A 72089-nucleotide genomic window follows, 5' to 3' on the forward strand; every position below is an offset into this window, starting at 1 on the left:
TCCACAACTCCCCTTGTCGTCTGATGGTGATGGCTCTGACTTCGAGGATGAGCTTGCCGTCGAGGACCTTGCTGACCAGCCCGCCGATCGGAGGTCCATGCCAAAGCCCGGGACTCGCAGGGCGTCCTATATGCCACCACCTCCTCCTGCTCAGCCCGTAGGTGAAGCTCGTCGCATCAAACTTGAACCCCCTGCTACCTTAGGTCGTGAAGTCACGAACTTCACCACACTTGCCAAGTCTTCATACCTCACTTTCCGCCGCGACATTGATCAATTCTCTGTCGTACATGACTCTACGGACTCACGTTTCCGCACACACGTCCAGACGGACATTTTTACTACAGTCATAGTTTCTAAGGGTCTCTTTGTTCATCTATTCATAGATCTTGAGCATATTCGCATGCACCCGATGAAATACCCGGGTGCCATTGAGCTTATTGAGGCATCGGGGCTTGCCGCCCCGTTTGCTTTTCATCGCGATTTTAACGCTGCTGCCATTCACCAGTTCTATGCCACATGCTTCTTTGCTCCAAACCACACTGTTAGCTGGATCACCTCTGATGTTCGCTTCACAGCTTCTTATGATACGTTTGTTGCCGCACTTGGTTTCCCCAACTCCGGCTTCAAAATACATAGGAATGATCCTAACCATGCACCTAAGTCCATTGAGGCGTGTGGGTATCTCCTCAAACCACTCCATGAGCTTGATGCGGATGAACGCATGAAGAATCTTAACCAGGTATCCATCTGGCGTTCACCTTACTTCATCATCTTTCAGTGTCTTATTCGTACCATCTATCCCAAGATGGGTGATAAGGGCTCTTGCAGTGGCTACTGTATTGACATCATGTCACACTTGTACGAGCACCCCAAGAGCAAAATTAATGTGCCTCACTTTCTCTGGCATGAGATTCAGCTTGCTAGTTTTCAATACAAGCGAGCTTTTCCTCATGCCCCCTTCATCCAGGCTCTAATTAATCGTGTTGCTGATTTCTCTGTTGCTGTCACTCACACACATCGCAAGTGGGTCATTCCCGCTCACATGGCAGATAACTATGCTCCCAAGAAAACCCCATCCACCACATCCACTCGCCGCACTGCTGCTCGGTCAGCAACCCCCTCATCTAGCTCCGCTCCTCTCGGTCGCTTTGCCAAATTCATTGGCAAGGCACATTCTGCTATGATGAAGGCCGTCTCTTTCCAGTGTGGTCAAACCCATGATGTGGTTTCTCGCCTAGTCTCCTCCAAGAATGCCCTCAAGGCTCGCCTGAGAGACTCGGGCGCTCTTGATGTGAGTGATGATGAGGCCCTTCCTGCTGCTCCTCCTTCTGACTTTGGCTTCCCATCTGGTCCTGAGTGAGCTGATTTCCTTGACGAGGCTGGTGGCAGTGGCTTGCCTCACGATGAGGATGATGCTCATGATGATGCTGATGAGCTCTGAGCTTGCTTGATGCTGTTTGGTGCCTCCGTTTTTGGTACTTGGTGCCAAAGGGGGAGTAATGTATCGTAGTTTTTAGTCTTTGGAGATTTAATGCAATAGATAAACTCATGTATGGCTACTTATGAATGTTGTGATTGCTATGGATTGCTATGATATCATCATAGGCTATTATGTTTTGCTCCACTACTTCTATGATGATCTATTGTCTTTCTATGATGATCTATTATCTTTACATGATGATCCATTATATGTTCGATACACACATTAAAAGGGAGCTTCGACATTTTATCATGCACATACTAAGGGGGAACTCCGTACTAAATCTCTCCAAGGCTATAATGTATGTTAAATCTTATTGAGACCTATGTATATGTTGTCATCAACTACCGAAAAGGGGGAGATTGAAAGTGCATGATATACCCCTAATCGACTTTTGGTATTAATGACAACACATACATAGGAAACTAATCCTATTTGTTGAGTGTATCTCACGATGGCAAGTACTTTAGTAGATTGAGAATTATGTGCCAAAGGTGATCTGAGAAGATCGGGATTTATATGTCAAGAAGGCTTGGGATGGAGAAAAGATGATGTAGAATATCCTTTTGAGTTTACTATTCTTGAGTATAGGGATCCCGCACTATTAAGAGGGGATCACAGGTTTTGCGATGAACTTGCTCATACCACATCTTCACTATTCTGCTCAATACCACATATTCTCTACTCTGCTCCTATCTCAAAATAGGTCTATTGCCTCGGACTTCCAGCTCCCTCCGGACGTCCGAGGGTCGGACGACCGACAAGCTTCGGAAATCCGGAGCTCTGCACCAGAAGAAATTGAGCCCTATAACTCGGATTTCCCGCTCCCTCCGGACATCCGAGGGCCGGTCGACCGACCAGCTTCGGAAATCCGGAGCCCTGCACGAGAAGAACGTGAGCTCTATAACTCGGATTTCCGGCTCCCTCCGGACGTCCGAGGGCCGTACGTCCGTCCCCTTTCAGAAATCCGGAACCTTGCACCAGAAAAAGTTGAGTCAAATAACTCGAATTTCCGGCCTTCTCCGGACGTCCGGTCCCTGTTCAACTCACAGTGTTTCCAGACATATCTACAGCTCTCGGACGACCGACCCCTTGCGGACGACCGGACTTCCGTAAACTGCCGGACGTCCGAGCCCTGTGTGACTTAAAGTGTCCCCAACGACTGTTTTACACTCCCCACTATATATACCCCTCTCCCACTTCGTGAGAGGGGGTCCAACACAGCTAGAACACATCCAAGAACACCTTTCTTCTCACTCACTCTTGTCTACACCAAATATTAGATCCCAAGAGCATTTGTGAGTCCCTTTGAGTGTTGTTCCAATCAAAAGATAGATCGTCTCCTTCTCCTCCTTCCCACCAAAGTGATTTGTGATTTGAGCAAGTTTTGAGCAATCCCCGTGATCTTTTTACTCTTGGTGGTTGGAGACTCCTAGTCGGTAGGAGTCTTCGGAGAGGAATCAAACCATTGTGATTTCCCCCGGAAAGTTTGTGAAGGTTTGGAAGCCACCTCAAGGCTACCACTAGTGGTTGAGAAACGCCTTCGTAGAGTTATCTCAAAGGGAGAATAGGGTGAGCCTTCGTGGCGTTGGTGTGCCTTCGTGGTAACATCCGCCCCTCTAACGGTGATGTAGCTTCCCTCCAAGGAAGTGAACATCAGGATACATCCTTGTCTCTCTTGGAGTTTCGGTTATTCCTAACCCTAACTCTCTAGTTGTGTTAATCCTTATTACGTACTTGTATTTGATTATTGTTTACCGCTTGCCTTACCTCACTCTAAATAGCTTACTCCTTATCGTAGCAATTATTAGGCCTACACTCATATTCCGCTCTTTTGCCTAAAATTGCTAAGTAATTATTAAAATTTGGAACTGTACCTATTCAACCCCCTCTAGGTCCATCTCGATCCTTTTCAGCCTCCAACTGGTTTGACACGAGTACCCATATTATCGTAGAAGAACTCCAAGTCCATGCCTCTCTCTCATCTTTGATAATCATATTCTGAAGAATAACACAACATGTCATGATGTTTTTCAACGATCGCTTGTCCGAAAACCGAGCAGGACCACGAACAATGGCAAACCTAGATTGCAAAATCCCAAATGCTCTTTCAACATCTTTTCGGCTTGCCTCTTGTGCCCTTGCGAATTCATACTGTTTCCTAGTTTGGGGGTCTTTGATGCTCTTGACAAATGTGTACTAAGGAGTATATACCATCTGCAAGATAGTACCCCTTTGTGTATTCATGCCCATTGAAAATGTAGTTACAAGCAAGAGCATCACCACTAGCAAGTTTAGCAAACAAATGAAAGCGTTGCAACATATTGATATCATTGAGAGTATCCAGCATACCAAAAAAGAAATGCCAAATCCATAAATCCTCGGATGCTACGGCCTCTAGCACAATTGTTGCATCATGAGACTTGCCACAATACATTCCCTGCCATACTTTGTGCAATTTTTTCAAGTCCAATGCATACAATCTATGCTTCCTAGCATGCCAGGCCAACCTCTTCTATCATTAGATGCCATCAAATTTTTTGTGTCTTCCTCGTTTGGTGCCCGCAGATATTTAGGACCAAAGACACAAATGATCACTTTGGCAGACCTACACACTGACTCAATTGTAGTATCTTCACCAATGTGAAGGTACTCATCGACATAGTCAGCCGGAATGCCGTATGCAATTATCCGCATAGTCGTCGAGATATTCTGATATACACTAAATCCCTTCAAGCCCGCGATATTTCTTCTGTGAGTAAAATACCGACAATTGGCCTCACAAGCTTGAACAATTTTCACAAAGAGGGATCGGTGCATACGGTACCTTCTCCGAAAGAGGTGCGACATATATGTTGTATTATCCGCGAAATAGTATCGCATCAACATCTCGTTCCTGAGATGGCGATTTCGAGAAATGCAAAGATGGTCGACGGTGGATCCTTGCCGCCTCTTTCGGTTCTTGTCTTCGTGCTCCTTCACGACAAGGGCCATCACCAACGTCTGCTGGCGAAAGGTGAGAAAGATCTTCTCAACATCCGAGTCGTCCGAATCGGATGAATTGTCGAGCAAAAACTTCTCGCACGGGCTCAATTCCATCTCCGACGGTGGCTCTTCGGCCGCGGTGGATTGGTGGATCCGGGGGAGCTGGTGCAGCGGCTCGGTGGGAAAGGGCAGGGGCGCCACCGCAACGCGATTTCGTCCGCAATTTTCGCTGGAATCGCCGGCGACGGACGGGTGGAACCAATGGCGGGCAGCGACGGAAGGGGTGGGGAAAGGGCGCGGGCTGAAATGTCCCCCCCGCCAACCGCTTTCTTAGGATACGGGGCACTGTAGGGGCGAGGCGGAAACCTGTATTTTTGTTTGCGGGGGAGGGGATTTTGCTGTGCCCCTTAAAATTTTTTACGGGTCGAACGCGTTTGCAGGTCTGATCGGGCAGCATTTTCCGCGCCGGCTCGTATTTTGACGGTTATTTGACGGGCCGCGGCTTTATACGGGGTGTGGGTCCTCTTCAAAGCACAACCATTATCCCTCAACGTGCACTGTCTGAATGCTTTGGACTTCATCCACAGTGATTTTATTTAACAACAAGCTAATAAACACAACTTAAAAGGCTTAACAAAAGAACCAAGAGAGCGACGTTAACTCCTTGGTCTAGGCTTCACTAGTACTCCCTCCGTTCTTAAATATAAGTTTTTTCTTTTTGGAATCCAACTAGAAGACTACATATATAAGCAAAATGAATGAATTCACACTTTAAAGTGTGTCTATATACATCCGTATGTAGTCCTTTAATGAAACTTGTAAAAAGATTTATATTTAAAAACAGAGGGAGTATTATTTTGACGATCGATTGCGCCATTCTATTAAACAGACCAGATGACATCCCAAGAATCCCCCCTCCCATTTGGCTATGATCCTTGTTTAAAAAAAAAAAACTAGTGCAAGGTTCCCACGATTTTCCTTCTCTTTGAAAGGTGTTTTGCGAGGGTTCCCGATGCATGTTTTTTCTTTTCTTTCTGTACGTGTACGGCGTCACCTGGACGGATTTGGGGTTTGCCGCGGGCCCACCGTCATACACACCGGCCTGCACACGTCGCGCACGTGTCGCCACGTGTGACCAAGGACCGCCCCGTCCACCCACCACTCATCCGCCCGTGACCTCGCTCGCTAATCGTCACTCCCCCACCCCATCATCCGCTGCCCTCTCTTCCCCTCCACTCCTCCTCGCCGCCGCCTCCGGCTAAGGCAATGGCGATGGCCTCCGCGCACGCGCCGAGCGGCGCCGGGAGCCTGGCGATTCGGCCGCGCGGGCCGGCCGGGCTGGGCTACCTCGGCCTAGGCCCCTCCAGGCCGGCCCTCCGCCCCGTCGCCCTCGCGAGGCGCGCCGCGCCGTCCCCGCTGCTGCGGTGCGCCGCGGCGGCCTCCTCGCCCCCGGCCGCGGGCGGGGCGCGGCCCGCGTCGGCGCCGCGCTTCATCCAGCACAAGAAGGAGGCCTTCTGGTTCTACCGCTTCCTCTCCATCGTCTACGACCACGTCATCAACCCGGGCCACTGGACCGAGGACATGCGCGACGACGCGCTCGAGCCCGCCGACCTCTACAGCCCCAAGCTCAAGGTCGTCGACGTCGGCGGCGGCACGGGATTCACCACGCTCGGCATCGTCAGGCACGTCGACCCCGCCAACGTCACCCTGCTCGACCAGTCCCCCCACCAGCTCGACAAGGCCAGGCAGAAGGAGGCCCTCAAGGGGGTCCACATCATGGAGGGCGACGCCGAGGACCTCCCCTTCCCCACCGACACCTTCGACCGATACGTCTCCGCCGGCAGGTAATCTAATCTAATCTAATCAAATCAACCCCCCTTGCTCTGCCATTCCCTGCCCTGCTTTCGATTGTACTGTATGAATGAATGATGGCGCTGTTTCATTTGCTGGATTGTCCTATCCTGCCATGACTGACCATGTTTTTGGGTTGGCTTCCAGCATCGAGTACTGGCCTGACCCGCAGCGAGGAATCAAGGAGGCCTACAGGGTCCTGAGGCTCGGCGGGAAAGCTTGCTTGATCGGCCCTGTGCACCCAACATTTTGGCTGTCTCGCTTTTTCGCCGATATGTGGATGCTGTTCCCCACTGAAGAGGAGTATATCGATTGGTTCACAAAGGCAGGGTTCAAGGATGTTCAGCTCAAGAGGATTGGACCAAAGTGGTACCGTGGTGTCCGTAGGCATGGCCTCATCATGGGGTGCTCCGTGACTGGTGTCAAGAAAGAAAGTGGGGACTCCCCTTTACAGGCAAGTTTTGCTTGAAATGGCTTGCAAATTCACGTTTTCAAGTCTCCCTACATTCTTACCATGCTGTGCTGATGGATCTGGTTGTCGCAACTTCCACTTCCGGGTGTATTAATATATTGCGCATATCGTCGTATGGCTTTTGTTACATTATGTATATTGCTTAAAAGTAGAACTCAAGCCATGGTTGGCAAGTTGGCATATGAATATGCAAAGGTTCAAGAGCAAACATATGAAGTAGTTAAGACTATATTAAGCATATTTTTTTTTATCAAACAGATCATAGCTGCATATTTTCTTAGATAAATAATATGCAACGACCCGATAGCGTTTTTTGTACTTCATATTTTCTTGTAACTTCTTATGATTATCCACAAATATATGAAGTAGCAGTCGGGAAGGAAAAACAGTATGCACGTTTGAGAGTGAACACTGGACCTTCATATTTGTTTGCATTTGGATAAATTTTGCTTGTGTTTTTTATGTTATATATTTTAAGAGGGTTTCATATTTTTTCTCACAGCTTGGTCCGAAGGCTGAAGATGTTAGCAAGCCTGTGAATCCTATCACTTTTTTCTTCCGCTTCCTCATGGGAACGATATGTGCTGCGTACTATGTTCTGGTGCCTATTTACATGTGGATAAAGGACCAGATTGTGCCCAAAGGCATGCCGATCTAAGGGAGGAGAATTGAGCTGCAACGAAGAGAGGATAGCCAATATCTGAATTAGGCTTCTCTATATTAGGCACTTCACATCTGTTTTTGTTCACCTTTTATATTTCCTGTCGTCGTGTATTTATTTTACTTTGGGTCTTGTTATGTGGAGAAATAATATTGGAGACTTGGATTAAACGCGTCAGAGCTCTTTGGTGTGAAATGGCTCATTTGTAGCAGGTCATTGTTTCGGAAATAGAATGTATCTGTAATATTTCTGCACTCTATGCTGACTTGCTAAGTGGTAGGAAAAATGATACATGAGCTGCATTCCTGTTTGGTTGCAGCATCTAGCCACCTACTATGGCGTTGTATACCTGATTTCTCTGGTAACTCAGGTGTATAGGGACGCGGGTTTGTTGATCATGTGTACTCTAATTTTTACTACACCAATATATTACGTCATCCACTCAAACTGTGAATAGTCTCACTATGCACATGTTTGATCAGGTCGGTTGCTTTTCCACAGTTCGAGCAATTATTTCCATTTCCCTCAAATGTCATTCTTTTGCTTTATGCAAATGATATGATGCTATGACCTATAACACTTGTTGTCAGGAGGCTATTCCTAAGAAAATTTAGATGCTAACATTTGAGAGCATATTTGAATATTTGAATAGCTTGACATGTAGCTAATGCCGTTTTAGGATAATTCTGATATATTTGGCACATGCCAACTTATCTGAGGGGTATCTGTACTCACTCATGTGTTATAATTTGTATGTGCAGGGAATTGACACATGTTCAGTTAGCTCTTATGACTTAAACATCTACATTTGATCTATATATGTACGAGGTACGTGATCAAATAATCTATTTTACCCTGTGCAATTTTTTCATTTATTGAAATAGGTACATGGATTGCCCCATTCATAATTGACCCTAGTTAGTCTTAGAAACAGCTGTACCATATTCGAGTATGATTTTAGAATCTTTATTCTTTGCTTCTTTTGGCTTTGTTATATTTCGTTCAGTCCAGATGCCTGGGTAGGCTAGATGCATGTAGTTGTTTTCCTGTAGTCTAGATGGCGGTAGTCTATTAGGCGCCATATTAGGTATGCCAGGTTTCTGTCCCCTGAGCTATTATGATTCTATCATCGATGAAAAAGATGAGCTCCCCGTGAGGATTTGTATTCAGTAGTTATCTTCTTCAGCCCCAGTCCCTGACCCAAAACTGTATCTAATGTGATATGTGCCGCATCAACTAAGTCCACTCACCGGTGGTGAGAAGAACCTTGGGCTCAGTGATATCATGACTTCTTGACCACAATACATTTCGTGGATGGATTTCTGCAGATCCAACCTTCAGCTCGACATCAGCAATGAGCAAGGGGCCCTTCATCCTTGGACAGCTAGCAGGCTATTTACCTGAGTAGAACTCCAGGCTATGTACTGTTCCTGATGGTCTTTTTTTTTTCTTCGAGAACACGCAAGAGATTTTGCGTTTCATTGCATTGAAAAGATAGAGTTTGGTTACAACCCTCCTAGGAGAGTGAGTTCAGGAAGGGTGGTCTCAGTCGTAGAGCTCCAGCCTGGTCACCAGCAGCTGCCATTCTCTATCGCAGCTGGCTTAGGTGCAGATGAGTAGATGATTCCGAGTGGTGGTTAATAATTTCTTAATTCTAAAGAGTACTTTGGAGGGCATGTGTCTAATACGCAAGGACTGTTCTGGAGATCAACCCAATCACGCCCAAATGCCTTAAAACATATGCACTCAATTTATCTTAATTTAATGGGCAGGTAGTATTGGATGGAGATAAACCCTGTTAAATGGATGTGCAAAGAGAAGCGGGAGTGATGGATAAGTCTATGTACTATGGTCTTTGTGGGGCTGCAGCACATAGTCCTTTGTGGGGCTGCAACACATGGTCCTTGTGGCTGTTAGGATAGAATCCTTGACCATCAAGGACTGGCTGCAGCACATGGTCCTTGTGGCTGTTAGGATAGAATCCTTGACCATCAAGGACTGGCAGTTAGGATAGCATCTTAGACTAGCATCTTAGCAGCATCTTAGACTAGCATCTTAGCATATGCTTGGCTGGCTAGCAGGCTATAAATATGTATCCCCAACCCCTCAGGTTGGCATGGCATTGTGTGAGAAATAAACCAACGAAAATTGTTCCAACTCTCCTAGTGTCATCCACAACTATCAATCCTCAGGCTGAAAGGTCTAACAAGTGGTATCAGAGCCTCGTTATCTTGTACCCTGAGCATTTCCTGCTCACCTCTCTCACCGGCAGCTGAGCAGCCTAAGCCGGTAGCAGCAGCTGCTCCGACTGCCCCTAGTTACCTCCCTCCCTCCGGACTGTCGAGCAGCAACTCGTCAGCAACAGCCTCCTCTTCACGCAACAGCCCCCCTGCAGCGAGCCATGTCTGCAGGTCGCTCTTAGCACACGGCTACCTCGAGCATACGGCGCCGGCAGGAGGCCGAGCGCGCCGTGGCAGAGGAGCGTGAGCGAGCAGCTGTAGCAGCAGCTGCTGCGGCAGCAAGGGTGTCGAGGCTGGCTGCAGCGGAGCTGGCAGCAGCCAAGGTGGAGGTAGAAGCAGTAGCAGCAGCGGAGGCAGCACGTGAGGCTACGGCGGATGCCAAGGCACTCCGCGTCGGCTCCGGCAGCTCCAACGGCTCCGCGCCTGCGGACGACGGCGCCGACGCAGACCGAGCCAAAGTGGCGCAAGAGCAGACGGCGCAGTGGGCAGCCGAGCACGCCCGCGCTCCAGGTGGAGGTGCGCACGGCGACGGCGGCTGCAACGACCAGGACCGCGGCCTCTACGAGGTTCGGACTGTGGTCAGGGATGTTGGTCCCAGTGTTGGGTGGCCTACCCTCACTAAAACCAACTACGTCGAGTGGGCCGCGATCATGAAGATCAGGCTCCAGGTGCGGCGGCTGTGGGAGGCAGTCCAGGACAGCAACGTCGACCACCAAGAGGATCGACAGGCGCTGGACGCCCTCATCGCCGCAGTCCCGCTCGAGATGCAGTTCTCGCTTTCCAACAAGCGGACTGCCAAGGAGGCTTGGGACGCCATCGCCACGGCACGCATCGGCAGCGACCGTGCTCGCAAGTCCACACTGCAGGCACTTCGTAAGGAGTGGGAGAGCCTGGCCTTCAAGCCAGGTGAGGACGTTGATGACTTTGCTCTCCGTCTCAACACTCTGCTGCAGAAGATGGTGAAGTTCGGCGATGCCACCTACACCAAGGAGAGAGCTGTCGAGAAGCTTTTCCGGTGCATTCCCGAGAAGTACAAGCAGATGGCTCACTCGATCGAGTCTTTGCTGGACCTCTCCACGATGACGATCGAGGAGGCGATAGGTCGCCTCAAGGTCGTCGACACCGACGAGCCACAACCTCCCTCGGGAGCAGTGGGATGCCAGTCTTGGTGACAGGAAGAAGGGGGAGCCTTCTTCCACGACGGGCGGCCGCAAGCGTGGCAAGCAGCGCAAGGCGCGAAGAGGCCCCCCGGGCAAGGCACAAGGACGTGCCGAAGGTGACGCCCGCGGAGGCGCCAAGGACGGCGTCGCTGGCAAGCCCAAGCCGGCACAGGACAACAGTTGCCACAACTGTGGCCGGCTTGGCCATTGGGCCAATGAGTGTTGACAACCACGACAAGGCCGGGCTCACGTCGCACAGGCGGAGGAGACGGCTCTGTTCATGGCGCATGCAAGCATCGAGCTACCTTCAGCGACACCAGTCGCAAAGGCTCTCCTCCACCTCGATGAGCCAAAAGCACACGCTCTTCTCGGCGATGGCTCCGGGAAGGACTAGACTGCGGGATGGTGCCTCGATACCGGCGCCACCCACCACATGACCGGTCGAAGGGAATTCTTCGCCGAGCTCGACTCCGACGCGCGAGGCTCCGTCAAGTTTGGGGATGCCTCAGCTGTGGAAATTAAGGGCGTCGGCTCCGTCATCTTCACCACCAAGACGGGAGAGCATCGGCTGCTCACCGGTGTCTACTACATCCCCGCGCTAAGGAACTCCATCATCAGCTTGGGACAGCTGAATGAGAACGGCTCACGCGTGCTGATTGAGCATGGGGTCCTACGCATCTAGGATCGCCAGCGTCGCCTTCTCGCCAAGGTACCCAGAGGTGAAAATCGACTCTACGTCCTTGATGCGCAGGTGGCACAATCGGTCTGTCTCGCTGTCTGTCGGGACGACGAGGTGTGGCAATGGCATGAGCGCTTTGGGCACCTTCATTTTGAGGCCCTGAAGCGTCTAAGTGCCAAGGAGATGGTGCGAGGCCTGCCATGCCTCGACCATGTGGAGCAGTTTTGCGACATCTGTGTGCTGACGAAGCAGAGACGACTCCCCTTTCCCTAGCAGGTGAGTTTTCGGGCCAAGGAGAGGCTGGAGCTCGTGCACGGAGATCTGTGCGGCCCGATGACGCCAACCACACCAGGAGGTCGACGCTACTTCCTGCTGCTCGTCGACGACCTCTCTCGCTACATGTGGGTGATGGTCCTCGGCAGTAAGGGAGAGGCGGCAGACGCCATCAGGCGCGCGCAGGTTGCTGTGGAGGCGGAGAGCGGCCGCAAACTGCGCGTGTTGCGCACTGACAACGGCGGCTGAATTCGCGTCATACTGCGCTGATGAGGGCATCCAGCGCCACTACTCCGCGCCGTACAGCCCGCAGCAAAACGGCATCGTCGAGCGGCGCAACCAGACGGTTGTGGGGATGGCTCGGGCTCTCCTCAAGCAGAGAGGGATGTCGGCTGTTTTCTGGGGAGAGGCGGTGCTAACGGCCGTCTACATCCTCAACCGCTCGCCTACTAAGGCACTCGACGGCAGGACGCCTTATGAGGCCTGGCATGGGCGGAAGCCGACGGTCTCCCACTTGCGGGTCTTTGGCAGCCTTGCGTTCGCCAAAGAGCTCGGCCACATCGGCAAGCTCGACGACAGGAGTACTCCGGGAGTCTTCATCGGCTATGCGGAGGGCTCAAAGGACTACCGCATCCTCGACCCAGAGACACAACGTGTGCGCACGGCGCGAGACATCGTGTTCAACGAAGGGCGAGGGTGGAAATGGGACAAGGCGGTGGACGACGGCTCGACGCCGACGTATGACGACTTCATTGTCGAGTACGTCCACTTCAAGGAAGCTGGGGGAGCAAGCAGCTCCTCTTCGCCGAGCACGTCTACCTCAGCCCCCAAAACTACATCGACTCCGGTGCCTGCTACGCCGACGACACCACAACCGGCGATGCCGCATACTCCAGCCCCGGCAGTCACCACTCCGGGCTTGTCTTCATCAGCACCAGCTCACGCAGAGCACAACCCGATGAAGTTCGCTTCCCCGCTCACCCACGACGAGGAGCGCATCGACGCGTATCATAGCGGCGAACCGCTGCGGTATCGTACGATGGATAATCTACTCGGCGACCAGCCGGTGCCGGGACTGGTGCCACGCGACCTGGAGGCGCAGCTACAACTCGCGTGTGAGGACGGCGAACCTCGGTCCTTTGCAGAGGCCGAGAGAGACGCGGCATAGTGCGCCGCGATGCAGTTGGAGATGGATGCGGTCGAGCAGAACCGCACCTGGGAGCTCGCTGACCTCCCATGTGGTCACCGCGCAATCACCCTTAAGTGGGTGTTCAAGCTGAAGAGGGATGGAGCCGGCGCCATCATCAAGAACAAGGCTCGCTTGGTGGCCCGAGGCTTCTTGCAGCAGGAAGGAGTCGACTTTGACGACGCTTTCGCTCCCGTGGCACGGATGGAGTCCGTGCGACTTCTCCTTGCGCTAGCTGCCCAGGAGGGCTGGCGTGTCCATCACATGGATGTCAAGTCGGCATTCCTCAACGGCGACTTGAAGGAGGAAGTCTATGTGCATCAGCCATCGGGATTTGCGATCCCCGGCCAGGAGGGCAAGGTACTCCGCCTGCGTAAGGCTCTCTACGGCCTACGACAGGCACCTAGGGCGTGGAACGCCAAGCTGGACCCCACGCTAAAGAAGATGGGCTTCGAGCAAAGCCCGCATGAGGCGGCCGTCTACCGACGGGGCAGTGGAGGAAATGCCCTGCTGGTGGGCGTCTATGTTGACGACTTGGTGATCACCGGCATCAAAGATGCAGAGGTGGCGGCGTTCAAGGAAGACATGAAGGCCACCTTCCAGATGAGTGATGTGGGGCTCCTCTCCTTCTATCTAGGGATCGAGGTGCACCAGGATCACTCCGGGATCGCGCTTCGACAGTCCGCCTACGCCAAGCGCATCGTTGAGCTAGCTGGGCTCACCGACTGCCACCCAGCTCTCACTCCGATGGAGGAGAGGCTGAAACTGAGCCGCGACAGCACGACGGAGGAAGTGGACGCTACGCAGTACCGACGCCTTGTGGGGAGCCTTCGCTACCTCGCCCACACGCGGCCGGACTTGGCATTCTCCGTGGGCTATGTTAGTCGGTTCATGGAGCGACCGACGTCGGAGCACCAGCAGGCAGTGAAGAGGATCGTCCGCTACGTGGCAGGGACACTCGACCACGGCCTCCACTACCCTAGGTGTCCGGGGGCGGCACACTTCGTCGGGTACAGCAACCACGCCGGCGACATCGACACCAGCAAGAGCACGAGCGGGATCCTCTTCTTCCTCGGCAAGTGTCTCGTGAGCTGGCAATCGGTCATGCAGCAGGTGGTGGCCCTGTCCAGCTGTGAGGCCGAGTACATAGCGGCCTCCACCGCCTGCACTCAGGCGCTCTGGCTCGCTCGACTGCTTGGTGATCTCCTCGTCCGAGACACCAGAACGGTGCAGCTCCTGGTGGACAGCAAGTCCGCCCTGGCCCTGGCAAAGAACCCCGTTTTCCACGAACGGAGCAAGCACATTCGACTGAGGTATCACTTCATCCGCAGCTGTTTGGAAGAAGGGAGCATCGAGGCGAGCTACATCAACACCACGGACCAGCTCGCAGACCTGCTCACCAAGCCTCTTGGGAGGATCAAGTTCCTCGAACTCTGCTCCAGGATTGGGATGATTCGACTCTCCCACAAGACGACGTACAAGACTTAGGGGGAGAATGATGGATAAGTCTATGTACTATGGTCTTTGTGGGGCTGCAGCACATAGTCCTTTGTGGGGCTGCAGCACATGGTCCTTGTGGCTGTTAGGATAGAATCATTGACCATCAAGGACTGGCTGCAGCACATGGTCCTTGTGGCTGTTAGGATAGAATCCTTGACCATCAAGGACTGGCAGTTAGGATAGCATCTTAGACTAGCATCTTAGCAGCATCTTAGACTAGCATCTTAGCATATGCTTGGCTGGCTAGCAGCCTATAAATATGTATCCCCAACCCCTCAGGTTGGCATGGCATTGTGTGAGAAATAAACCAACGAAAATTGTCCCAACTCTCCTAGTGTCATCCACAACTATCAATGCTCAGGCTGAAAGGTCTAACAGGGAGAACATAAATGTGAACAAGTAGACTCAACATGTACTAAATATTTCATAGTGTGAACCAGTGAGTAAAATTGAAGCTGATAGATTTCTAAGAAATTGTACTAGAAGTAGACAAAATCCACGGCTGTTGACACTATGTGTACACACAGCAGCATAATTACATAGCTGTCTTAGAAATCATAAGCTAACCATTATACATAAAGAAACAGATACAGTGATGATGAAAGATGTGACTAGTGTTTCACAAGAAACTACATTCACTGTTACCCCAGCAGGCCAAGAAAGATACACGCAGTAATCATCTTGCAAGATCTACATCTAAGACCAATTTGGCTGTGTTCGTGCTCTGGTATTTCATTTCATCAGAAGCTATAGGAATTGATGATTCTCCATCAGGGTATTGTGTCCTCATAGGAATTGGTGTGGTAACTTGCTGCATCTGGATTCTCCTCAACATTTGCAAACGCTCTGCTACTTCCTTCATTGTCGGCCTCTCATCTCCTCTTGGGTTCAAACAATGCATGACGAGTTCAGCTAGTTTCTCGAGCACCACTGTAACTTCATCTTCTATTATATCATCATCCAATATATCGCGGAGCTTCTTCTGGTGAAATGTCACGATGAAGGCATGCGATAGCGCTTTCTGTTCATTAAGATTATCAATGAATATAGCCTTCTTTCTTGTTAGTAACTCTAGAAGAACAACCCCAAAACTGTAGACATCACTTCTGTCAGTAAGGTGATGACTGACAAAAGACTCAGGGTCAAGGTACCCAAGAGTTCCTTGGATAAACATAATGAAATCATCTTTATCTATGGGCTTCAGTGCCGATGCTCCAAAATCTGCAACTTTTGCATTGTATTCATCATCCAAAAGTATATTGAGTGATTTGACATCCCCATGCAGAATTGTGCGAGAAGTTGATGAATGGATGTAAGCAAGGGCCTCTGCTGATTGTGTAGCAATCTTCAGTCGAAGATCCAAGGGGATTATTGATTTACGATCATTGCTATGAAGGAACTCAAAGAGGGTACCATTTGATATGAACTCATACACCAACATCGGCACATCTACCTCCAAGCAGCAACCGAGTAACCTCACGATGTTCCTATGGTTAATCTGTGACAGTATTATTATCTCATTTACGAATTCTTCTCTGCAGTCGTCGTTGATTACTTTGGACTTCTTTATGGCAACTTCTTTGTCATCATGTAAAGTTCCTCTATAAACCATTCCATGACCCCCACAGCCAAGAACTCGATCGTTGCTGTAATTTTCTGTGGCTTTCTTGACCTCTTTCTCTGTAAGTATATGAAAGGTGTCCACTTGCCTTGACCTCATCTCATCATATAACTTCAGTCCTCCATTTTGTTTAAAATACTCATCCTTCTCCTTCCTGTGCTTTCTTCTTTGCCATTTCATAGCCAACATGCATGCTAATGCTATCATCATAACTGAGGAAGCACTGAGGCCTGCAGAATGATTGTTGAGATGCTTCAACTCATCAAAAGCATGTAAATGTACCTTAGATAAACAAAGAGAATACTCTCAGCTATGATGCTTACCTATAACCACCTGTTCAGCTTGAGTTAGCACAGGCCGACATCCAGAATTGTTGCCATCTGATTTTTTTCCTATCCCACATTTGCATACATAACCTCCTGGTATGTTGCGACATACCCCGTTTCTGCATGGATATAATTCTGTATACTTGGAGTTTTGCTTATGCAGCTTGCACTCGTCTATGTCTGAAGAGAATTATAAATTCAATATACAGTGGCCTAAAGCCATAAGTAAATCAAAACTTGAAATATAGTCCTATTAAGGAAGCTAAAGATTTTTTTTAAGAAGGAACAAAAATCTACTGAAATATGCTTGCAGCGACAGTTGCTTATCCTGATTTCTAAAATTAAGAGAAATTCCATAAGTAAATAATTCACCTTGACATCCTCTGGGTAGATAAGGATTGCCCTCGTATCCTTCAGAACAGTTGCACATGTACCCTGGGCCATTGGTTGCACCCACACAATAGCTGTTTGAACTGACACATGCATAACCCATTGGCGCCGTTGCTCCATCCATTGGACAGGAGCCATTTCTGATGGCCCAGTCAGCAATAACAGGGACACCTCTCTTGGCTCTCTCGTTGATGAACCCTAGACGCCCGACAAGGTCCTGCTGCCTGAAGCTGTACCATCCAACCTCTGCAAGCATAGCATAGAAGCATGGGTTGAATGTCCATACACTGCTCTGGTTGATGATCAAGAGTGCCGCGAAGTCGGTGAGGTTTGGGGTGATGGTGGTTTCGCAGCAGCCCTTCCCAGTGCACGGGGCACCGTTTGACGTGCTGTTGATGCCCTGGCAGTAGGAGTAGCAGCCTGCCACGTACAGGTCTGGGTTGCTGTGCAAGTAGCCACCAATGATACCCATGGTGTTGCAGCCGATGACCATGAAGCGGTTGCGGTTGGTCGAGGGGATGAACGGCGTACCCACCAAGTTGAAGCCGCTGGTGTAGTTGTCCACGATTGTGGTGTTCGACGCGAAGCAGTTGTAGCTGACGGGGCCGTAAACACGCATCTCACCACGCTCCAGGGAGATGTCAATGATCTCTGATAACCCTGAAGGGTTACCAATCATTGGTCGTGGGGGTTGGAAGGTGCTGTTACAGGTGACGGTGAAGTAGCTGTTCAAGTTAGCTGCGGCGCAGCCATTGCCGATGCCAAAGGGGTATGGGATTGACACGTTGCCACACTTGTCAGGGCACCCTGGCAACGCTATGGAGATCCCGGAAGTGGTTGCAGATAGTGCCACCACTTTGAAGGTGATGAGCATCAGGAGGATGAATGCTTCTTTCATGGTCGGAAACTTGGTGCTCACTTCCTGCCGTGCTATCTTTCTAACTTAGCAGCTTAGGCAATGCTATCTCATTTTCCTTCATTGCTATCTGATTGTGTATGATATACTATTTACAGTTGATTTGTATAATTGTGGATCAACTATTTCATGGGTGACAGCGATGCACACTTAGGTGTGTTTGAGAAAAATAAACAATTTCGTGGGTGAGATCAGCGTTGAATGGGATACTTCTACCTGAATTTTGTATTGTTGAAGTGTTCAAAGTTGGAAAACGCAGCGCTTATTAACAAATGAAATATAGTTTGTTTAGTCCTTTGTATTGAGAAGTGTCTGAAAGTGATACCACAGTTGCTTATATTTTGGATAAATCTTGTCACCCATTTGTATTGTTTAGTATCCAGAGTTGAAAATCACAATCATATATATTTTTTGATTAGTTTGCTCACACGTTTTGAAGGTTTCACCGAAATTGAGTAAAGGATGATGGTTTATATGTTATTCTGATTAGTTCACTTCTAATTTGGAAAAGTCTTCACTGATTTATAGGTTATTCATATGCCAGTCAAAGTATAGCTCTTAGTTTAATGTCCCACATGTAAATGCATGCCATATCTGTTTGGTCAGATATTGTAGTTTGGAACTTAACTCTACATAACAAACTAGATGGAAGCACTGATTGGTCAGCTTGAAAAGTCAAGATGAGCTTATCCTGCAATAGTTTGAAGTGCGTAACTAGGCTGAAATCTGAAAATATTTTGACTGTTCAACCATTTATCTCCTTTCACAGTTTTCACAGGTATTAGGCTCTATGCTGTTGTGGCAGGGCGAAACGATGACCGGTGTGCAGATGCACTGAAGTGATACCCTGGAGGTTGAATGGTGAAGCCCCCTGGCCTGAAAAAACAGTCAGTTTACACACATGCTGACGAGTGTGACTGTGAGCCTAGCTTCAGTTCGGTTTGAACTTGGAAGTCGAATATGCATGCAACCATCAGAAATTTGGAGGTACTAAACGGTCCTCATGACCTCATCATAAGCTAATGTTAGTAAAATTGAAGCATCTGGTTTCTTCACAGTTTCTGGGAATTGAACTGGTCAAGGTGTCTAATTTATAATTCTTGCATAAGAAAATTCACCTTGAAGGCTTTAGAGCTATACCGTGTAAAGCTGTACAACGCATGCTATTCTACTTCTGAAAGCGCACACATATATTCTAAAATGTATCTACCTTACGTGGAGTTTACTCTAGTTATACATGATGGGCATGATACGAGTTAACTAGATGATTCCTACCTCAGATAATAATTATAATTAAAGTTAGACCATTTTTTGGTACAAAGAGATACATAATACCAGTAATTCAGTATTATGGTATTCTGCTACAACTTCTGTCTAGACGTGCTTAATTGGGGCGGCTAAGACAGTTCTACCTCCTGTTGATTTAGCCCATTGTACATCGCTGTGTGCATGTAAGTAGTAAATTCTGACATCTAACAAGAGAATTTTTCGCATTAGGCTGAGCCTTTGACTCTCACTATCTAATGGGAAAATGGTAACACCTTGCACATAGACTTTACTTGGGGTGAGATCAATACTTGACTAGGACAAACCACCACCTACTACCTAGCTAGTCAAACCGTTTTAGCTTACATACACCAGCTCATCTCGAAAAAACAAAAGAAAAAGGTTGGACATATCAACCATCATACTGCAACGTGGATTTAGACTTTTACTTGATCTGAATTCACCTCTGCATACTTGAGTTGATGTGACTGTATCTGTTGTATAGGCCGAGTCTTGATAGCTAAGCATGCTAAGGTGCAATTTATCTCATAAAAGGAGAAGCATGGGGCTCAACACACTCAACACAATTGCCAAATTAAGCAAGAGATGCGTGAGCCATGCATCTAACCTTGCAGCAGCAAATACCAGTTCTGGTTGTAATGCTCTACCTGAAACTAATTGTAGTCGTCCTGGTGATGGCATTGGCAAAACCTGCGGGTGGTGCCATGTCCCTGGCGCTTCCAGGCTGCCCTGACAAGTGCGGTGATGTGCCCATCCCTTACCCCTTTGGCATCGGCGCACAATGTGCCGCGGTCAGCCTCAGCAGCTTCTTCAATCTCGACTGCAAAAACACCTCCAACCTGCCGCGGCCGACGGTTGGTGGGCCAGTCGATGTGGCCGTCAGTGTTGCTGATATTTCGCTGGAGCGCGGCGAGATGAGGGTGCTTATCCCTGTTAGCTACATCTGCTTCACATCAAGTGCAACCTTATCGGCAAGCAATAACAACACCGTGGGGTTCAATCTGGAGGACACGCCGTTCCTCCCATCCCCTGGGCGCAACCGCTTTATGGTCATTGGCTGCAATACCCTGGGTCTCGTTGGTGGTTTCCGAGGAGGCGCGAGCCAGTACCTCGCTGGCTGCTACTCCTACTGCGATGGTGCCGGTGGTGCGTCAGACGATGGAGCACCATGCACTGGGACGGGCTGCTGTGAGGCATCCATCCCGACCAACCTCACCGCCTTCAATGTGGTGTTTCCGATTAACAGTAGCAGCGTGTGGGGATTCAATCCATGCTTCTATGCCATGGTCGCCGAGGTCGGATGGTACAGGTTCCAGCGCCGTGACCTCACTGGCGAGCTTGGGTTCATCAACAACAGGGCAAAGGATGGTGCACCTGCCATCGTGAACTGGGCGGTTAGGAACGGATCATGCCTGGAGCAAAGAAACTACGCATGTGCCAGTGCAAACAGTTATTGCGAGGGTGCGAGCAATGGACCTGGATACTTGTGCCATTGCTCCCCTGGTTACGAGGGTAGCGCCTACCTCAACAACGGTTGTCAAGGTAACTACTGTTTGTAGGTCATACATAGCAAGCAGTTTGACTTATCTGATTGCGTGCAATGGTTTTGTTGATACCATGTTCAGATATAGATGAATGCATGCTGCGGGAGCAGGACCCCAAATACAAAGAGTTGTATCCTTGCAGGAACGGAGTCTGTCTTAACACTCCAGGAGGCTATGATTGTAAATGCAAGAAAAGAACCAAGTCTGATGGCACAAAATTCGGATGTCGACCTCTGTACTCTCGAGATGAACAGCTATTAATAGGCAAGTTCTACTCCCGTTTGTTTTGTTTTGTTTTGTCTAACTTAGAGATTCATATATTTCTGCTTGATTTGATGAGTTGAAACATCTCAATATCAATTTCACATGCCTAAATAAAATTATATGATTTTGCAGGCCTGAGCGTTTCTGCCGTTGTGATAATATCCTCGGCATGCTTTTTGGCTATGCAATTACTAAGGAAAAAGCACAGGAAGGAGAAAGACGAGTATTTCAAACAAAATGGAGGGCTCATGTTATATGATGAGATGAGGTCAAGGCAGGTCGATACTGTACGCATACTCACTGAAAAGGAGATCAAGATAGCCACTGACAACTACAACGAAGATCGAGTTCTTGGATGCGGCGGCCATGGAATGGTCTACAAGGGTACTTTGGATGACCTCAGAGAGGTTGCTATAAAGAAGTCCAAAGTGATCGATGATGATTGCAGGGATGAGTTTGTAAATGAGATCATAATCTTGTCACAGATCAACCACCGGAACATCGTGAGGTTACTTGGGTGTTGCCTGGATATGGATGTCCCGGTGCTGGTATATGAGTTCGTCTCCAACGGGACACTGTATGAGTTTCTTCACGGCAGTGCTGATCACAATCTGTTACCAATTCCACTGGACCTTCGCCTGAAGATTGCAACACAATCAGCCGAAGCTCTTGCTTACCTGCACTCGTCGACATCTCGCACAATTTTACACGGGGATGTCAAATCCGCGAACATTCTGCTCGATGATCAGCGCCACGCCAAGGTTGCAGACTTCGGAGCATCGGCCCTCAAGTCCATGGACGAAAGCGAGTTCATCATGCTCGTCCAGGGAACCCTTGGCTACCTCGACCCCGAGAGCTTCATGAGCCATGTCCTCACCGACAAGAGCGATGTCTACAGCTTCGGGGTTGTTCTCCTCGAGCTGATGACGAGGAAGAGGGCTCTGTATGCCGATAACTCCTCCAAAGAGAAGAGATCTTTGTCCCACACTTTTCTCCTGATGTTCCACCAGAACATGCACTTGACGATGCTGGACTCCGAGATTGCAGAGGATGCTACCGCTATGGTGGTTGCCGAGAAGGTTGCAGCCCTCGCTGTGCACTGCCTGAGCACGAGAGGAGACGACAGGCCAACAATGAAGGAAATTGCGGAGCGGCTGCAGGTGCTGTGCAGGATCCAGATGCATCAGGCCGGTGATGGTGACAACGATGGTGACTTCTATGGAGGATCCCCGTTGCCGGTGGTTCTTCCTTCGGGCGAGGTGACAGACGGGAGCTCGGAGACGTGAGAACTCGTGCTGGGCGTTTGTGTTCGTGTATAGTTCGTACGAGCAGTTGTTGTGTTTGTGGGATTATTTGTATGGTGCATTTATGTGGTTTTCTTGGAAATCAAATTTTATAAACTTTGATCAAGTTTATAGGGAAAATTATCTACATCTACAATACGGAATGCCCTGTGTCGGTTCAGTCTTTTGAAGGTGTTCATAGGGTATAGGAGTATGATGCGTGTGTATTCATTCATATGAATGAGTGTATGTGCATATGTATAAACGTTTGTGTTTGTATTGTGTTAAAAATATACTAAATGTACTGCATATGAAAACATATTTTAGCATGAATCTAGTGATATTGATTTTTTTATGGGTTAGTGATATTGATTTTGTATTCAAGATGTTGATACTTCTACAAATTTGGTCAGGTTTGACTTGTTTATTTTAATACGCACTATAATTTGAAATGGGAGTACTTAGTAAACTTACATTAGCTAATTTTACAAAAAAAAAATAGCGATCACGGGAGTGACGACTATTATACACACATGAGATCAGTAAAGGCGGTGGTGCGCTCCCACGCTCCGAGGTTAAAAGAAACACAAATGTCCAACACAAATCATCGTCAACAGCGCAAAATGGTGGTGCATTTTGGTCTGGATCCATAGAAGAAATGCTATCGCTCAGTCGACTGCGATTTTCATCCATCAAAAAGAGGTTGACTGCGATTTTCTTATCCAGCGGATTAAATTTGTGAGGCTGTGATCACCTTTACGATTATGTTCTTAATTACTTCTTTTGAAATTATTTGTTCTTCCCTTTTGATTGTGAGCGTGGATATAGATTCAGGGCCAGTTTGGTTGCTACCCTGGGTCATATGCCTGGGTGAAAGTGTTGCCTGGTCTTGGTCTGGGATTTTGATTTTTCCGGCCTGGCCAGGCAGCAGCCTGGCACATGTCACTGTTTGGAACAAGCCTGAGCCTGGAAAGTGATTGGGAAATTGAAAGATACTCCCTCTGTTTCATAATACAACTGTCCACGCTTTTTGAAATTTAATTTTGATCATTAATTTAACTAAGGAGACTGATTGCGGTAGGAACAAAAATTATACCATTGAATTCGTATCGACATATGAATTCAGTGATAATTTTTGTTCCCATCGCAATTGGTCTCGTTGTTTAAATTGATGGTCAAATTTGTTTTTTAAAAAGCGTGGCCGCATTATATTGTAAAACAGAGGGAGTATATAAAACTGATAAAGCACTCCACAAACTCCCAGGCTAGTGTTAGCCTGAGCCCAGGCAACCAAAAGATGATGCCTTGCAGGTAAATCTAAATGGACACCCCTATGTCTTGCCTTTTTTTAGGGCTTCCTAAGGACTTATTCTAAAACTCTTTCAATTCCATTGAATCCACAACTTCAGCTTCTTGAGCGAGCTTCTGGCTTTAGCCGAAATCACTAATTAGGAAATATTCCTTTCAAAGATCATTCCCAAAAAAAGCTCGATGCTGAAAACCCAGGCCCGAGCCCGGCCCGGCCCGATCATCGGGCCTGAATATTGGGCCGAAGCCCGTCCCGAGACCAAAAAAGCCCGACTGGGCCTGACTGCGGCTTAATTTTGTTTTTCGATAGGTCTGAGCCCGACCCAATCTAACCTGGCTCAAATTTTTGGCTCGGGCCCGACGCGGTGGCACAAATAGGCTTGGCCCGGCCCGGCCCGGGATTTTTGGGCCGAGCCAGTTCGGGCCGGCCAGGCCGGGTTGCCCATGCCCAGGTATACTCCCACCTTCCGAGGTTATAAAAAGTGGTGTACTGCATTCGTGCCACTTGTTGCAATCTCGAAGTTTTCCCTTTTTTCATAGATTTGTATTTTCAAAGTGTTTTATCTCCAAAATCGTACGTCCAAATCTCGAATTGTTTTCACTGTTGGATTTCTCGCGTCGAAATTTTCAAAACTAGATCCCATGTTGGTAGGTTTGATGAACTTTTTTTTCACGAAAAAACTGTCCCTCTCGCCATTCGTGTTTTTCTTTTCTTTTTGAGAGCTCACGAAGGCAAAATCGTGCCTCTTGTGGAAAAAATTCGTGCCTCTCGGCGAAAAAAACACGTTATTTTCCCTTTACGAGAGGCATGGTCGTGCCTCTCGCGAAAATAAAACCGTGCCTCTCGCGAAAATAAAAACAGAAAATGCGTTTTTTTTTCCTTTCCGAAAGGCATGACCGTGCCTCTCGCGAAGGCAAAATCATGCCTCTCATGGAAGCAAAACGGCGCCTCTCATGGAAGCAAAACCGTGCCTCTCGCATAATAAAATAAATATAAAAAACATTTTTTTCCGTTTCCCAGAGGCACAACCGCATCTCTCGCGGAAGCAAAACCGCGTCTCTCGTAAAAAAAAGAAAACGCATTTCTTTGCTCAATTTTTTTAAATTTTATCGTCAAAAAGCTACGAAAGACCGGTGAAACCGAAACACCAAAAAAAATAAAAAAAACATTCTAAAAAGCCGCAAATGCATGCGGAAAAATAAAAAAATGAAATTCGGAGGAACCGCTCAGAGTGCGACACGTGACGGCGGCTGAGAACGCGTCAAGTGATGGCACGTGGGAGTGCTCGCTGTGAGGCTTCCGAAGGAGCGCTCGCTAACTAGTGACTCCCGGCTTCTGCCAGTAATCAAAAACCGTTCGGGAGCGACGCTGGCTTCTCACAACGCTTCAGCTCAGCTAGGAGGTAAGAAGCCCATTGAGCGAACCTTTGGGCTGGTTGGAGGCAGCCCATGAGAGGGAAAATAGTTCGATCGAGAGGGATGGCTCCGTTGTCTCCGCGAGCCTGGATGAAGGACTTCTGTTTTATTTGACGGCGACAAAGTCTTGTAAATAAAACAAACTCCAGATTCTGGGGTTGCGTGGAGCTCGATTTCCGTTGCTTCTTAAAAATGCACTACGGCCCGAAACAACTTCATGAATTGAGCTTCGAGGAGCTAAACCGTTCTGCTATGTTTTGGGTTTGAGTTTGCGAAGTTCAGAGTTGGAGAGTTTCAGAACAGGTCCTAAGTCTCGCCTTACGCAAGCGAAGGGAATGCCTTGCCGGGGGGGGGGGGGGGGGGGGGGGCAAATGGGCCGGCCCAGTCATGTAGAAGGCCGTGGACTTTTCCTTTTCTCATTACAATAAAAAATGTTGAAAGTATTGCCAAAATGTCGGATGAATATTGAAATTGTTAAATGAGTAATAAAAAATGTTGAACAAGTATTTTTTTGAAGAAGTTTAAAAATGTCAAAAAGTTTTTGACAAAATGTTGAATAATGCTAAAAATTCTTGAACAAGTATTCGAAAAATGCTGAAATGGTATTTGGAAATGTTGAGTAAATATTAAAAATGTTGAACAAGTATTTAAAAATGTTGAGTAAGTACTAAAAAATGTTGAGTCTGTATTTGAAACTTTTTGAAAAAGTATTAGAAAAATATTGAATAAAAACTAAAATGCCGAACAAGTATTTCAATAATGTTAAGTAAATATTAAAAAATGTTGAATGCGTATTTAAAAAATCTTGAATAAGAATTAAAATATTGAACAAGTAATTGAATATATGTTTAATAAGGGTTCGAACAATGTTAAACGTGTATACAAGAAATGTTGATCACTTACTAAAAATATATTTTTGACACGTACAAAAATGTAGAGTGAAAACAAAAAGAACATAAGAAAAACAAAAGAAAAAATGGAGAAGGAAAAAGAAAACCAAACAAACACCATAGAAAAAAAAATGAAAAGAGAGAAAAAACGGAGAAAAACAAACAAAAATAAATAAATAAAACAAAGAATAAACAGTGGAAAAGCGACTTGCTTCGTGTTAAGAAGTGTCGCCCAATTTATAGATCACAAACACGACACCAGGGCAATGTCTAGGCGAACTTGTTGTTAACCGAGAGAGCACGATTCAAATCCCATGGACGCCCCCATTTCTCCTTTCCAATTAGTAGACCACTTAAGCAAAACTTCCCATGAGCTTGTTGAAGGCGATAAATAGTCGATGTGAATCCGAGAATGGTTTTTTGTTTAACTGGTATAATGGTGTTTTTTTGTATATGGGCTTTTTTTGGTATGGGTGCTAGTGGGCTGGCTCGATGAACAGTTTGGTTTAGTTCAGTTTCGCTAAAAAATGGGTTGGGTGTGGTTGCCTAACCGGTTATTGACATTGGTTTAGATCGCTCGTCTGCTCGCTCTCTTCCTCATGATCCCCTCTTCCCCGTTCCCGCAACCGCCACAGCCAGAGCTCCAACGATGAGGCGGGGGCCTTCTTCCGCGCTGCTCCGCCCCCCTCCCCCCCTACCGCGACACCGTCGTCGCCAGCCTCGTCGCCTTCGTCGTCCGCCACTCATCCATTTTTGTTCTGTTGTAACTTCTCAATCAGTATTTTGGAGTATCAAGGATCACTTCATAATCATTAACTCGGATCTCAAAACGTGTAACCTTCCTGTATCTTGCAGTGACAAGCGATTTGGAGAGCATGGGTAGTTTCAGATTCAACAAATAACATGTTTCAGTTTCATGTTGACCCATTTACTAGTTATTTTGCCGAGTTAGCTGTAGGTTGCATTTCTAGCATTTTAGGAACCTTCTTGCTCCATATTCTAGCATTTTCTAACAGTAATATCCACCTGTATTTTCCCATGTGGTGTGCTCTAAAATTTAAGGCATGTCTACCTCAGAGGGTTCTTAGAGTGCCGATTCTATGGATGAGGATATGAGTCAAGTACCACATGCTAGATGGTCCAAGGTATGGGAGCATTATGAACTAGATCTGATTGTCGTAGATGATGACCTCAAGGCCATGTGCAAATACCGTCGGGTGCCACTTCACACCAAGTTTGGGGCTAGCAGTTTGAGAACCCATATTGCAGAGGCTTTCCGATCAATTGAGGATGCTTGCAGGAAGATGTTTCTGTTGACCATGAAAAAAAAACAATCCGAAGGCCCGTTTGTGTTTGATGAAAAAGTTTGCCGTTAACTCATGGTTTGCATCCATGTCGAGATCCCCTTTAATTTCTTAAGTCCGAAGATCCGCACCTTCAACCATGGATTGACTCAATCTAGCAAACATTTCAAATCAAAGGACCATGGATTGACTCAATCTAGCAAACATTTCAAATCAAAGGCCGTCACACTATTCACGATGATGCAATGAAGATGTATAAGGGAATGAAGAAAGATATTGAAGTTGAGCTCTAAAATTTGGATTCTCGCATTTGCTCAACACCTGACATGTGGACATCATCACAAAACTTGGACTACATGTCTATCACCGCCCGTTATATCAATGCAAAATTAAACTACAAGAAGAAGATCATAAGTTTCGCAGAAGTAAAGTGTCCCCACACAGGCTATGCATAGAAGAAGAAATCGTTGGTTGCTTAACATAATGGGGCATAAGGGGCAAGCTATTCACTTTGACACTAGATAATGCCAGTAATAATACTAATGCATGTGACGAGTTAATAAAATATCACAAACATGAGCTCCTTCTTGAAGGTCAACATTTGCATGTGAGGTGTTGTGCACACATTCTTAATATCTTGGTTCAAGACGGAATGAAAATAATCCATGAAGCAATTGACAAGATACGTGAGCTGCTGAAATATATCGACTCTTCTATTTCAAGACTTCAAGCTTTCAATACAATTTCAATTGGAATGGGTCTGCCTTCAAAGAAAGGTATCTTTGTTGATTTGTTGTTGATACACCAACCAGATGGAACTCAACTTGGCAAATGCTTGTAGAATCATTGCGATAGAAATCTGTCCTCACTAGTAATGCCAACCGAAAGATGATAGATTCTCCAAGTGAGCAAGAATGGAAGAAGACATGAGCTATTTGTGAGTTTCTAAAAGCTTTTGAAGCGCTTACCTTAATTGTTTCAGCTCAAAGAAGCCAAGTGCACATTAATTTCTGCTGGCTTTGCTTGTATTCACCATCTGGTCTTATATCCAGCAAAAGAGATAAACGTAGACCACCAACTTCTTTGAACCATTCAATGGTGTTTTCTTTATCTCTGTGTCTATACTTGTGTTTCCTGTGATATACACTACTGAAAGCTCTAACTTTATTCCCGCCATAAGACCGCATGATCTTGTTAAATGCTTTATTTTTTACATTTTCTGTTCACATTGGACCCTGAACCATGTCATTTCTTTCCTTTAACCTGCTACATATACATAAGTGTGCTCAAAACTTGTCCACTAAATTTGATCGGTGACTTGTATATATTTGTTGTTTTCTTCATTCTACCAGGCTGCTATGAAGCATTCTGAAAGGAGGTTGATGGTGTGAAGCAGGTTTGGAAGAACAAGAAGGAGCGGAAGGTGGAGGATCAATCGGAATTAGTTGTCAACAAGCAAAAGGGCACGTGCGTTGCAACGGGAGAAAAAAATATATCATAATATTCAATGTTCAAGACCATATTTTGCTACATCATCGAGATACACTATGACCCTCATTTTTGTGGAATCGTGAACAATTTTTGCAAATCATGAAAACAACTCATGAACATATTTGAAATCGTGAAGTTTTTCAAATTCTTGAACATTTTTACAGATTTTTTAAACTTTTCTGAAATGATGAACATTTTGATTTGCAGACATTTGTTTTAAAATTGTGCACATTTCTTTAAAAAGAAAACTTGAATCAGAGACATTTCTAGAATCAGCGAACAATTTGTAAATCATGATTTTTTTCAAATCCATGTACCTTTTTCAAATCAGTGAAGATTTAATGAATTAATAAACTATTTTGTAAGTCATGACCAATTTTCGAATTTTTATGATTTTTGTGATTCATGAATATCTTTTGAATTGGCAAAATTTTGCTCAGTTTCATTATTGTTTTAATACGAACTTTTACAAGTCATGAACGTTATTTTACTTCTTGAATATCACTTTTCAAATTTGCAAACATTTTCTGAATATGCGAATATTATTTTGAAAGTAGCGAACATTTTATAAACCCACAAACATTTATGAGTTGTTGAATATTTTATTTTAGAATTATCATTTTATTTATTTTGAAGAGATTTTTTGAATTCTCAAATTATTTTATTCCACAACGAAGAGGACAAAAAGCAAAAAATAAAAAACGAAAAATAAAGCCCGCCCAGACATGGGCTGGCCGGAACAGGAGTGTTGTGTCTTCTCCCAGCATGCAGAGCCCAGTATAGGACATCTACTGCATGGGCCGGCCCAGGCGGGGATTCTTCTGTGCGAATTATTTGTTTCCACTTACTGATGGCATGGTGGATAATTATCAATAATTTTATGGATAATTTAATAACGGACGACCAAAAACAGTCAGTGCTTTATTTTTTATATCTTTACCTACTAATAAAGCAAATAGTGCTTCTTTCGTACGTCATTCAAATTGCCCTGAAAGTTCACTAAAATTACCCACCAATGCCACCTATAAATCATAAAAAGGTTTCAAACAGGAAAATATCTGGACTGGGCCGGCCCATGTAGGCACCTCCTATATTACGGTCTGGGCGTTGGAAAAAGATGCAGCACACCTGTTTGGGTCGGTCCATGCGTGGGCACCTGTTTTTTTATTTTAGTTTTTTTTATTTTTATTTCAGTTCCATTTTGTTTTTTTACTTTAAATAATTTAGAACTTCAAACAACTTTTCTCAATTTTAAGAAACTGAGAATTTCAAAATAAAATATTAAAAAAAACATATTTTTTTTAGAATTCAAAAACTACTCAGCAGTTTTAAAAAATGTTTGCATATAAAAAATGTTTAAACTTTGAGAAAATGTCCATAAAATAAAAAAGTCAACAATTTTAAACAAAAGTCCGTGTAAAAATCTTAAAAACAGTTCGTGCCTCTGTTTTTAGTCTCATTTTTTATTTTCATTTTTCTGTTCCGTTTTTTAGTTTCAATAATTTAGAACTTTGAAAAACTTTTGCAATTAGTAAAACTGGGAATTTTGAAATAAAAGTTTGAAGAAAATATAAAATGATTGTGAATTCAAAAAATGCTCAGGATTTTTGTAAAAATATTCGCTTATTCAGAAAAATGTTCATAATTTTGAGAACAATGTTGGTGAAAACAATAAAAGTCCAGGATTTTGAAAAAAGTTTGTGTGTTATTTTTTGAGTGCAATTGAAAAAAATGTTTGCTAATTCAAAAAATGTTCATGCATTTTAAGAAATGTCCTAAAATTTTAAAGACATAATATGATCAGTACCATTCGAGATTATAATTGTTTTTCTTCCGTTGCAACGCACGGGTCCTTTTGCTATACTATTAAATATGATCGAGCATTACAATGGGAGAAAAAATATTACGTTGTAGCCAAATAAATATGGCTCAATACCCCGACATATGAGGGTCCTCTATTTTTTTAATTTAACACGATGACCCATCATGCTGCCACTTATCTTTTCTCCCATCCATGTCAATGATGGTTACAGTGTTCATGTGATCAAATTTTATAGATTGATGTCCACTTATCTTTTTCGTGAAATGCATGGACAGTTTTTCTCAGCGAATTTTTTTTAAATCGGTGATTATTTTTTAAAACGGGGAACAAATTTTGAAATTCGTGATTTTTTTAGTTTTTCTCAACATTTTTTGAAATTTAATAGACATTTTTATAAATTCACGGATATGTTTTGAATAAATGATCATTTTCAAAATCATGAAAATTTTATATTTGATGAATAAGGTTTTTAAAATTGTGAATTCTTTTATAATATGCGAACAGTTTTTAAAAATCATCGTTTTTTTGAATCCATGAAAATTTTATCATTTTCTGATCCTATGTTTCAATTCCCAAACATTCTATGATTTTATAAACATTTTTTTTTCAAAATTAAAAATTTGGAATTTTGAAAAGTAAAAATTTATTTAAAGAAGAAAACAATAAATTGAATTAATAAAACATGGGCTGGCCCATGAGCTCGTGTTTGCTGCTATAAGAAGAGAAAAGCAGTGCTCATGTAATCAAGTTTTGTTATTGATGTCTATTTATCTTTTTTTCTTCTGAAATGTATGTTTAAAGAGAAAACTTTTTTTTTGCCATTCTAGTTTTTGTAAACTTTGCTTATGCCATTCTAGAATTTGACATCTCATTTTTGCTACTCTTTGCTTTTGATAATATATCACAAATGCCATTATGTTAGACATCCATGAATTGATTGTTCTTCTAAATAGTTGACCAGGAAAAGAGTTGTTAGTATTTCTAGAAATACCACAAGTTGCCCCTACTGACTTGTCCCCCCTGCGTGTCGCCGCCGCGTCCACACTTCATCGTCTGCTCCAGCTCTGCCGCCGCACCCCCTCCTCTGGCCTCGCCGACGGATCACGTGTCTCGGGTCACCCCTCCGTGGCGCCCTGCTCAGACCTCGCCAATGCGCCGTGCATCTTCGTCGTCCCGTCCCCGGCACCCTACTCTAGCCTCCCTCCCCGACGCGATCCGTGCCAGCGACCTCTGGTCCTGTGAACGCCCCTCCTCCGCCCCGGCCTTGCTCCCCGAAGCGAAATGCATCAGTAGCGAGCGCCCTTCCCCCAATTCAACAGCTCACACGGGATGGAGGGAACCGCGTCGTCGGCTACTGCGGTAGGAGCGACATAGAAGGAGTCGAACCTGCTGGTTCATCTACTTCATGGGCAAGTTCTCAACTCCCCAAATACCTTTATGCTAGAAATAATTTCTTTTGTATGCTCAAGCAGCTTTGTATGTGTTTGATTTGTTCATGGGTCATATTGGCTGGTGTGTCTAATAATTATACACATGCCCATGAGATGCATATGTAAGTCTGATCATCAAATCTGTATTTTTGTCAATGTAGGTCAAAGATGCCACCTTATAAGCTTATTATGACATATGGGGCTCGTTCTTACAAGAATTACAAGGGTGAGCAATGCACGGTGTCTTCTTGGAGGTGGGACATCCATGTAGAGAGACAGACTAGTTACAATCTACTTGTGGGACTTATGGAGAATAAATATCCATGGGTAAATGATGAGGGTGTTGTGTTCTCGAAGCGGGATAGTTGCGACCAATATTTTGTGCTAGTTCACAACGATGAAGATGTTGTCAAAATGTATGATGAGAATGATGAACAAAAGATTATCAAGATACTTGTCTAGTTTTGCAAGAATGGTGAGGAGGAGGAGTTTTCTCTCAGTTTGCTTCAACCAATTCACCTTCTCCAGCGAAGGAAATACCCAAACTCATATTGGAAGATTTAACTCAAAATTCTCAATATGAATATGAGATACCCTAGGAGAACTTTGCAAGGCAACAAAGATCTAATGAGGGCTATCAAGGATAGGACCATGCATGAATAGATGAGTAGGACCAATACCTTGATGGCGGTGAGTGGGAAAATGGAGACGACCAAGCCAAAGATGCTTACCATATAGAAACAAAAGATGTTTCCCAAGATGTCGAGGAGGATAGTGATGAGCAGGAAGGGGATAGTGATGAAGGGGATGTTAGTGATGACGATAGTGATAAAGGGGCTGTTAGTGATGAGGATAGTAATGGGGGCATAGTGCATGATATTCCGGCAATCAGTTATGACAAGGATAATCAGCTATTCGCACACGTGAAGGCTTAGTCATTTGTACAAATGCGTGCAAAGGGTTGGAAACAACAGTGCATACAATATTCCCCACTAGTGAACATAGGGAATGCTTTAGACACATGATAATGAACTTCAGAAAGAAATTCCATGGTAAGGTTTTTGAAGAAAATCTATGGCGAACAGCGTACACGTATTCTCCTGCCAAGCACAATCACCATATGAAAAAAAAATCATGGAAGCAATCGAGATGCTATCACTTAGCTTGATGAGTGGCACTCTAATTTGTGGAGCAGAAGTAAGTTCTCTACATCATGCAGATGTGACTATGTCATGAACAACATAGCTGAGTCATTTAATTCCATGATTAAGCAATTGAAGGGATTCCCTGTTCGTGAATTATTTGATGCATTGAGAGAATGGTTAAGGGTCAGATTTGAAATAAGATCTAAAATAGCGAAGAAATTTGTTCGGAGACTTCTACATTTTTTGCCAAGGATAACCAACATGACGAACAATAGATCAAGGGGGATAGTGCTAGATGGGATTTATAGAAGTGATGATTGCAAATAAGAGGTCACCATAAAGATCCATGACTATAATTGGAAGCATCGTGTAGATTTGGAGAAGTGGGAATGCTCTTGTAGGCGTTGGCAAGTAAGTGGACATCCTTGCCTACATGCCATTGCATTCATTACAAGTATTAGAGGAGGTCGAGAGATAGATGGCTATGTGCATGAGTACTACTCCGTGAAATCATTCAGCAATGCATCTCCGAAAAATGTGCCCACCATGACTGACAAGAAACAATGGCCAGTGTTCGATGTCGGGTTCAAATTGCACTCTGTGTTCAAAAAAGCTGCTGGTAGACCTAGGACACAAAGGATAAAATCAGCCTTTGAGAGCATATCCAAGAGAAAACACAAGTGTCGTGAATGCAAAGAATTTGGGTATTTGTTGAAGACATGTCCAAAACTTCATCCTGAATGCAAGCCAAGAAACAGATAATTGCTAGCAAAGGATTGTACATTCAAAATTTTAATGTAAAGAAATGCATAGTATAACTAAATTTCTCTATGTGAAATATGCTAGGAAAAGAAAAAATGTTGAGCTACAAGACATTGAAGACATAGAAGCCAATGCGAGAGATGCTGAAACTATGGGCACTACTAGGTAAATATTCTTGGTTTTCTTCAAACCATCCATGGTTGTCTAAATTTTCCTGTTTAGACTTTATTACTATAATGCCAAAAGCAATATTTCGCAAAAACGAAAGTGGCAATAGGAAAACCCATAACCGAGTGGCAATATTGTCTTTTCTATGCTCTGTTTGGTCAAAACATCCATTGACCTAACAAAATGGCATTTGTGATATATTATCAAAAGCAAAGAGTGGCAAAAAGGAGATGTCAAATTCTACAGTGGCATAAGCAAATTTCACAAAAGCTAGAGTGGCAAAAACAAAGTTTTTCCTTTTTTGAATGGATGAACTTTTTTGTAAATTGGAACAAATTTGGAAATTCATGATTCTTTTAGTTTTTCTCAACATTTTTAAAAATTCTATAGACATTTTGTGAATTTTTTATAATACACGAACAATTTTTTAAAACCATCAACATTTTTTGAATCCGTGAACATTATTTGATTTCCTGAATCTTTGTTTGAATTCCCAAACTATGATTTCATGACTTTTTTTTCAAAACTCAAAATTTGGAATTTTAAAAAATCATGAATTAAATTAACTCACACTATAAGAACCGAGCGGGACGACGACTTTGATAGAAATTTTATTGAATCGTTTTTCTTCACTTATGGGTCGCTTAGTGGGTAATTTGTGCCAACTTTGGAGGCAATTTTATGACGTACGACCAGAAGCATTGTTTGCTTTATTATTAGGTAGTGATTAGCTGATGCTGGTCAAAATTGCCTATCTTTTTCACAATTTTGTTTCTAATAACTTTTAGTGCTGAATGCTAGCAAGACGAGCACACAATTGCAATAGTGCTTCAATAATTGGGCTTTGTATTTAGCTTGTTGGTGTCAGTGTCCAACAACGATTGATCTCTACTTGGCTTGTTGGTTCCTTATGTCAACTCATTTGATCAAACAGTTCTTAACCCATTTTCGTAAACAGTTTTAACCCATGGTTGAAGGCTTGGTTTAGTTCAGTTTTGGGAAATTTCTAGTAGGTTTGGTTTAGGTTGGGTGTCAAGCTAGCTCACGTGGGTTTAGTTTAGGTTCAGGTGTCAAGCTAGCTCAAGCCGGTTTGGTGGAGGTATGGATCATGTGTAAATTATTCTCGCATTTACTAGCAGGCGAATCTTCTGCCTAGGTTGTCCAAGCCAGGCATACTCTAGTTTTTTCAGGTACCAACCAAACAAAGCTTAGGCAACATCGAGGGAGGTTTCACGCCAAGCATTTTTGAATGTGGACATGAACCAAACTGCCCCTCAACGCCTATATGGATTGACTTTTGAGAAACTGCCCACATCGCTCACATGAGGATGATTTGGGCGGCGACAAGAGTCCTAGCAACCCGAACACCCCATCTTCCTTTCCTCTCCTTGTTGTTGTCCGAGGGCGTTACGTGTGATTTTCCTCCTCTAAAAAAGAAGTCAACTATGACTTTTTAGCCACCCTACTCTGTGAGTCTAGGATCAACTTTAAGATCATGTTCTTAGTTTATTTATTTTTTCTATTCTAAAGTACTTTCTTTTTCCTTTCGATTCTACAGGTGGATATATATCGAATAGCTAAACAATGTCTTAGCTTTTAGGGACATTGCCCCGTGTCCCTCACGTGGGGCAGAATAAGAGACTTAGCCGACACAACACTCTATCTTCCCTTTCTCTCCTCGTCATCGCCAGATGACATGTGATCCGCGACAAGAGACGTAGCCACCACACCACCCCATCTCCTCCTCTCCTTGATGTTGCTAGAGTGGACGTTAGCAGGTGATTTTCTTTCCTAGAAAGGAAGTCGACTATGATTTTCTTAACGATGACACTTGATCCATGCTTAATTTTTTTTGTATGGTTCTAAGGATATTTGTTCTTTCTTTTGGTTCTGAATGAGGATATACATAATTCGTGGCTTGGCTTTACAGAAAACTGCCCCCATGACACTTGCGTGAGGGTGACTCGGGTTGTGAAAAGAGACCTAGCCACCGCAACACCCCACCCTCCTTTCTCCTCTCATTGTCACTAGAGGGCGCTATCACGCAAAACCTGTGCGGTCAATGACAACTGGGAGGTGTCACTCCTTGTGGAAAAGGGGTGTTAGTGAATGTGAGGCGTGGATGTGTTCGCGTGCGGTAACGGGGCCTAAGACGGAAGGTGATAATGGATGGAGTGCCTTTGAAGGCTTAGTGGGAGGCATGTTCCTTTGTTGGAGATGCCCGAATGGGTAAGGGTTCCTGAGCCCGTCCATCTATATCCGATCTGATCAACGCGGATGCGATTGCGGCATGAGTTTTTCTCCCAGTGCTATTCTGGTGCTATGTGGTGGCAAGCGGCAGCTTGGCAAGAAGAATGGCCTCATCCATTGCACTCCCTGTAGGTTCATCCTTGATGCGGCTACCACCTATGGGAGCATGACGACACATAGTAGCACATAGGCTTCTGCTTCTCGTGGGTGTAACTCGGTTGAATGTCATACGAACCAGAAAAAACGTCTCTCTCATAGGACCTAGACCTCTCTCCTAGGTAAATAATAAATACTTCTTTATATGATATAAACCATAATATTTTACACTTAGTAAATAATAAAACAAGGCAAAGTGTGAATGCCAAAGTTGAGATATAGCATGCCAAATTCCTTAAGAATGAGTTAGTTAGCCAGCACACCGGTTGACAATTGGAGTTGTTACATGTGGACATCTAGTGAGCTCACATTGTTGACATCACAAAATGCTTCTATCTATATCATGCATCTCTAAAAAGGGGTTGAGATAAATTTTGTAGGACAACAATTCAATAATGGAGTGTGCACGTGTGGACATTCCCTCAGCCCACACGGATGACACCAAGATATGATTACCTCTCATTAGCAATAAGATATGTTAAACTAAAAACTACCATAATTCAGTTATTCCAGTTTGCATGCTCATTTGGTTTTGTGGATTTCTATAGACATATGATGGAAATATCCACATTCTATGCCATGTAACCTATGCATTCTTTTGGAATTATTTTTTGTCCTTTTGCTATGTTTTTAGTGGGGGAGAGACAACAAATATTTGAATTTTGACGACCACAATGATTTCTTTGTGTGTAAGGACTCTAAGAATACCATAACTGTTATTACGGACGGTCATGTTAGTTACCTGTATGCAATAGCATAATAGGCTAATTAAACCCAACATGGAGGTTTCACTCGAAGGATCACATGTTATGCAAATGATATGCCCATGAATATTCAATACGATCGCAATGAGCTGCATCCAGAGAAGGCCATGTAAGTAGTCATTGATTACCAATATAAGAGGCCGACATTGTACTATAAAACATCAGTTGACTAGTAGGACGTTAAGGATGAACATGCAAGGGTTGACACTGATGACCTTAAAAAATACATCTCTCATTATCATCAATAGAAAAAGGTGAAAATAATAGCTAATGGTGTGGCGATGCATGGACATATTTTGAGACAACACTTATGAAAGCACGAAACTATTGTTTTCCATCATCGACGTTTCATGCCACACTATAAAACTAACATCTCTCACTATTTTGAGTCCCGCAAGCTAACTCATTTTTTGTGATGTCAACAGACATATTAGAAGAATATTATGAGGTAAATCTATGCCATCCAGTCCATTCACCCCTTTTTATATGAAATATATTAATATACAAAATCTAATTGATTTGTAATTCAGTAAATGGTTCTTGACCTCCATGATGCATTTACAAAAGCGCAAGATAGATCCGTTAATTTTTTCACACACATCAAAGTAACAAATGTACATTCATAGCGAACCACAAAATAAACAAGTGCACCTAGAAAATTCAGTTTCTTTAGCGGTACAAACGGAATACATTTAATAGCAGTACTTCTTGTCGTCACACGACCAACATCTCGGATGGGCTTCCTTTTATGTCTTGCATGTGAAAGCAAGGCCCAATCAAGAATATATTATTGGCGATAGATAGTACACACGTATGATTACAAAGCTACGATGAAAAGTATGAAAACCCCATTTTACACCCGAAAGCCTCCTATCCCCGGTCTATTTTTCCTCATAGAATGTTTCTTACAACGGACATATATTATCGCCCAAAAATCGAACCGATTGATTATTTCCAACAGTCACAACTACAACATGAATGAAAGAGTTTTCAATCTTAATGCAGATCTTACAAAAGAGGAAATCATCTTGTCTCGATGTAGCATATGTGAAAAAAAAGTTAAATTCAAATCTAACCACAATAGAAATGATTACAAAAAGCACGCACATTCTCTAGGGCTACACTCGTGACGGTATTGTTTGTACTACTTTACACAACACGCACAGTGAACATCCTTGATAGGTCATCTTAATGATCTTGTATCTGAAAGAGAAGTCACATCATGAGCATCTTATAGATGGTACACGGTATGTACGTGCAGTTGTAAATCTTTGACATACAATATTAAATATTCGATTATAAGTAGCTTGGAATGACATATCCCAGATTGAATCGAATTGCATTTTTTTAGAAATGTAATATATGATTCATCAGTCCCAACAATAAAGAATCATGACTGAATGCATGAGTCCTTAACTTCATGAAACACAACCATATGTTAGTTTGTCTTTAACACACGTGCGAGAAAACAAGTTACATGCATATGCAATGTCAAACCAAAAAAGTACGCATGAAAAGATTTTCATGATTCTTTAGTGGTACACTTAGGACGAGCTTATTCTTTAGTGTGTACCATGATGAAGCTAGTTCAACAGAAATGAAAGTTTAAGTGGTGGTTGTAGTACAATGCTATATATGGAGTATGAGGGACTTATGGACACCATGCAGAGAGGAGCACCCTATATATAGTCAAGCGCATGAACAATGCACGACCTAGCATGGTTAACAATTGCATGCTAGCTAGGTTTTAGTAAGTACTAAAACAAGGCTAAGTGTGAATGCCAAAGACGAGATATAGCATGCCAAATTCCTTAAGAATGAGTTAGTTAGCCTGCACACCAGTTGACAATTGAAGTTGTTACATGTGCACATCTAGTGAGCTCACATTGTTAACATCACAAGATGCATCTATCTATATCATGCATCTATAAAAAAGGGCTGAGATAAATTTTGTAGGACAACAATTCAATAATGAAGTGTGCACGCATGGACATTCCATGATCCCACATGGATGACATCAAGATATGATTACCTATCATTAGCAATAAGATATGTTGAACTAAAAACTGCCGTAATTCAATTATTCCAATTTGCATGCTCATTCGGTTTTGTGGATTTCCGTAAACATATGATGGAAATATCCCCATTCTATGGCAAGTATTATTTACATTATTTTTGGATTTTTTTTGTCCCTTTGCCCTTTTTTGTAGGGGGGCATCAAATATTTGGATTTTGATGACCGCAATGATTTGCATCCAGAGAAGGTCAAATGTAAGTAGTGATTGATTACTAGTATAAGATGCCGGCATTGTACTATAAAACATCAGTTGACTAGTAGGATGTTAAGGGTGAACATGCAAGGGTTGAGACTGATGACCTAAATAATACATCTCTCGTTATCATCAATAGGAAAAGTTGAAAATAATAGCAAATGGTGTGGGGATGTGTGGACATAATTTGAGCCCCCACTTATGACATCAAGAAACTATTATTTTTCATCATCGATGTGACATCCCACACTATAAAACTAACATCTCTCACTTGTTCGAGTCCCACAAGCTAACTCGTTTTTTGGATTTCAACAGTCGTGTTAGAAGAACATCGTGAGCTAAATCTATGCCATGCACTCACTTCATCCTTTTTTACATGAAATATATTAACTTATAAAATCTAATTGATTTGTAATTCAGTAAATGGTTCTTGACCTTCATGAGGCTCTTCCAAAAGCAAAAAAATTGATTCGTTTAGTTTTCTTTCACGGACATCAAAGTAACAAATTTACATTCAACACACGACCAACATCTCGAATGTGATTCCTTTTATGTCTGTCATGAGAAAGCAGTGCTAGATCAAGATATATTATTGACGAAAGATGGTATACATGTATGGTTACAAAGCTATGATGAAAAGTATCAAAACCCCATTTTACACCTAAAAGCGTCCTATCCCTAGTCTATTTTTGCTCATAGAATGTTTCGCATAAAGGACATGTATTAACACACAAAAATCTAACTGATTGATTATACCCAAGAGTCAACACTACTACTTGAATGAAAGAGTTCTCAATCTTAATACAGATCATACGTAAGTGAAAAACATTTTAAATCGGTGTAGCATATGTGAAAGAAAATAAATAAATTCAAATCTAACCACAATATAATCGATTACAAAAAAAAAACAATTCTCTAGGGCTACACCTTTGACGGTATCGTTTGTACTATTTTACACAACACACACACAATGAACATTCTGGATAGGTCGTCTTACTGATCTTACATTCAAAAGACATGTCAGATCAAGAGCATCTTGTAGATGGTAGATGGTATGTACGTGCAGTTGGAAATCTACGACATACAATGTTAAATATTCAATTATAAGTAGCTTAAAATGAACTATCCCTGATTGACTCAAATTGCATTTTTTTGGAAATGGAATACATGATTCATTATTCCATAAAGAATCATCCTTAACTTCATGAAACACAACTATCTATTAGTTTGTCTTTAACATACGTGTGAGAAAACAAATTACATGCATATGGAATTACAAAGTGAAACATTATGCATAAAAATATTTTCATGATTCTTTCTTTATAAAACTTTGGAAAAGAGTCCAACATATCCATTAAGTCCATCTTTCGGCTCTAGAATCTAACTAGCCGAGAAAAATTGAATTTCCCTCTTTGAAGAATCTAGTGCCCATTTATTATACTTTATCTATACTACTATTAAAAGAGCAAACATAAACTTCTCTAGAGTCACACCACAAATTGTACACAGGATAACCAGGACCCTCCGATCAAAAGAACTTAAACACATCCTACTCTTCATATTACACGAATGGTGAGACCACCGAAATCAACGACTGAGATCGAATGTTCTGCCGAGCAGATGAGGTGGTCTGCCAATCGTCTGCACTCCGCGTCCCTCGATTCCCGCGGCCCACCCTGATTTTCGGATTCATTTCCACCTGAATCGTGCCTCCCCGACCTTCTCGAGATCGAGGACAGATCTGCAGCCATCGCTGCCGCTCCACCCTTCCCCTCTTCCTAGCGCCTTCCTTCTCTCTACCACCGCTCCTCCTTGGCGCCCTCGGCAGCCTAGACTGAGAGGAGGCCCGTCGACAGCATCCTCCTGGAGGCAATGGCGCATTAGGGTTCTCCCGCCGATAGCTTCCTCCTAGACTTCCTTCCTTCAGTGCCCCGTGCCACGGCCTTCCCCCTTCCACCTAGAGTCCTTGACGCACCAGCGTCGAGGTCCCAGCCGAACGGCCGCCATAATTGTCGTCGTCATTAGTCGCGGCGCTTGAGAATTGTTCGTCGCCAAGTCTGTCCCATCACAAGCACAACCACACCGCGACCTACTCGCTCCTCCCTTGTCGTAGGCAGGCAGATGGTGAGGAAGCTTAATCCCTAGGTGAGTTAACTTTTGCCTTCAGCCGGCAGATTCTTTCAACTCCATCCGGTTTCTTCAGTTAGCACATGCTTCGAGTCTGACGTTCCATACTTTGAATTGTTGTGCAAAATGCCATCTTGTCCGGTGATGCATGAGCGAGCAGTCACTGCATCCATGGTGCCTCCATTAACCCCTGACGAGCTCCATATGGAAGATGTGCATGGCGATGCGTGGCTATTTCTTTTAAGCCTGTTAGGACATGGCCATGCTGTAAATTATTTAGGGGAGACTGTACCCTTCTGGTGCTTGAAGAACAGATAAGGGAAGCATTGCCTCCTAACAGAGTGCAGTCAAGATATTTACTGTTGCTTGCTCCTGACGTCTCTCCAGTAGGTTGAGGTAAGGCAACTCCACAGAGATTACGTGGATTGGTACTCAAATAAGATGGTACTTCAATTCACGATTTGCACGCTCCGCTTCTATCCATAGAACATGTGGATGCTCTTCCTCACAAGACATTTTCTTATTGATTCCCAGCAAGACTGATATTTTGTTATGCTGCTTGACATGATGATGGACATGGTTTTCAATTTCCGTTAAAAAAAATTCAGCACCAACCGAAATCACTGAAATTCAGTGAAATTCAGTAATTCCAGTTTGCATTTCGGCCGAAGGGCTGAAATATTCACTTGAATTTAATTAAATATTTGAAACTTTTGAAAAATATTTAAAAAAATATTTGATTTCCAGTGTAATACTGAAATTGCTAAAATATTTAGGCCGAAACATAATATTTCCGTGTCTACTGAAATTAATGAAATTCAGTGAATTTCATTGAAATCTCACTGAAAATAAAAACCATGCTTGATGCATTTCCTAGCATGACAGTGTTTGTGTGCGTTTACTATGAAATATACATTAAAATCAAATTTATTTTTTCTAACAGAAATTGTTACATGCTGCATAGTACACCAGGTCTCTTGTCAAGATTATTTGGTCAATAGTTCTCAATTCTGCTTGCTTCTGTGTTTCCACCATTTCGTACGAGGATACTTGTGTTAGGAAGTATTAGTATTAGTCTAGGAGTCCTTATTAGTCTATGTTTACCTTCCTTGCACCTCAAGTCATGTATAATATATATATGCCCCTTGAGCCTTCAATAAAGATAAGTTGCTTTCCTAACATGGTATCAGAGCTTAGGTTATTTTTTTCGGGCGTTGCAACTCGCCCTCCCGATCCAATCTCTGGCACAGCCTCCGCCACCGTCTCCTCTTTCCCGTCGAAGGCTTTCTGATCGTTCCCGCTGGAGGCCGCTGTGCCTTGATCTGGGATTCCCGCTCCACCGTGTTCCCGCTGGAGCCCTCGATCTCCAATCACACCGAGTCTCGTCCCAGGTCGGATCCATCTGCTGCGGACCCCGCTGCTGCCTCGGTGCTCCTCGTCCCAGGCCGGATCCAGCTTCTGCCCCACGGAAGAAGCTCTGGGGGTTGGAGCGAGGGAGCGGGGGAGAGAGGCCACGGGGCTCCGGGCGGAAGCTGAGCGGAGGAAGGCGGCTGCGACAGGATGGAAGAAGGAGCGGAGGCGCGATGCCATTGCCGACACTGCCCGCGCAACCTCTGCCCCAAGCCGCGACGTTAGCCTCGCCGCCGATATTGTGCTGTGCACCGGCTGCAGAGATCGTGCCAACGCCACCTACCGCTCCACGGAAGAAGCTCTGGGGGTTGGAGCGAGGGAGCGGGGGAGAGAGGCCATGGGGCATCCAGATCGAGCCTACTACAAGATTCACTAGCTCTGGATCGATGGCCTCTGGTTCCCTGGATCCCGTCCCTGATCAAGCCGCCGCAACACTTCTTTGTGCCAGATCCGCTCGTCCTGGTCCACTGCTCTGGATCGGTGGCCTCTGGTTCCCTGAATCCCGTCTAAGTTGCCTACTACCTGCTCACGAGTCCTTCCTGCTGCCGCCTCCAACCGCTATGTGATGCTGCTTCCTGCATGCTCTGTTCCCGCTGCACCCCATGTTGCCTGCTGGTCGCTAGCTGCTACTCGCTACCACCTGGTGTTGCGTGCTGCTACGTTGTGCTACCTGCTGCTAGCTACTTTCTGCTGCTACTTCGCAGTTAGCTTAAAAAAGTACAATGTCTTCTGCATACACGATGGATTTTGCATCTTTGTGTCGTGTATGCTTCCTAGCTTTTAGCTTTCTTGTTTTCCGCTGCATCCACCAAATCCGTTGATATTTTGTGTTTTCTCATGCCATGCGAGTCCACCATACCTTTGTCCGTCGGCCTTTTCTTTGGTCCTGATCCTTTCTATGCAACTTTTGTGGCCTATTTGCCCTTGTTGTTTTCTATAGGATTTTCTGGACTTATTTTGCATTGTCGATCTACGTCCATCGTGCCTTATACGCCAAGCTTCTTTTGCCGACGGTTGTCGTGAACTATGATTTTCTGCACAATGTTTTATTGTCTTGATGTGCCATCTTCTTTTGACAACCCATCTTCTCTTGATACTTATGTTGTATCTTCAAGTGATGTGGTGTCTTCCTCTGATGTGCCATCTCTTCGGTGTCTTTCTCTTGATGTGCCATCTTATTTTGACAACCCATCTTCTCTTGATACTTATCTTGTATCTTCAAGTGATGCGATGTTTACCTCTGATGTGCCATCTCTTCGTTCTCTCCTTCAGCGACTCTACAAGTTTTGAAGACTCTTCATGCTACGACTTCACTCTCAAGACGCGGATTTGGATTATCATTGCTTTTTAGTATTACACTTCTTCAAATGCAATGCTATTGCATACTCTTTGCATTTGAGGGGGGGTGTTAGGAAGTATTAGTATTAGTCTAGGGGTCCTTATTAGTCTATTAGTATTAGTCTAGGAGTCCTTATTAGTCTATGTTTACTTTCCTTGCACCTCAAGTCATGTGTAATATATATATGCCCCTTGAGCCTTTAATAAAGATAAGTTGCTTTCCTAACAACTTGCATCTCTTATCCGGCATAATAAGGAGGAGCTGTATGATGTTATTGTTGAAGCCGAGGCTAAATCTACGGCTTACAGGTGTCACACATACCCGCTCAAAGCTCTCTGTAGACAGGTCGAGCCAATACCACATGACTCTCAATGGTACATTACCCATCAACCATATGCAGACATAGGTATTATCTGCTCTATTTTTCCTTTGCTCTGGCGGTCGCGCCGCCCATGACGCTGATGGACATGCCGCCCACGTCCCTGGTGATTTCCAGTTCAATTTTACTTGCAATTATAATTAGTTGGAATATGTACCAATTTGCATGATTATTGAAGAGCCATTTATTCCCTTTGTACTGAAATATGTAACCTGACGTACTATTCTTGCTTTGTAGTTAGTTTTATTGATATATTGTGTAGTTTAGATAGTGGATGTTGAAGCTAGCTAAGTTTATCTTTGAAATTACGATAATGGTTTATATTGTTTCCACAAGTCACTTGCATCCAATTTGACGGTACAAAGGATTTCTTCGGGCGGATATCTAGGAATGTCAATCATGTTCCTCGATTGTCATGTCTGAATTCTCTAGACATGAATCAACAAACCGTTCTATTGATGTTTAGTGTGTTGTCTCGCTATCAATTTCTTGAAACATTGTTTTCCATTAGCATATAGCTCATTATTTTTACTTTCCAGCTCACCTTTTTTGAAACATTGTTTTCCATTAGTAATATTTTTTGATAATGTTGTTTTGTATATTGTTTTCTTTCACTCATGTTATCTTATCACCAAGCTTTGTTGCTCCTCTTAATTATGTCTAAGAATTTTGTTGGTCTAGGTAGTGCAACCCTTTGTATTTGGGTTTCGTCTGGTTTTCCTAGATTAATCAGACAATTCTCTTCTAGATGAATGAGCAGAGCTCCTATTGGTTACTAAAAATAAGATTGAGGATGAAGGCAGGGCTAAGGATTACACGGGCTTGATCTGATAGCTCTTACCATGCGTCAGTGTAATGTCTTGTGTGATAGCGAGTACTATGGTTCCTTGTAATGTATTAGGTTGACGTGTTATCAGGTGCGTCGGCATGGCTGCCACTCTTGGCAATGTAGAATCACACGGTCATCCTCATGTATATCATGATACATCTCCAACACCTATACATGAAAAAATGTCTAAGTATTTTTAGCATGTGTAATGCACTCTTTCTGTTCATCTATATGTTTCATGGGCTTATAACTTTTAGGACTTCCGAAAGCATGGGCATTGCAAAATATCACATTTTGAATGACATGATGTTTTTTTGCATTGTCCATTGCCAACTTGGGTTCCAAAAAGCACAAACAAGTGATTACTTCTGAAAACCAATACCCACATCTCCTAATGCTCAAAATAATGTATTCCCTCCGGTCCATATTAATATGGAACAGAGAGTAATACATTTTTCTAGACTATAGGAACTTATCTTTTCTTGTTATTTTGTTTTTAGTTTCATGCACTATGAAGTAGAGTTTTTAGTTTCATACGGAGTAGAGAAGACTAAGTCAACCAGTTTGTAGGGTGTGTATTCATGGTTGCACATAGTTGCATTCTACAAATGAAAACTCTTCATACAATGACACATAATTCTCATGAAGGATGATTGTGATCTAAGGAATCGATTTTGACCTGCTCAACTACATCATGAATAAGACGTGTGTTGCACGTGCACGCTTACTAGTATCACATAAAGAAGTATTTGTTGTAAAATGTGAAAACCAGATGGATATTTTTCATGAGATAAAAAAAAAGATTCCCTAGAGAACAACTCTAGGGGATGTGGTTAACAACTGCATGCTAGCTAGGTTTTAGTAACTAATAAAACAAGGCAAAGTGTGAATGCCAAAGACGAGATATAACATGCCAAATTCCTTAGGAATGAGTTAGTTAGCCAGCACAACGGTTGACAATTGGAGTTGTTACATGTGGACATATAGTGAGCTCACATGTTGGGGAACGTAGCATGGGAAACAAAAATTTTCCTACGCGCACGAAGACCTATCATGGTGATGTCCATCTACGAGAGGGGATGAGTGATCTACGTACCCTTGTTGATCATACAGCAGAAGCATTAGTGAACGCGGTTGATGTAGTGGAACGTCCTCACGTCCCTCGATCCGCCCCGCGAACAATCCTGCGATCAGTCCCACGATCTAGTACCGAACGGACGGCACCTCCGCGTTCAGCACACGTACAGCTCGACGATGATCTCGGCCTTCTTGATCCAGCAAGAGAGACAGAGAGGTAGAAGAGTTCTCCGGCAGCGTGACGGCGCTCCGGAGGTTGGTGATGACCTTGTCTCAGCAGGGCTCCGCCCGAGCTCCGCAGAAACGCGATCTAGAGGAAAAACCGTGGAGGTATGTGGTCGGGCTGCTGTGGAAAAGTCGTCTCAAATCAGCCCTAAAACCTCCGTATATATAGGTGGGAGGGAGGGGAGGAGGCAGCCTCAAAACCTAAAGGTTTGGCCGAAATTGGAGGTGAAGGAGTCCTACTCCAATCCTACTTGGAGTAGGATTCCACCTTCCCACTTGGAAACTCTTTCCACCTTGTGTTTTTTCCTTCTCAAACCTTATGGGCCTTAGTGGGAACTTATTCCAGCCCACTAGGGGCTGGTTTATCTCTTCCCATAGCCCATGAGACCCCTTGGGGCGTGACACCCCTCCCGATGGTCCCCGGCACCCCTCCCGGCACTCCCGGTACACTACCGATGAGCCCGAAACTTTTCCGGTAATGCACGAAAACCTTCCGGTAACCAAATGAGGTCATCCTATATATCAATCTTCGTTTCCGGACCATTCCGGAAACCCTCGTGACGTCCGTGATCTCATCCGGGACTCCGAACAACATTCGGTAACCAACCATATAACTCAAATACGCATAAAACAACGTCGAACCTTAAGTGTGCAGACCCTGCGGGTTCGAGAACTATGTAGACATGACCCGAGAGACTCCTCGGTCAATATCCAATAGCGGGACCTGGATGCCCATATTGGATCCTACATATTCTACGAAGATCTTATCGTTTGAACCTCAGTGCCAAGGATTCATATAATCCCGTATGTCATTCCCTTTGTCCTTCGGTATGTTACTTGCCCGAGATTCGATCGTCAGTATCCGTATACCTATTTCAATCTCGTTTACTGGCAAGTCTCTTTACTCGTTCCGTAATACAAGATCCCGCAACTTACACTAAGTTACATTGCTTGCAAGGCTTGTGTGTGATGTTGTATTACCGAGTGGGCCCCAAGATACCTCTCCGTTCACACGGAGTGACAAATCCCAGTCTTGATCCATACTAACTCAACTAACACCTTCGGAGATACCTGTAGAGCATCTTTATAGTCACCCAGTTACGTTGCGACGTTTGATACACACAAAGCATTCCTCCGGTGTCAGTGAGTTATATGATCTCATGGTCATAGGAATAAATACTTGACACGCAGAAAACAGTAGCAACAAAATGACACGATCAACATGCTACGTCTATTAGTTTGGGTCTAGTCCATCACATGATTCTCCTAATGATGTGATCCGTTATCAAGTGACAACACTTGCCTATGGCCAGGAAACCTTGACCATCTTTGATTAACGAGCTAGTCAACTAGAGGCTTACTAGGGACAGTGTTTTGTCTATGTATCCACACAAGTATTGTGTTTCCAATCAATACAATTATAGCATGGATAATAAACGATTATCATGAACTAAGAAATATAATAATAACTAATTTATTATTGCCTCTAGGGCATATTTCCAACAGTCTCCCACTTGCACTAGAGTCAATAATCTAGTTCACATCACCATGTGATTCCAACGAATCCAACACCCATATAGTTATGGGGTCTGATCATGTCTTGCTTGTGAGAGAGGTTTTAGTCAAGGTTCTAAAACTTTCAGATCCGTGCGTTCTTTACAAATCTTTATGTCATCTTATAGATGCTGCTACTACGTGCTATTCGGAAATGCTCCAAATATCCACTCTACTATATGAATCCGTTTCACTACTCATAGTTATTCAGATTAGTGTCAAAGCTTGCATCGACGTTACCCTTTACGACGAACTCTTTAACCACCTCCATAATCGAGAAAAATTCCTTAGTCCATTTGTTACTAAGGATAAATTTTGACCGCTGCTAGTGATTCAAACATGGATCACTCTCTGTACCTCTCAACATACTTTGAGTCAAGGCACACTTCAGGTGCGGTACACAGCATGGCATACTTTAGATTCTACGGCTAAGGCATAGAAGACGACCTTCATCTATTCTCTTTATTCTGCCGTGGTCGGGTTTTGAGTCTTACTCAAATTCACACCTCACAACGCAACCAAGAACTCCTTCTTTGCTGGTCTATTTTGAACTCTTTCAAAAACTTGTCAAGGCATGCATCTTGTTGAAACTTCTATTAAGCGCTTTCGATCTATCTCCATAGATCTTTGATGCTCAACCTTCAAGTAGCATAATCCAGGTACTCCTTTGAAAACTTATTTCAAACAACCTTGTATGCTTTACAGAAATTCTACATTACTTCTGATCCACAATATGTCAACCACATATACCTATCAGAAATTCTATAGTGCTCCCACTCACTTCTTTGGAAATACAAGTTTCTCATAAACCTTGTACACACCCAAAATCTTTGATCATCTCATCAAAGTGCTTATTCCAACTCCGAGATGCTTGCACCAGTCCATTGAAGGATCACTGGAGCTTGCATACTTGCTAGTATCTTTAGGATCGACAAAACCTTCTGGTTGTATCACATACAATGTTTGCTCAAGGAAACCGTCGAGGAAACAATGTTTTGACATCCTACGTGCAATATTTCATAAATAATGCAGCAACTACTAACATAATTCTAACAGACCTTTAGCATCGCTACGAGTGAGAAAGACTCATCATAGTCAACTGTTTGATCTTGTCGAAAACATCTTTGCGACAAGTCGAGCTTTTCTTAATAGTGACTTATCACCATCATCGTCTGTCTTCTTTTAAAGATCCATTTTACCCAATAGTCCCATGACCATCAAGTAGTTCTACCAGAGTCTACACTTTGTTTTCACACATGGATCCTCTCTCGGATTTTATGGCTTCCAGCCATTTGTCGGAATCTGGGCCCACCATCGCTTTCTCCATAACTCGTAGGTTCACTGTTGCTCAACAACATGACCTCCAAGACAGGGTTACCGTACTACTCTGCAGCAGTACGCGACCTTGTCGACCTACGAGGTTTGTAGTAACTTGATTCGAAGCTTAATGATCACCATCATCAGCTTCCACTTCAATTGGTGTAGGCGCCACAGGAACAACTTCCTACGCCCTGCTACACACTGGTTGAAGTGATGGTTCAATAACCTCATCAAGTTCTACTTCCCTCCCACTCAATTCTTTCGAGAGAAACCTTTTCTCGAGAAAGGATCCGTTTCTAGAAACAAACACTTTGCTTTCGGATCTGAGATAGGAGATGTACCCAACTGTTTTGGATATCCTGTGAAGATGCATTTATCTGCTTTGGGTTCGAGCTTATCAGACTGAAACTTTTTCACATAAGTTTCGAAGCCCCAAACTTTCAAGAAACGACAGTTTAGATTTCTCTAAACCTCAGTCTATACTGTGTCATCTCAACGGAAATACGCGGTGCCCCATTTAAAGTGAATGTGGTTGTCTCTAATGCATAACCCATAAACGATAGTGGTAATTCGATAAGAGACATCCCAGCATGCACCATACTAAATAGTGCGTGGCTATGACGTTCAGACACATCATCACACCATGATGTTCCAGGTGGCATGAACTGTGAAACAATTTCCACATTGTCTTAACTGTGTACCAAAAACTAGTTACTCAGATATTCATTTCTATGATCATATCGTAGACAGTTCATCCTCTTGTTACGACGAACTTCACTCTGAAACAGAATTGAACTTTTCAATATTTCAGACTTGTGATTCATTAAGTAAATACTCCTGTATCTACTCAAGTCGTCAGTGAAGTAAGAACATAATGATATCCACTGCGTGCCTCAACACTCACTGGACTGCATACATCAAAATGTATCACTTCCAACAAGTTACTATCTTGTTTCATCTCAATGAAAACAAGGCCTTGCTCATGTGGTATGATTTGCATGTCTCTAGTGATTCGAAATCAGGTGAGTAAAGAACCATCAACATGGAGCCTCTTCATGCAATTTATACTAACATGACTCAAGCGGCAGTGCCACAAGTAAGTGGTACTATCATCATTTAACTCGTATCTTTTGGCACCAATGTGTAACACTACAATCGAGATTCAATAAACCATTGAAGGTGATTATTGAAGCAAATAGAGTAACCATTATTCCTTTTGAATGAATAATCGTATTGCAATAAACACGATCCAATCATGTTCATGCTTAACGCAAGCACCAAATAACAATTATTTAGGTTCAAAACCAATCCCGATGGTAAAGGGGGCGTGTGACGTTTGATCATATCAACCTTGGAAACACTTCCAACACCTATCGTCACCTCGCCTTTAGCTAGTCTCCGTTTATGCCGTAGCTTTCATTTCGCGTTACTAATCACTTAGCAACCGAACCAGTATCCAATACCCTCGTGCTACTAGGAGTACTAGTAAAGTACACATCAACATTATGTATATCAAATATACTTCTCTCGACTTTTGCCAGCCTTCTTATCTACCAAGTATCTAGAGTTGCTCCGCCTCAGTGACTGTTCCCCTTATTACAGAAGCACTTAGTCTCGGGTTTGGGTTTAATCTTGGGTCTCTTCATTAGTGCAGCAACTGTTTTGCCGTTTCACGAAGTATCCCTTCTAGCCCTCGCCTTTCTTGAAACTTAGTGGTTTTTCAAACCATCAACTATTGATGCTCCTTCTTGATTTCTACTTTCGCAGTGTCAAACGTCGCGAATCTCTCAAAGATCATTGTATCTATCCTTGATATGTTATAGTTCATCACGAAGCTCTCAAAGCTTGGTGGCAGTGACTTTTGGAGAACCATCACTATCTCATCTGGAAGATTAGCTCCCACTTGATTCAAGTGATTGTCGTACTCAGACAATCTGAGCACACGCTCAACGATTGAGCTTTTCTCCTTTACTTTGTGGTCAAAGAATTTTGTTGGAGGTCTCGTACCTCTTAACAAGGGCACAAGCATGAAATCACAATTTCATTTCTTTAGAACACCACTTATGTTCCGTGACGTTTAAAACGTTTTCGGTGCCTTGCTTCTAAGCCATTAAGTACTTTGCACTGAACTATCGTGTAGTCATCAGAAACGTGTATGTCGGATGTTCACAGCATCCACAGACGACGCTCGAGGTGCAGCACACCGAGTGGTGCATTAAGGACATAAGCCTTCTGCGCAGCAACGAGGACAATCCTCGGTTTTACAGACTCAGTCTGCAAAGTTTGCTACTATCAATTTTCAACTAAATTTTCTCTAGGAGCATAAAAAAACAGTAGAGCTATAGCGCAAGCTACATCGTAATTCGCAAAGACCATTAGACTATGTTCATGACAATTAGTTCAATTAATCATATTACTTAAGAACTCCCACTCAAAAAGTACATCTCTCTAGTCATTTGAGTGGTACATGATCCAAATCCACTATCTCAAGTCCGATCATCACGTGAGTCGAGAATAGTTTCAGTGGTAAGCATCCCTATGCTAATCATATCAACTATACGATTCATGCTCGACCTTTCGGTCTCATGTGTTCCGAGGCCATGTCTGCACATGCTAGGCTCGTCAAGCTTAACCCGAGTGTTCTGCGTGTGCAACTGTTTTGCACCCGTTGTATGTGAACGTTGAGTCTATCACACCCGATCATCACGTGGTGTCTCGAAACGAAGAACTGTGGCAACGGTGCACAGTCGGGGAGAACACAATTTCGTCTTGAAATTTTAGTGAGAGATCACCTCATAATGCTACCGTCGTTCTAAGCAAAATAAGGTGCATAAAAGGATTAACATCACATGCAATTCATAAGTGACATGATATGGCCATCGTCACGTGCTTCTTGATCTCCATCACCAAAGCACCGGCACGATCTTCTTGTCACCGGCGCCACACCATGATCATCCATCAACGTGTTGCCATCGGGGTTGTCGTGCTACTTATGCTATTACTACTAAAGCTACATCCTAGCAAAATAGTAAACGCATCTGCAAGCACCAACGTTAGTATAAAGACAACCCTATGGCTCCTGCCGGTTGCCGTACCATCGACGTGCAAGTCGATATTTCTATTACAACATGATCATCTCATACATCCAATATATCACATCACATCGTTGGCCATATCACATCACAATCATACCCTGCAAAAACAAGTTAGACGTCCTCTAATTTTGTTGTTGCATGTTTTACGTGGTGACCGAGGGTATCTAGTAGGATCGCATCTTACTTACGCAAACACCACAACGGAGATATATGAGTTGCTATTTAACCTCATCCAAGGACCGCCTCGGTCAAATCCGATTCAACTAAAGTTGGAGAAACAGTCACTTGCCAGTCATCTTTGAGCAAAGGGGGTTACTCGTAACGATGAAACCAGTCTCTCGTAAGCGTACGAGTAATGTAGGTCCAAGCCGCTTCAATCCAACAATACCGCGGAATCAAGAAAAGACTAAGGAGGGCAGCAAAACGCACATCACCGCCCACAAAAACTTTTGTGTTCTACTCGAGAAGACATCTACGCATGAACCTAGCTCATGATGCCACTGTTGGGGAACGTAGCATGGGAAACAAAAATTTTCCTACGCGCACGAAGACCTATCATGGTGATGTCCATCTACGAGAGGGGATGAGTGATCTACGTACCCTTGTAGATCGTACAACAGAAGCGTTAGTGAACGCGGTTGATGTAGTGGAACGTCCTCACGTCCCTCGATCCGCCCCGCGAACAATCCTGCGATCAGTCCCACGATCTAGTACCGAACGGACGGCACCTCCGCGTTCAGCACACGTACAGCTCGACGATGATCTCGGCCTTCTTGATCCAGCAAGAGAGACAGAGAGGTAGAAGAGTTCTCCGGCAGCGTGACGGCGCTCCGGAGGTTGGTGATGACCTTGTCTCAGCAGGGCTCCGCCCGAGCTCCGCAGAAACGCGATCTAGAGGAAAAACCGTGGAGGTATGTGGTCGGGCTGCTGTGGAAAAGTCGTCTCAAATCAGCCCTAAAACCTCCGTATATATAGGTGGGAGGGAGGGGGGGAGGCAGCCTCAAAACCTAAAGGTTTGGCCGAAATTGGAGGTGGAGGAGTCCTACTCCAATCCTACTTGGAGTAGGATTCCACCTTCCCACTTGGAAACTCTTTCCACCTTGTGTTTTTTCCTTCTCAAACCTTATGGGCCTTAGTGGGAACTTATTCCAGCCCACTAGGGGCTGGTTTATCTCTTCCCATAGCCCATGAGACCCCTTGGGGCGTGACACCCCTCCCGATGGTCCCCGGCACCCCTCCCGGCACTCCCGGTACACTACCGATGAGCCCGAAACTTTTCCGGTAATGCACGAAAACCTTCCGGTAACCAAATGAGGTCATCCTATATATCAATCTTCGTTTACGGACCATTCCGGAAACCCTCGTGACGTCCGTGATCTCATCCGGGACTCTGAACAACATTCGGTAACCAACCATATAACTCAAATACGCATAAAACAACGTCGAACCTTAAGTGTGCAGACCCTGCGGGTTCGAGAACTATGTAGACATGACCCGAGAGACTCCTCGGTCAATATCCAATAGCGGGACCTGGATGCCCATATTGGATCCTACATATTCTACGAAGATCTTATCGTTTGAACCTCAGTGCCAAGGATTCATATAATCCCGTATGTCATTCCCTTTGTCCTTCGGTATGTTACTTGCCCGAGATTCGATCGTCAGTATCCGTATACCTATTTCATTCTCGTTTACTGGCAAGTCTCTTTACTCGTTCCGTAATACAAGATCCCGCAACTTACACTAAGTTACATTGCTTGCAAGGCTTGTGTGTGATGTTGTATTACCGAGTGGGCCCCAAGATACCTCTCCGTTCACACGGAGTGACAAATCCCAGTCTTGATCCATACTAACTCAACTAACACCTTCGGAGATACATGTAGAGCATCTTTATAGTCACCCAGTTACGTTGCGACGGTTGATACACACAAAGCATTCCTCCGGTGTCAGTGAGTTATATGATCTCATGGTCATAGGAATAAATACTTGACACGCAGAAAACAGTAGCAACAAAATGACACGATCAACATGCTACGTCTATTAGTTTGGGTCTAGTCCATCACATGATTCTCCTAATGATGTGATCCCGTTATCAAGTGACAACACTTGCCTATGGCCAGGAAACCTTGACCATCTTTGATTAACGAGCTAGTCAACTAGAGGCTTACTAGGGACAGTGTTTTGTCTATGTATCCACACAAGTATTGTGTTTCCAATCAATACAATTATAGCATGGATAATAAACGATTATCATGAACTAAGAAATATAATAATAACTAATTTATTATTGCCTCTAGGGCATATTTCCAACATCACATTCTTGACATCAGAAAATGCTTCTATCTATATCATGCATCTATAAAAAAGGGATTATATCGTTACAAAGCCACGATGAAAAGTATTAAAACCCCATTTTACCCCCGAAAGCCTCCTATCCCTAGTCTATATTTCCTCATGGAACTCAACTTGGTAAATGCTTGTAGAAGCATTGCGATAGAAATTTGTCCTCACAAGTAATGCCAACCGAAAGATGATAGATTCTCCAAGTGAGCAAGAATGGAAGAAGACATGAGTTATTTGTGAGTTTCTAAAAGCTTTTGAAGAGCTTACCTTAATTGTTTCAACTCAAAGGAAGCCAACTGCACATTAATTTCTGCCGGTTTTGCTTGTATTCACCATCTGGTATTATATCCAGCAAAAGAGATAAACATACACCACCAACTTCTTTGAACCATTCAATGGTGTTTTCTTTATCTGTGTGTCAATACTTGTGTTTGTGTGATATAAACTACTGAAAGCTCTAACTTTATTCCCGCCATAAGATCGCATGATCTTGTTAAATGCTTTAATTTTTACGATTTCTGTTCACATTGGATCGTGAACCATGTCATTTCGTCCCTTTAAACTGCTACATATACATTAGTGTGCTCAAAACTTGTCCGCTAAATCTGATTAGTGGCTTGTATATATTTGTTGTTTTGTTCATTCTACCAGGCTGGTATGAAGCATTCTGAAAGGAGGTTGATGGTGTGAAGCAGGTTTGGAAGAACGAGAAGGAGCGGAAGGTGGAGGATCAATCAGAATTAGTTGTCAACAAGCAAAAGGACACCTGCGTTGCAACGGGAGAAAAAATCATAATATTCAATGTTCAAGACCATATTTTGCTGCATCATCGAGATACACTATGACCCTCATTTTTGTGGGATCGTGACAATTTTTGCAAATCATGAAAAAAACTCATGAACATATTTGAAATCGTGAAGTTTTTCAAATTCTTGAACATTTTTACAGATTTTTTAAACTTTTCTGAAATGATGAAAATTTTATACTATTTGCAGACTTTTGTTTTAAAATTGTGATCATTTCTTTAAAAAGAAAACATGAATCAGAGACATTTCTAGAATCAGCGAACCATTTGTAAATCATGATTTTTTGCAAATCCATGTACATTTTTCAAATCAGTGAAGATTTAATGAATTAATAAACTATTTTGTAAGTCATGACCAATTTTCAAAATTTTATGATTTTTGTGATTCATGAACATCTTTTGAATTGGCAAAATTTTGCTCAATTTCATTATTTTTTTAATACCCTAACTTTTACAAGTCATGAACGTTATTTTACTTCTGGAATATCACTTTTCAAATTTGCAAACATTTTCTGAATATGCGAATATTATTTTGAAAATAGCGAACATTTTATAACCCACAAACATTTATGAGTTGTTGAATATTTTATTTTCAAATTATCATTTTTTTATTATGAAGAGATTTTTTGAATTCTCAAATATTTAAAGTAGCTAACAACGAAGGATGAAAAAGAAAAACAAAAAATGAAAAACGAAAAATAAAGGCCGCCCAGACATGGGCTGGCCGGAACAGGAGTGTTGTGTCTTGTCTTAGCATGCGGAGCGCAGTATAGGACATCTACTGTATGGGCCGGCCCAGCCGGGGATTCTTCGTTGTGAATTATTTGTTTCCACTTACCGATGGCATGAGTGGATAATTATCAATAATTCTAAGGATAATTTAATAACGGAAGACCAGAAACAGTCAGTGCTTTATTTTTTACATACTACTAGCAAAAGGTCCCGTGCGTTGCAACGGGAGAAAAAACTACCATCTTTAATGGAGAAAAAACTCATCGCATGATTTCGAAAATTTATTCACAAATGCAAGAAAATATTTCTTCTTTTAATTTTATTCACAACTCACAAGTTGAAACAATGTTCATATTTTTTTTAAATATCATGGTTGTCCAAAAACTTGGTAACTCAAAGAATTGTTCTGAATTTCAAGAAACATTTTTAAAAATAAACTATAATATTCGGATCCATCCTCACAATTAATTCTTCAAAATTCACTCCGGTATATAATCAGAAAGAGTCAAAAGCATTACTGTTTAAGTGCATACATTCAATCATTCGTGAACATCTTTACAAATTTGAGAACATTTTTAAAATCGAGAATTTTTCTTACTATATATATATATATTTTAAAATTCCAAGCAATATGTTATATCACGAACTGTTTTCAAGTATTTTCTTTTGAATTGGGGAATAATTCAATTTTTGAATTATCAAACATTTTTTAATTGCATTAAAGGAATTTCTCAAAACGATGGACTTTTTTTATTCACGAATGTTTTATCCAAAATTACGATTAATGTAATATGCAAACATTTTTACAAAGAACCTAAACAATTTTTGAATACGCAAACATTTTATGTTTTATGAAACATTTATGTAAATATATTTTTTGGAATTGCGGAAGGTTTTTTTGGTTTATTTAAATTAGAAAAAATAAAAAGGAACAGATAAATAATAATAAAAAAATAAAAAAACAGACCCCGTCCATGGGCTGGCCCAAATGGCGTGCTGTTTATTTTCGAGCGAGCAGAGCATAGTATAGGTGGTCCTTATGTTTTGGCCGGCCCATGTGAGGATTCCCTACAAAACGTTTTCTATAATTTATAGGTGGCATTGGTGGGTAATCTGGCTGGTCTTTCTTCAACAGACCTGCACACTTTTGTAACTAAAGGTAGGAGTGAGACTCTCTGCTTTGGGTGGATGGTGCTCACAAGTCACAACTTAGTCATGCACAGAGTACTCATTGTCCAAACAGTTAGCAGCTTGCTTTGCTACTGATAGTAGGCGAAGCACAGCAAACCATCTAGAAACAAAATTATGTGAATTTTATCTACCGGGAGTTCACATGATGTTCTAACGGTTTTTTTAGCTTTAAAAGCAGCATGTAGTTTCCTGTGTGTTTTTCAAATAGCTCATCAAACTGAACTCATTTGACATCTCCCACAGGAACCCCCTATGAAGAATCAACCATTGTAAGTTGCTTTCATATTTGGAATAAGTAAAATATGTAAAATTCATATGTTTTCTGCAAACAAATATGATGAATTATTCATGTTTGGAATAAACCACTGGTTGCTGGCTAATGATGATTACATGCCAAGAACAGGTTTGTGTAACTGATGCGAGCAACAGTAACAGATGCGTTCTTCTTCTGTTCATCCCTGGAGTGAAGAACCGCACATTCAAATTGTCAGTAACTTGTTGCGAGGATAGACGTCTTCGCTCAACACTTGTTAGCAGGAGGTACATGGCATTGGATCGACCACGTGCTGTCAGTACAGAACATCGAATGTGCAGGCAAGATTATTCGCTCATTTCTTCCACTAGGGCAGCCGTTGGACGACGACCTGCAAGAAGAACCACAATTTTTTTCAAGAAGACAATGGTGGTCATGACAAGAAAGCCGGAGACGATGCGTGAGGCTTAGTGAGATTATGCCTTGCCGGAGTTCTCCTTGTTTCCGACGATCGTCTGGCAGGTCAGTCTCCACGACTCCGGTTTCTCGCAAAGGCAACGAGATGCAGAGTGCACAGTTAACTCGCAGCTCCTCTCCTTGTGAGCCACAGTGGAGACAGCAGCAGAGAATTTCAGAACGAACTGCCGCATACCTTCTTCAGGTAACGATTCTCGGCGTCCGTCCTCGGGCTCAGGAACTCCTTCCCGTCGATTATCTGCGCCACAAAGGTTCACACTCTGGTGGCATCAGTTACAGTTCAGAGCAGCCATTGTGCACGACGAGATAGCGTGCTATTTTCAGTTGTAGTGCTGCAAATGATGCTGCAAATGGTGCACCTCGACGATGCAGGTGTCGCCGCCGCCGCAGTTCATTAGCTTCCCTTGCAGCGCGCGCCCCAGGAACCATTATTTAACAGATAGTGGAAGAGGAAAATCCGCAGAGGAATTGAGCTAGAGAAGGTGCGGAGGGTAGTGAGGGAGGGTGGCTCACATAGAGCTCGATCTTGTTCTCGACCATGACGTCCCGGAGGAGCTTGTCGCCGCTGACCGCCGCTGACCTGTCCACCGGGTACGACCCGTCGGCGCCCGGCTTGGGCTGCACGCACGACACAGAAAATCAAATAAACACTCGCCGCCCGGAGGCCGGAGGTAGCGTAGGCCGTTGAGGGCTTACCCCGAGGAACTCGAGCTCGATTTGGGGCCTGGGCGGCGCTGGCGTTCGTCCGTGAGGATCTCCTCCACCACCAGATGCTCCGCCCAATCCCTCCTCCCTAGCGTCGCCCCGCCGTTCAAGCTCTCACGCCGCCGCCGCCCCGCCGGCCGTTCCCCCGGCCAGAAACGCCAAGCCGAAGCCCCCATGCCCAGCCGTCGTGCCACCCGTCGCCAGCTGCGTCGCGCGCCGCCGCCGATTGGATCTGACGAGCGCGCCGTCTGCTGCCGCCATGCCTCCTCGCTTTGAAAAACATAGGGTCTTATTCATAAAAGTGAAACGTTTTCCTGACTAAAGAAAGGACTGCAGGTTTATTAACTGAAAACGGAGGGGCCTTTTTGTAAAAATGCCACGACAAACGACAAGAAACAGTATTTGCTTTATTATTATTAGGGAGAGATGAAATATGATCGAGCATTACAATGGGAGAAAAAATATTATGTTGTAGCCAAATAAATATAGCTTAATACCCCGACATATGAGCTTCCTCTATTTTTCTATTTAACACGATGACCCATCATATTACCACTTATCTTTTCTCCCATTCTTGTTAATGATGGTTACGTTATTCATGTGATCAAATTTTATGGATTGATGTCCACTTATATTTTTTGTGAAATGCATGGACAGTTTTTTCTCAGGGAACAATTCTTGAGTTGATGATTATTTTTGAAAATGAGGAACAAATTTTGAAATTCGTGATTTGTTTAGTTTTTCTCAACATTTTTTGAAATTTCATAAACATTTTATTTAAATTCACGGATATGTTTTGAATAAATGATCATTTTCAAAATCATGAACATTTTATATTTGCTGAATAAGTTTTTTAAAATTGTGAATTCTTTTATAATATGCGAACAATTTTTTAAATTCATCATTTTTTTTGAATCCATGAAAATTTTATTATTTTCTGATCCTATGTTTCAATTCCCAAACATTCTATAATTTTATAAACATTTTTTTTGCAAAATTTAAAAATTTGGAATTTTGAAACATATAGAATTAATTTAAAGAAGAAAACAATAAATTGAATTAATAAAACATGGGCTGCCCATGAGCTCGTGTTTGCTGCTATAAGAAGAGAAAAGCACTGCTTGTGTAATCAAGTTTTGTTATTGATGTTGATTTATCTTTTTTTCTTTTGAAATGTATGTTTGAAGAGAAAACTTTTTGTTTTTGCCATTCTTGTTTTTGTCAACTTTGCTTATGGCACTTTAGAATTTGACATCTCATTTTTACGACTCTTTGCTTGTGATAATATATCACAAATGCCATTCTGTTAGACATCCATGAGTTGACCGTTGTTCTAAATAGTTGATCAAGAAAAGAGTTGTTAGTATTTCTAGAAATACCACAATTTGCCCCTACTAACTTGTCCCCCCGCCTGTCGCCGCCGCGTCCACCCTTCATCGTCTGCTCTAGCTCTACCGCCGCGCCCCCTCCTCTGGCCTCGCCGACGGATCACGCGTCTCGGGTCACCCCTCCGTGGCGTCCTGCTCTGACCTCGCTGATGCGCCGTGCATCTTCGTCGTCCCGTCCCCGGCGCCCTACTCCAGCCTCCCTCCCCGACGCGATCCGTGCCAGTGACCTCTGCTCCTCCGCTCCGGCCTCCCTCCCCGTCGCGGTCCGCGCCAGTAAAGTGGAAGTCAGATGGATCTTTTTCACAAGACAAAAAACAATATTCTCTTGAGAACAACTATAGGGGATGTGGTTACTTATTCATAAGTCGTGCTTATTAGCACGAGATATTACAAGCGACATAGATTTTCACACAAATGACATACTCGTACATTCCTTACTTGAGAGGGATTCAAGACATGGCATATCATGGCATGGCAGGCATATATAATAATTCTGCCAGCTAACAAAGGTGTCCCTGATTTATTTCAACAACACACAATAATAGTAGTAGCACGTAGGCCTCACGGCCTACTCCTTATAGCAGAAGTAACTCGATGGATGATGATGAATCATGGAAGAACATAGATTCCAATGGCATCAATTAGATCCCCAACACGTCCAAAGAAACCGGTGATCTGGCCGCCATGAGTCACTGGGACATGAAAGGAACCCCCGGAACCAGCAATACCACATTTTATAGTCTGTCCATTGTTTGTAACAAATTTGAGAGACGTCACTATTGACGACACACTACCCCATCTACCATAGGTTCCTGAAATTTCAGTCACATATTCCATGTCTTCAAGGTCCAACTGTGTAAAACAACAATCAAGCATTTTTATAATTTATAGTTAGGACTTCATATGGCGATAAGGTTTACTTACATATATAAATTGTATATATTAGGTATTTTATAAGGTTAAGCTGATTCACACACCGTGTGCTTGTTCCCACTAGGAGCTCCCCATGCACCCTCTACATGCTGATCCCCGGCATGATCCTCATATGTAAACTTGATGGAGTGGATTGCGTCCACACCAGAAATTTCCACCCGGGCTAGTCGGTGGGGAGCGTGTCTGACGTCACGAGGCTGGCCTCCGACTCCACCCCATAGACCAATCTTCACAGGCTTGCTCTGCAAACATCATCACACAGATGTAAAATCACACAAAGTATGGAATGTATACATACATGCATGTAATGGAAAATTGGAAGTAAGAATAATGTGCATGAGTGTGTGTCAGTGTGTACCATGATGAAGCTAGTTCAACACAAATGAAAGTTTAAGTGGTGGTAGTAGTGCAAATGTATATATGGAGTATGAGGGACTTATGGACACCATGCAGAGAGGAGCACCCTATATATAGTCAAGCGGATGAACAATCCACTACCTAGCATGGTTGACAATTGCATGCTAGCTAGGTTTTAGTAAGTACTAAAACAAGGCGAAGTGTGAATGCCAAAGACGAGATATAGCATGCCAAATTCCTTAAGAATGAGTTAGTTAGCCAGCACACCAGTTGTCAATTGGAGTTGTTACATGTGCACATCTAGTGAGCTCACATTGTTGACATCACAAAATGCTTCAATCTATATCATGCATCTATAAAAAAGGGTTGATATTAATTTTGTAGGACAACAATTCAATAATGAAGTGTGCACGCGTGGACATTCCATACTTTACGGGTTGCGCATGGCCATCACACTCGGCGTCCGTCGCCTGATGGTCTATGGCGACTTAGATCTAGTGGTTAATCAAGTAATGAAGGAGTGGGACGTAAGGAACCCCACCATGACTGCATACTGCAACGCAATAAGAAAGCTCGAAAAGAAGTTCGAAGGTCTGGAACTTCACCATGTTCCCCGACTGAAAAACCAAGCAGCAGATGAATTGGCAAAACTTGGATCCACACGGACACCTGTCCTGAGTGATGTCTGCCTCGAGCACTTACACCTCCCCTCGGTAAAAGAAGATCTTTTTACAGAAGAACCTATGCAACCGAAGAGCTCAACAGATCAGACTAAAGTCGAGGTTCCCGCTGTGGTCGACCTGGTCATGGAGATTCTAGCTATCATTCCCGAATGGACTGTACCATTCATTGCGTAAATCCTGAGGCAAGAGTTACCGGAAGACGAGGTCCAAGCTAGGCAGATCGTTCGCAGGTCGAAGTCCTTCACCGTCATTGATGACCAGTTATACAGAGAAAGTGTTTCAGGCGTCCTTCAGCGGTGTATCTCTCCTGAGGAGGGTCGGTTAGTTTTGGAAGAAATTCACTCGGGAACTTGCAGCCATCATGCCTCCTCAAGGGCAATCATCGCCAAAGCATTCAAAGCTGGTTTCTTCTGGTTGCAGGCGAATGAAATGGCAAAAGATATAGTCGACCATTGCGAAGGTTGTCAGTTCTATTCAAACAAGTCCCACAAGCCAACGTCCGCGCTGAAGACAATTCCCCTTTCTTGGCCATTCGCCGTGTGGGGATTAGATACAGTCGGACCATTCAGAACAGGCCAAGGAGGATTCACCCATCTGCTGGTAGCAGTCGACAAATTTACCAAGTGGATTGAAGCCAAGCCAATCAAGAAGCTTGATGCCCTTACGGTCATCAAGTTCACCAGAGACATCATCGCCAGATACGGGGTTCCACACAGCATAATCACCTACAATGGCACAAACTTTGACTCGGACAGGTTCAAAGGTTTTTGCGCAAGCCAAGGTATCTGAGTGGATTTTGCATCCGTTGCGCACCCCCAAACAAACGGACAAGCGGAGCGGGCGAATGGACTCATTCTCCAAGGGTTGATGTCTCGACTCCTGTGGGAAGTTGGACATGTCGCCAGCGCATGGGTCACCGAGCTGCCTTCGATGCTGTGGGGCCTCCGAACAACTCCAAATAGATCGACATGACGATCCCCGTTTTCCTCGTTTATGGAGCAGAGGCAGTCCTTCCGAGTGACTTGCTTCACAACTCTCCACGAGTCGAACTCTTCTCCGAAGCCGAAGCAGAGCAAGCTAGGCAAGACGGAGTGGACCTTTTAGAAGAGGAGCGCGAGATCGCATTGATCCGTTCAACAATTTATCAACAAGATCTGCGGCGATTTCATGCGCGGCACGTCAGGAGCCGCACGTTTCAAGCAGGCGACCTGGTGCTCCGAGTGGATCAACAGAGACCACACAAGTTGGCTTCCGCCTGGGAAGGACCGTTCATCATTTCTAAGGTGCTGAACAACGGAGCGTATCGACTCTACAACCTCGACAGGGAGGCGGATGAGCCGCGAGCATGGAATGGAGATATACTGAAGCGCTTCTACACATAACCACCGAAAGAGACAATGTAAAGAACAAATGTCGTCGAAGTAATACAAAGCGGATTAATTTCTTGCCGATTCAAAACTCTTCTGCGTTTGCAGACTCCGGTCTAAAAAACTAACTCCGAGTGTGCACCAAAAGTCACACTCGGGGACTTAGCTGCGACCCAGAGTCGCCTAAGTAAAAAACTAACTCCGAGTGTGCACCAAAAGTCACACTCGGGGACTTAGCTGCGACCCAGAGTCGCCTAAATAAACAACTCGCTCCGAGTGCGCACCAAAAGTCACACTCGGGGACTTAGCTGCGACTCAGAGTCGCCTAAGTAAACAACTCGCTCCGAGTGTGCACTAAAAGTCACACTCGGGGACTTAGCTGCGACCCAGAGTCGCCTAAGTAAACAAATCGCTTCGAGTGTGCACCAAAACTCACACTCGGGGACTTAGCTGCGACCCAGAGTCGCCTAAGTAAAAAACTTCCTCCGAGTGTGCTCCAAAAGTCACACTCGGAGACTTAGCTGCGACCTAGAGTCGCCTAAGTAAACAACTCGCTCCGAGTGTGCACCAAAAGTCACAGTCGGGGACTTAGCTGCGACTCAGAGTCGCCTAAGTAAACAACTCGCTCCGAGTGTGCACCAAAAGTCACACTCGGGGACTTAGCTGTGACTCAGAGTCGCCTAAGTAAACAACTCGCTCCGAGTGTACACCAAAAGTCACACTCAGGGACTTAGCTGCGACCCAGAGTCGCCTAAGTAAACAACTTCCTCCGAGTGTGCTCCGAAAGTCACACTCGGGGACTTAGCTGCGACTCAGAGTCGCCTAAGTAAACAACTTGCTCCGAGTGTGCATCAGAAGTCACACTCGGGGATTTAGCTGCGACTCTAAGTCGCCTAAGCAAAAAAGTAACTCCGAGTGTGCACCAAAAGTCACACTCGGAGACTTAGCTGCGAACCAGAGTCGCCTAAGTAAAGAGCTTCCTCCGAGTGGGCACTTGAGTTACACTCGGAGGCTTAGCTGAGTCGCCTAAACAAAAACCATGAGCCAAAATCGTGTCAAAAAAAACTCAGCGAAAGAAGAGCAAAATATCCGGTCCGAATTCAAATTGAGTTCTACGATCAGTCGGCTCGGTGTGAATCAAGTTTATCCACACCGAGCCACGAATGTACCGGCTAACAGCAGTGGCCAAAGTTTAATACAAACTCCACTCGGCATACCGAGGTAAATGCACGTTCAGCATAAAGTCAATCAAGCATCGCCGGGGCTGGCAGGCTCCACGAAGGTGTCGAGGTCGATTCCATCCGCCATCCGAGTGGCCATGTCGAGGAAGGTCTCCATGAAGTCTTCAAATCAAAGCTTCTTGGTGTTGGCGACCTCCAACGTCTTCAGCTTGTCTTCACGGGCTTCCTTACAATGCACTCGGACCAGAGACAGCGCCACGTCCGCGCCACACCGAGCGGCAGACTTCTTCCATGCCTGCACTCTGCTTGGAACATCCTCCAGTCGAGTCATCAACCCCTCTGTCTCATTCTGGGAGTCGTCTTCAGGCCACAGCTCTTTGTCAATTCGGCCGACAACTCCTCTCAGGCGACCAATGAAAGGACCTACCTTATTAAGGCGGGAATTCACTCGGAACATGTCCCGGTTAGCTTCATCACCGAGTGGAACATTCGGTTGCCCAAGCGACCGTTCAATTTCGGCAGTTTCAGCTTCAACGTCCCGACAGAAATCTGCAAAGAAAAGACAATGAGAAAATAAGCGCGGAGTGAACTCCAAAGTCAAAGAGCACTCGGCAAGCAACTTACCACCAAGCAGTGCGACCATCTTCTTCGCCCAGTCGCCGACGTAGTTCTCCTACGCTCTACACCGAGCGTTCATTAACTTCAGCTGGCCCATCCATTCAGATCTCTCCTTCTTCATTTTTTCTACCTGGGCTAGCAGTGCCTTGTTAGTCCCCCGAGATTCCTCCAACGATACTTCTCGTTTAGCGAGAGCCTTCTTCATGCCAGTCAGATCATTCACAGCTACCTCCAAGTCGACAGCAAGTTGAGTCTTCTCAGCCTTCAGAGCATTATAGGCCGATCCCATTTCACAAGTCTTGTGTCAAAGAGACACAAAGGGAGGATAAGCCAGGTTCAACAAGGAAAAAGTCTCGACAGATTCTTCAGACCCCTGCCGATGCAAGCAATCGACAGTGGTCTCGGGGACTACACCCAGTGGGTTCACTGAGAGTGACCCCACTGGTATGAAGCTCGAACAGGTCGGTCCCATTGAGCTCCATAGCAAACCAACAACACTATGAGATTACTCTTACTCGACCCGAGTAACACTACTCTCGGGGACTACACCCAGTGGGTGCAATCGACGTGCCCCCCACTGGTACCATTTGTTGGGTAACGTAGCATAAATTCAAAATTTTCCTACGCATGTTCAGATCTTCCTATGGAGAGACCAGCAACGAGAGAGGGGTAAGAGCATCTTCGTACCTTTGAAGATCGCTAAGCGGAAGCGTTGCTAGAACGCGGTTGATGGAGTCGTACTCGCGGCGATTCCGATCTAGTGCCGAACAACGGCACCTTCGCGTTCAACACACGTGCAGCCCGGTGACGTATCCCGCACCTTGATCCAGCAAGGAGGAGGGAGAGGCTGGGGAAGAAGTCCAGCAACACGACGGTGTGGTGTCGGTGGAGAGACGAGGTCTCCCGGCAGGGCTTCGCCAAGCGCCGACAGAGAGGAGGAGGGAGAGGAGCAGGGCTGCGCCGAGAGAGAGATGAAACCGTGTCCCAAACAGCCCCGAATCCTCAACTATATATAGGGGGAGAGGGAGGGGGAGCAGCCCTTAGGGTTCCCAGCCCCAAGGGGTGCGGCAGCCCCAGCTGGGAGAGGGGGCGGCGGCCAGGGCAGGGAGGAGGGGTGGCGCACCCCTCTGGTGGGCCTTAGGCCCACCTATTCTAGGGTTCCACCTTCCCCCCCTTCTCTAGTGCGCATGGGCTGGGTGGGGGGCGCACCAGCCCACCTAAGGGCTGGTTCCCTTCCCCACTTAGCCCATCTAGCCTCCCGGGGTCGTTGCCCCCCTTCGGTGGTCCCCCGGGACCACCTCCAGTGGTCCCGGTGATCCCGGTACATTACCGGTGACGCCCGAAACACTTCCGGTGTCCAAAACCATCCGTCCTATATATCAATCTTTACCTCCGGACCATTCCGGAGGTCCTCGTGACGTCCGGGATCTCATCCGGGACTCCGAACAACTTTCGGTAACCTCATACAACAATTCCCTATAACCTTAGCGTTATCGAACCTTAAGTGTGTAGACCCTACGGGTTCGGGAGACAGGCAGACATGACCGAGACACCTCTCTGGCCAATAACCATCAGCGGGGTCTGGATACCCATGGTGGCTCCCACTAGCTCCACGATGATCTCATCGGATGAACCACGATGCCAAGGATTCAATCAATCCCATATACGATTCCCTTTGTCTGTCGGTATGGAACTTGCCCGAGATTCGATCGTCGGTATACCTATACCTTGTTCAATCTCGTTACAGGTAAGTCTCTTTACTCATTCCGTAGCACGTCATCGTGTGACTAACTCCTTAGTCACATTGAGCTCATGATGATGTTCTACCGAGTGGGCCGAGAGATACCTCTCCGTCACACGGAGTGACAAATCCCGATCTCGATTCGTACCAACCCAACAGGCACTTTCGGAGGTACCCGTAGTGTACCTTTATAGTCACCCAGTTACGTTGTGACGTTTGATACACCCAAAGCACTCCTACGGTATCCGGGAGTTGCACAATCTCATGGTCGAAGGAAAAGATACTTGACATTAGAAAAGCTTTAGCATACGAACAATACGATCTAGTGCTAGGCTTAGGATTGGGTCTTGTCCATCACATCATTCTCCCAATGATGTGATCCCGTTATCAATGACATCTAATGCCCATGATCAGGAAACCATGATCATCTATTGAGTAACGAGCTAGCCAACTAGAGGCTTGCTAGGGACACATTGTGATCTATTTATTCACACATGTATTACTGTTTCCTGTTAATACAATTATAGCATGAATAATAGACGATTATCATGAACAGGGAAATATGATAATAACTATTTTATTATTGCCTCTAGGGCATATTTCCAACAGTCTCCCACTTGCACTAGAGTCAATAATCTAGTTACATTGTGATGTATCGAACACCCATAGCATTATGGTGTTGATCATGTTTTGCTCGTGGAAGAGGTTTAGTCAACGGGTCTGCAATATTCAGGTCCGTGTGTACTTTACAAATATCTATCACTCCACTCTGGACATGGTCCTGGATGGAGTTGTAGCGGCTCTTGATGTGCTTCGTCTTCCGGTGAAACCTGGGCTCCTTGGCTATGGCAATGGCTCCAGTGTTATCAGAGAAGAGTGTCATAGGACCCGACCGCTTGGAACCACTCCAAGGTCGGTGATGAGCTCCTTCATCCAAATTCCTTCATGAGCCGCTTTTGAAGCAGCTATGTACTCCGCTTCACATGTAGATGCTGCCACGACTTCTTGCTTGCTGCTGCACCAGGTCACTGCCCCACCATTCAACACATATACGTATCCGGTCTGTGACTTAGAGTCATCCGGATCTGTGTCGAAGCTAGCGTCGATGTAACCCTTTACGACGAGCTCTTCGTCACCTCCATAAACGAGAAACATTTCCTTAGTCCTTTTCAGGTACTTAAGTACATTCTTGACCGTTGTCCAGTGTTCCGTACCGGGATCACTTTGGTACCTCCCTACCAAACTTATGGCAAGGTTTATATCAGGTCTGGTACACAGCATGGCATACATTAGAGAGCCCACGGCTGAAGCGTAGGGGACAGAACTCATATTCTCTCTATCTGCTGCCGTGGTCGGCGACTGAGTCTTACTCAATCTCATACCTTGCAAAACTGGCAAGAACCCTTTTTTTTTTGAGTTTTCCATATTGAACTTCTTCAATATCTTGTCAAGGTATGTACTTTGCGAAAGACCTATGAGGCGTCTCGATCTATCTCTATAGATCTTGATGCCTAATATGTATGCAGCTTCTCCAAGGTCCTTCATTGAAAAACTCTTGTTCAAATAGGCCTTTATGCTCTCCAACATCTCTATATTATTCCCCATCAATAATATGTCATCCACATACAGTATGAGGAAAGCTACAGAGCTCCCACTCACTTTCTTGTACAGACAGGCTTCTCCGTAAACCTGTATGAACCCAAACGCTTTAATCACCTCATTAAAGCGAATGTTCCAACTCTGAGATGCTTGCACCAGCCCATAGATGGAGCGCTGGAGCTTGCACACTTTGTTAGCACCCTTAGGGTCGACAAAACCTTCTGGTTGCATCATATACAACTCTTCCTTAAGGTTCCCGTTAAGGAACGCTGTTTTGACGTCCATTTGCCAAATTTCATAATCATAAAAGGCGGCAATTGCTAACATGATTCAGACTGATTTCAGCTTCGCTACGGGAGAGAAAGTCTCTTCGTAGTCAACTCCTTGAATTTGTCGAAAACCCTTTGCGACAAGTCGTGCTTTGTAAACGGTTACATTACCGTTTGCATCAGTCTTCTTCTTGAAGATCCATTTATTTTCTATGGCTCGCCGGTCATCGGGCAAGTCCACCAAAGTCCATACTTTGTTCTCATACATGGATCCTATCTCGGATTTCATAGACTCAAGCCATTTGTTGGAATCCGGGCCCGCCATTGCTTGTTCATAGTTCGAAGGTTCACCGTTGTCTAACAACATGATTTCCATCACAGGGTTGCGGTACCACTCTGGTGCGGAGCGTACCCTTGTGGACCTTCGCGGTTCAGTAGTAACTTGATCCGAAGCTTCATGATCATCATCATTAACTTCCTCTTCAGTCGGTGTAGGCGCCACAGGAACAACTTCCCGCGCTGCGCTACTTTCCTGTTCGAGAGGGGGTGTAATTACCTCATCAAGTTCTACCTTCCTCCCACTAACTTCTTTCGAGAGAAACTCTTTCTCTAGAAAGGATCCGTTCTTGGCAACAAAGGTTTTACCTTCGGATCTAAGATAGAAGGTATACCCAATAGTTTCCTTAGGGCATCCTATGAATACGCATTTCTCCGCTTTGGGTTCGAGCTTTTCTGGTTGAAGTTTCTTCACATAAGCATCGCAGCTCCAAACTTTAAGAAACGACAACTTAGGTTTCTTGCCAAACCACAGTTCATACGGTGTCGTCTCAACGGATTTAGTCGGTGCCCTATTTAAAGTGAATGTTGCAGTTTCTAATGCGTATCCCCAAAACGATAGCGGTAAGTCGGTGAGAGACATCATAGATCGTACCATATCTAATAAAGTGCGATTACGACGTTCAGACACTCCGTTGCACTGCGGTGTGCCAGGCGGCGTCAGTTGTGAAACGATTCCACACTTCCTTAGGTGTGTGCCAAACTCGTGACTCAAATATTCTCCTCCACGATCAGATCGTAGACATTTAATTTTTCTGTCACGTTGATTCTCAACCTCACTCTGAAATTCCTTGAACTTTTCAAACGTCTCAGATTTGTGCTTCATCAAGTAGATATACCCATACCTACTCAAATCATCGGTGAGAGTGAGAACATAACGATAACCACCGCGAGCTTCAACGTTCATTGGACCACACACATCAGTATGTATTATTTCCAATAAGTCGGTTGCTCTCTCCATTATTCCTGAGAATGGAGTCTTAGTCATATTGCCCATGAGGCATGGTTCACATGTGTCAAATGATTCAAAGTCAAGAGACTCTAATAGTCCATCAGTATGGAGCTTCTTCATGCGCTTAACGCCGATATGACCAAGGCGGCAGTGCCACAAGTATGTGGGACTATCATTATGAACTTTGCATCTTTTGGTACTCACACTATGAATATGTGTAACATCACGATCGAGATTCATCAAGAATAAACCATTCACCAGCGGAGCATGACCATAAAACATATCACTCATATAAATAAAACAACCAATATTCTCTGACTTAAATGAGTAGCCGTCTCGCATTAAGCAAGACCCTGATACAATGTTCATGCTTAAAGCTGGTATTAAATAACAATTATTAAGGTTTAAAACTAATCCCGACGGTAGATGTAGAGGTAGCGTGCCGACGGCGATCACATCGACCTTTGAACCATTCCCGACGCGCATCGTCACCTCGTCCTTGGCCAGTCTCCGCTTATTCCGCAGTTCTTGCTTTGAGTTGCAAATGTGAGCAACAGCACCGGTATCAAATACCCAGGAGCTACTACGAGCGCTGGTAAGGTACACATCAAGAACATGTATATCACATATACCTTTAACGTTGCCGGCCTTCTTGTCCGCTAAGTATTTGGGGCAGTTCCGCTTCCAGTGACCCTTTCCCTTGCAATAGAAGCACTCAGTCTCAGGCTTGGGTCCGTTCTTTTTCTTCTTCCCGGCATCTGGCTTACCGGGCGCGGCAACAACTTTGCCGTCATTCTTGAAGTTCTTCTTACCCCTGCCTTTCTTGAAACTAGTGGTCTTGTTGACCATCAACACTTGATGCTCCTTCTTGATTTCTACTTCTGCAGACTTGAGCATCGAGTACAACTCGGGAATGGTCTTCTCCATCCCTTGCATGTTGTAGTTAAGCACAAAGCCTTTGTAGCTTGGTGGGAGAGACTGGAGGATTCTGTGAATGATAGCATCATCCGGAAGTTTGACTCCAAGTGAAGTCAGACGACCGTGTAACCCAGACATTTTGAGTATGTGCTCACTGACAGAACTGTTCTCCTCCATCTTACAGCTGAAGAACTTGTCGGAGACTTCATATCTCTCGACACGGGCATGAGCTTGAAAAACTAGCTTCAGCTCCTGGAACATCTCATATGCCCCGTGTTGCTCAAAACGCCTTTGGAGCCCCGTTTCTAAACTGTATAACATGCCACACCTGACCAGAGAGTAGTCATCACTCCGCGCTTGCCAGACGTTCAGAATGTCCTGGGCTGTTGCGGGAGCGGGAGGGTCACCTAGCGGCGCATTAAGGACATAAGCCTTTTTAGCTGCTTCAAGGATGAGCTTCAGGTTGCGAACCCAGTCCGCATAGTTGCTACCATCATCTTTCAGCTTGTTTTTCTCTACGAATGCGTTGAAATTGAGGTTGACGTTGGACATCTACAATATTTATAAAGACAACTTTTAGACTAAGTTCATG

At 44.3% G+C, this 72089-nt stretch overlaps 3 protein-coding genes, 1 long non-coding RNA gene and 1 pseudogene across 4 annotated transcripts; 2 read left to right on the plus strand and 3 right to left on the minus strand.

Annotated features, from left to right (window-relative positions):
• Positions 1–5676: 5676 nt before the first annotated feature.
• LOC123396437 (2-methyl-6-phytyl-1,4-hydroquinone methyltransferase 2, chloroplastic-like) lies at positions 5677–7695 on the plus strand. Its single transcript, XM_045091379.1, has 3 exons — positions 5677–6309; positions 6464–6770; positions 7291–7695. Exons 1-3 carry the CDS (start codon positions 5732–5734, stop codon positions 7444–7446), a joined length of 1041 nt encoding a protein of 346 aa, XP_044947314.1. The 5' UTR covers positions 5677–5731; the 3' UTR covers positions 7447–7695.
• Positions 7696–14786: 7091 nt separating this feature from the next.
• On the minus strand, positions 14787–17737 carry LOC123396439 (wall-associated receptor kinase 2-like). The gene is made up of 3 exons (XM_045091380.1): positions 16807–17737; positions 16432–16614; positions 14787–16338 (listed from the first exon to the last, which is right to left on the minus strand). The coding sequence occupies exons 1-3, from the start codon at positions 17720–17722 to the stop codon at positions 15164–15166; spliced, it is 2274 nt and encodes a 757-aa protein (XP_044947315.1). The 5' UTR covers positions 17723–17737; the 3' UTR covers positions 14787–15163.
• Positions 17738–19623: 1886 nt separating this feature from the next.
• Positions 19624–22473, plus strand: LOC123396436 (wall-associated receptor kinase 5-like). The gene is made up of 3 exons (XM_045091378.1): positions 19624–20569; positions 20653–20835; positions 20968–22473. Exons 1-3 carry the CDS (start codon positions 19624–19626, stop codon positions 22119–22121), a joined length of 2283 nt encoding a protein of 760 aa, XP_044947313.1. The 3' UTR covers positions 22122–22473.
• Positions 22474–58328: 35855 nt separating this feature from the next.
• LOC123396206 lies at positions 58329–59416 on the minus strand (annotated as a pseudogene).
• A 1594-nt stretch (positions 59417–61010) lies between these two features.
• On the minus strand, positions 61011–61929 carry LOC123398369. The gene is made up of 3 exons (XR_006610142.1): positions 61835–61929; positions 61521–61718; positions 61011–61395 (listed from the first exon to the last, which is right to left on the minus strand). It is a non-coding gene; the product is annotated as an uncharacterized LOC123398369 (long non-coding RNA).
• Positions 61930–72089: the final 10160 nt, after the last annotated feature.

This window comes from Hordeum vulgare, chromosome 5H, assembly GCF_904849725.1.
Source record: "Hordeum vulgare subsp. vulgare chromosome 5H, MorexV3_pseudomolecules_assembly, whole genome shotgun sequence".
NCBI lineage: Eukaryota > Viridiplantae > Streptophyta > Magnoliopsida > Poales > Poaceae > Hordeum > Hordeum vulgare.

Bases quoted from the DNA above. Each gene is read 5' to 3' on its own strand.
- LOC123396437 (XM_045091379.1), top strand. From the start codon at position 5,732: ATGGCGATGGCCTCCGCGCACGCGCCGAGCGGCGCCGGGAGCCTGGCG. The intron at 6,310-6,463 runs GTAATCTAATCT...GTTGGCTTCCAG, and splicing joins CGATACGTCTCCGCCGGCAG to CATCGAGTACTGGCCTGACC. The intron at 6,771-7,290 runs GCAAGTTTTGCT...TTTTTCTCACAG, and splicing joins GTGGGGACTCCCCTTTACAG to CTTGGTCCGAAGGCTGAAGA.
- LOC123396439 (XM_045091380.1), bottom strand. From the start codon at position 17,722: ATGAAAGAAGCATTCATCCTCCTGATGCTCATCACCTTCAAAGTGGTG. The intron at 16,615-16,806 runs GTGAATTATTTA...AATTCTCTTCAG, and splicing joins TCTACCCAGAGGATGTCAAG to ACATAGACGAGTGCAAGCTG. The intron at 16,339-16,431 runs GTAAGCATCATA...ATCATTCTGCAG, and splicing joins AGCTGAACAGGTGGTTATAG to GCCTCAGTGCTTCCTCAGTT.
- LOC123396436 (XM_045091378.1), top strand. From the start codon at position 19,624: ATGCATCTAACCTTGCAGCAGCAAATACCAGTTCTGGTTGTAATGCTC. The intron at 20,570-20,652 runs GTAACTACTGTT...TACCATGTTCAG, and splicing joins CCTCAACAACGGTTGTCAAG to ATATAGATGAATGCATGCTG. The intron at 20,836-20,967 runs GCAAGTTCTACT...ATGATTTTGCAG, and splicing joins AGATGAACAGCTATTAATAG to GCCTGAGCGTTTCTGCCGTT.